Genomic DNA, 72,089 nt, shown 5'->3' on the forward strand with positions numbered 1-72,089 from the left:
GAAGGGATCTTAAAGATCATCTAGTTTCAACTCCTGTGCCACGGGCAGGAACACCTTCCACTAGACGAGGTTCACCTTCCACTAGACTGGGTTGCTCAAAGCCCCATCCAATCTGGCCTTGAACTCTTTCAGGGATGGGGCAACCACAGCTTCTCTGGGCCACTTGTTCCACTGTCTCACCACCCTCACAGTAAAGAATTTCTTCCTAATGCCTAATCTAAATCTCCACTCTGTCAGTTCAAAGCCATTCCCCCTTGTTCCATCACTACATGCCCTTGTAAAAAGTCCCTCTCCAGATTTCTTGTACCCCTCCTTTAGGCACTGGAAGCTGCTCTAAGGTCTCCCCAGATCCTTCTCTTCTCCAGGCTGAACAACCCCAACTCTCTCAGCCTGTCTTCGTAGGAAAGGTGCTCTAGCCCTTTGATCATCTTCCTGTCCCTCCTCTGGACTTGCTCCAACAGGTCCACATCCCTCTTGTACTGGGGCCAGAGCTGAACATGGGACTGCAGGTTCATGAGAGCAGAGATAAAGGGAGAATCACCTCCCTCAACCTGCTGGTCATGCTCCTTTGGATGCAGCCCAGGATACTGTTGGCTTTCTGGGCTGCCAGCACATTTGTACATGCATATTTCCCAATTGTGCATTCATATTGCCTCAGCTGGAGTCACAACTTATTTATTTGATGTTCATCATAACCGCCCTGTGCTGTTGCTGTGGTGATCTACAACCACTAGAACAGTAGATGGAGCAAACAGAGAACCGTGAGAAATCAAGGCCAGAAGCTTGTAGGTGGGTATCCAAACCATGAGGTTTAGCTGGCAAGAAGAGAGTGGACATGAAAGACAGAAGCAGACTAAAATGTAAAGCAAAAAGGAAGAAAGTGTAGCAGAGACACTGTCTTTATGGTTAGGCAGGGAGCAGGGATTTGGTAGACCGTCTGTTCTACTACGGACTTCCCAAGTTACTTTAGGCAAGTCATCCCAGTGGCCTGAACATCAATTCCTCTTCTGTAAGAAGTTTCTGTGAGAGAAACTTTAAGAAAATGTCATGAGAAACATAAATATAGCATGGCAACCACCTTGTAAGTGTTAAAAAACAAGCTGAACAACATGCAGAAAACAGGAGGCTTTCACATCTGAACAGCTTCCACAACAGTTCATGGGGGAAGCAAACAGAAACAGACTGGAAGAAAGTCAGGGTTTTTGCTGCCTGTCTCTATGATGGGTCTATACACAGTGTATGCACCTACTATACTTTTAGGAAGGTTTTTTGGCTCATCTCTTGGCATAAGCATCACAGGACTATAACCCCAAATTTGCAAATGTGGATCTTTTGTCCCTCAGTACCGGGGAAGGACAAGGGCTTTCTGCTGAAATAGTATTTTCCTTTCCCTGCAGTCATTCTCTCCCTACCAAGCGCTTTCCAGTGAATCACTGTTTTGCACCCTGAGTTGTACTGGTGTGGTTGAAAGCATTAGACTTCATTTTATGTAAAGTGGAGACCTCTTGGATATGGATGCTGAAAAACTGATTTGTGATTTGGCAAATGTAGCCCTAGAAGCCTCTCTGTCACTGAGTGCTATCACAAGAAACCACAGCACAAAACATCTTTCATTTGAGTGAAATCCTCTTACAGCATGCTAGCCTCCCTTCCTTGCCTCTCCCATGGTAAACTGTCCCCAAACCTAATTGCTCTGATGGCTAGAAGCTTTCATTTAATTTTTAATTCCATTTAAATTCCTTTATGGTAAGTTTATACCCGCTTGTTCTTGGGATGCAATTGTCCTCCAGCTTTAATAACTTCCTCTTCTGATTTTTACACTTTGGTATGTTTGTAGACAGGAAATACAGCCTCTGTCATCCTTCTCTTTGCTGCCTGTAAAAGCCAGTCACTCTTAGTCTCTCCACATAGGCTAAGAGTCTCCCTGCTCCTGGTATCATCTGCTCACTCTTCTCTTCACCTGTTCCCAGTGGAATACATATTTCTAGTAAGCAGGCAACAAGAATTGCACTACATTTTTCAGATGAGATTTCTCCTGAGTCCTGCATACCACTAATCATTCCTCCTTCTCTCTCTGAATACATTGTAGGGTGTAATTTGCCTTTTCACGCTTGCCACACGTTGGGGCTCACAATCGCCGTGTGATGACAGTGTAATTTACTAAGTGCAAGCTTTTGTCTTTCTCTGGCATTTCCAGCTGTTGAGCCACTACAGCATTGTTACAGATGCTGATACATTTCTTCACATCAGAGCTAACGCATTAGCAAAGCCATTCTTCCAACCTGATATCTTTCCTTTTCATATAACCTACTTTTGTCTCCCCATCAGCCAGCTCTTTACCTGCCTTCTAACTTTTTCATAACTTCTTTTTCAGCTGTTAATTTCACATATGGCACTGTGTCAAGTACTTTATTGTAGTTTGGACAGATAAGATCTATATCATTTCCCCTAACCAAAACAGTTGTTTTATCAAAGAGAAATATCAAGTTACTCTGCAACCTCTGCCTTAGACAACCTAACATTGCGTTGTACCCTCTTGTTCATTTGTCTCCATGTTTTTATTATTCCCTCCTGCAGATAGGCTCTAAAGACGCATGCACTGTGGCAGTCAAAAGAATGGGTCTGCATTTCTTTAGATTACACCCTTCTCCTTTTCTTAGAGATGACAGAAGTACTGCATCTGTTATTCTGCAGTCAGACAGTGCCACCACCAACTTGATCGGTTAATTAAAAATCTGCCCTGGAAGATTTGCCCTTTCATATGCCAGCTATCTCAATATTCTGAGATATTCTGGTCCCTGTGACTGGAGCTGATCAAGATGCCTATGTTCTTGTTTTATCTCAAACGCAGTCATTTCCTTTTCTATACGCACAGTGCTTGCCCTGTGTTTCCCCATTGTCAGGATTACTGAAAACTGAAGTGTTACTTGTATAATTCATGCTGTCCTTGATCCACTCATTACTTTCCCCAAACAGGCACAAGTCCTTTTCCACATCACGTCACAAAGGAATTGTTTGCTGTTTCTTGCCTTCACAAGGTCTATCTCAGGTTGGCCTTTGATTATTCCTAATTAGTCCTTACAGTTTTAGTCCCCTTGTCCCTCCAACACACAGCAACCATTGCTGTGACCTGCTGCTTACTTCTGGTGCAATCTGTGCTTTCTGGGCTTACATCACTCTAAACATACCATCAACATAATTGGTTTGGAGCCAGTATAAAAGATGTCACAGGAGCTTGCATGGGTTTGATATTAGTCATGTTCTAAACTGTTAAAAATTAAACTTGCGCAACAAGTGTGTGAAGATGCACCCTAAATCCTACACTGAGATTTAAATGAAAGAATTTCATGCTCATAACCCAGTTGCTCTGGGTCAGGGAGAAAGAAGCATTTTCTCTCCTTGTCTGTTCTACACGTTCACTTATTTTGTAGATTGTCTCTTTTGTATTTTTAGAAGTGGATGTTGCTAAGGCAACCAAACTAGCTGAACATTTTGTTTCCCTAAGAACAATGCATGTTTAAATATTCAGGCAATTTTCCATTGTTCGGCAGAAATGGTGAAATCAGTCAAATTATCCAGACCAGAAGAGGGAAGTTTAGGTTGGCTTTCTATTATATTTAAAAGCCTTCAGTGTGCTGTCAGCCTTTCTACAGCTCTGTCCAAGGAGGAACAATATACAGCAGACACATAGATTACCCTCCATAAATGGGAGGTTTATTCCCTTCTGTTACACTCCCCACAACAAACTAAAGCACATTTGTATTTATACATAGCCAAACTCATTCCTAGTAGAGGCTGACACAAGGCCTGCTCATGCTCTGAAAGCAAAGCATCAGATAATGATAGTATGATATAGGCTAGAAGGAGCGAATACTAGCTCAATTTATCACTTTCATTCCTCTTGCCTAGTCCGTGGATTGCAGGCACATGTTTCAAGCATCTGGAAAAGATTGAGAATATTCCTGCAGAGCCAGCTGCCTGTTACCCCCAAAACTGGGCTGGTGATGGGATCGTACAAACAACTCTCATCTGACTGTACAAAGCTCACCAGCCTGACTTCCCAGCTGACTTTGCACTGGAGCAGATTGCGGGGGTCTGGCACAGCCCATTCCACTGGCTGATCAGTGATGGCAGGAACTACCACCTCGTGAGTGGCTTGGAGCAGAGTGTGGTGTCCATGCCCTGCAAGAGAGCCAGACCCATGCACTGAGACTAAGATACCCTGGTTTTGACATGAACTGACATGCTTGACAACTTGACTTTTGGCATGCTTCTGATTTTGACATGAACATTTTCTGGGATGATCGCAAAGTGTGCTTAACTTCACTTTTCCTTCTGGCATGGTGAGATAGCTAAAGCTATAAAAACCTGAAGAAACTCTTATTATGGCTTTAAAATGTTTTTCAAAGAAGTGCCAAATACTATTATAATGCTAAAAAGAGCAGGGGAAAGAGGGGAGGGAAGAAATAAAGGAGATTAGAAGTGTTAAAATGGTCAGCATGGGAGACTGCAAAAGGCATAAAGACACAAAAAGCATGGCACAGTCAAGAAAATGGATGTACTCTGGGAGCTGATCTCTAACCCAGAAGCAGGAGCAGCCTATTACTAAAGGATGCAAGATGCAGAGGAGAGTCACAATGGGAAGACAAGTGAGGAATACAGGACTGAAACTACTGTCAGTGACAGCAGAGATGCTGCACAGTGAAGCAGGCACTCCTCCACCGAGTGACACACAACACATGCCTGACTGACTAGTGTTACTACGGAATGGAGCCATTTATTCTTTCCTTGCAACTCCCTGTTCCTTGCAAATATCTTTTCCGGAGATGTGAGCAATATACTGATTACACTAGATTATCAATCTGAAGAAAGAACTTCAGAAACCTCTTTGGTTTTGATAATTTTGTAGTTTCTGTGTGTATATTTGTGCTTTTCGCTGTCTTTTTTTGAAAGCAAAGCACATCACCTAGATTATTCAAATACTTTATCCTAACAGCTAATCAGTGTAAAGAAGACTGAGCTGTTCGAAGAGCAATAGGAAGTTTCTCTAGTCCAGATCCAAGCATACTAAAGAGTAAGAGAAGTGTCCTAGGATTGCCAAAGATACTGGGTTGAAATACCAGCATTGGCAGGGACAATTAGTTTTCAGGAAACTATCTGGTTCCTAGGATGGTGGACAGCTAGGCAAAGTCTGAATAACCAGAAAAGTCAATGAGTCATGGGTTAGCCTGACATAGCCATGTGAGCCACGAAAGAGCCATATGAGCCATAAAGTCCTATCCCCAGTGCAAGCTGATCTGTTTGGCTCTTCTCCACCCCACCATTTTTCCTGAAAGACAAGAACCTGCAGATTAGATGTGGCCCAGGATGGGTACACTTCACATCATGGATAATTAAACTACTGCCAAAACCATCATTTGGGATTATTTCCATTGTGTTTTTCCTTTATAGCTCTCACTTTCCCCGCAGATTGGACTGCTTGCCTGATCAGTTTCTTCAAGCTTGGAGCCTGGCCAGCCTGAAGGATTAGGAGGAAGGTCAAAGTCCGAACTAGGGCTCATGGTTGAGAACACTCTTTAGTCAGAGACATGCACTTAGCAGATGCTTAGACATAGGCAAATATAAAGAATAGGCAGAAAAGTTGGGCAGAAAAGAGTAACTTGGAGGTCTAGGAATGAGGCAGATTGGTCCACACCAGGCTCCCAGTGAGAAGAGTTTGGAGAGAGTCCCAGTTCATCACACTGCAATACATCTGACTTCAAGAGGTGATAATTTCAACTTTGGCCCATGGTCAGCTGAAACCTTCAGGCAACTAGGGCATGGAGCACCTGAGCTTCATGGTCCAGTGAGGCAGCAGACTGGAGGGAGTGAAAAAGGGAAGAAAGAAGTGGAAATTGCAAACTGGAGTGGATTTGGAATGCCTACCAAAGGACAAAGGAGCAGAGAGGAAATAAAAGGTGTGCTTGCTCTCAGTGCTGCCTATTCTTGGAGCATCAGCAAACAACAAAGCCTTTGTTTCATCCTTACTGACTCTTTAAATGTCAGCGTTTCTGCTCCTGCCAGGTGGTAACTATAAATTATTCAGTCACCCAAATACATCATCTGCCCAAAAACGGAAGACTGAGCTGAACAGGACCAAAACCCAGAAGGGATTATTTTAATTTAATAAAAAGCACCTATTGTGTGACGAATCAGCTACTTTCTCACCATAGACACCCTCAGGAGAAAGAAAGGGGAAGATCCCCAAGGGGAACTGTTGGATCAGAGCTAAGACAGCGCTGCCGTATGCAGTGAGACTCTCTGGGGAAAGAGCACAGAGCCCAGGGATGTTGCAGCCCAGTTTATTGCATGTTGCACAGGACCTTGCCTAAGCCAGGCTTAGCTTCAAGACTGAGCACTGCCAGTGATATTACTCATACCACTTTGAGCAATTCACTTGTCTTCCATCTGTCTCAGTTTCTTCACCTGTGAAACTGAGCTTGATAGTGGCTTTGCAATGCACGACTGTTTTTCTGGCCCTTGCTTCTCTGCCTCCTCTACAGCTGCCAGCATGGCAGTCTGCAGGTGGGTCTGCTTTCAAGTCTGCAGCCTTAAGGAGGCAGCTTTCACTATGGGAGACCACACTTGTATGAATACATGACAAGTGCAGTCAGTGCTACTATGATTATTACACAGCATCAGTGGCTGATACAACCTCTCAGAAAAGGTGATTGTGGCCCAGAGAAGGCAGATGGTGCAGACATGGAAAACATACACGCCTACCACTTTCAAATCCTATTTGCATTCATATCTCCGAACTCTCTGCAAAGTGGTTTACCCCTACCTTTCAGTTAGCCAGGTAAAATGCCCTCTCTGAATATTACACTCAAATACCTGACTAGTCCTCATAACCGTATGCCAGTGTATCTGCCCCATGATGAGCCTATGTGGCCTCTGCATGTGGCTGTGAACGCTGCATCTAATCTGGGGGGACCACCTCTGTCACGTGCAGCAGAAAGGACACTTTCTGTAAAGGAGCAAGCAGAAACTGCACTGAGAACAGATGCTGCTCTGCACTGAGCCTCCCAGATGATTTTTATCATCAGCTTTCTGAGCACAGCAGCTTTCTATTCAGCTGGTACAAGAAACACAGCCAGGGCTTAAGGGTTTTTATGGATGAGATTACTTCTTTTTTTCCACACCTGCTCTTCCAATAGCTGTTCTTAATCAGCATTTAGCAAACAGGAGGAAGGGGACCAGAAAAGATGAACAACCAAACTGAAGGCAGATGATCATGTTCGCCTCACAAAGCAACTAATTGCTGTCTACACAATGAGTTGAATTTTGCAATGCAAACCCAAGAAGTTAAAAACAAAGCTGTGACTTTACTGCTCCCACCACTAGAGCAAGTTATCTGCAAATGACATCTGAAAAACATATCGCAAACTCCAAATGAATGAAAAGGTTTTTAAGAGTAAACAAGAAGGAGGTTTGGCTTTTACTCCAAATTTTACTAGTTCCTCACTACACGGACACACTCCCGATTTTGGTGCTGTGAGTAAGAGGCATTATGTAACTATGCAAAATGCCAGGGATGTGGGGGCAAGAATCCTGTCGGGGCTCAGGTATTAGACTGTGACTCTGAAAATACTGCCGTGATTTCCATCGCAAATCCACTGAGTCATGAAGATGTTAGGGATTATTCACACTGCAGGAGAAGCAAAAGGAACACGGATCTGGAAAGAGACTTTTCACACAGTCAACTTCTGCTTAAGGGAAGCAGGGACTCCTTTCTGGTCTATCAACAAATAGCCTAAATGTCCTTTCAACTATTGCACTTCACAGACAAATGGTTTCATACAAACACCCCCCTCTATGCCAGGTATCTGTGCACAAAGATTCCTTGGGTATCGCCCCAAAATATTCAATCAGTTTGGCTCTCCTAGAGCATTTTGTACTACACTGATGCTAAGAATTGGCAGCAGATTTATCCTTACATTGGCCAACCAGACTGGAACTTCTTGACAACAGGCCCAGAGCTGAGGACACGGAGAGAGGAGAGAGGAGGATTTCCAAATGTGAGGGGATCTCCACACAGGCTTGAACAAGCAGCCCTTTGCTTTGATCTCAGAGTGATAGCAATTTTCTCTTCATAGTGACAGCTCAGGGCTCAGCTGCTGCAACACTGGTTTTGGAATCATATTACTAGAAAGGTCAAAATCATTAACATGCACTTTAGGAAGAGGAAAAATACCAGGCAAAATCTTTAAGCTTCCACTGCTGGAAGATGCCCCCTCGACTAGCAGATGCTATTATTTGCTTCATTTCATTGTAGGCAGAAGGGTGTCCTCTCACCAAGGGAACAGAGGTCATTCTGCTTGGAAGTCTTTAAAAAACGTACATAGCAGAAGGAGCCTCTTGTGACTTTGTAGAATTTAAAATGCACAAAACAGAGTTAGAAGAAGTGAATGAACAGATTATGACCCTCTTACCTGGCACGGCCCTAACCTGTACAGTCTCCATGGGGCCCCTTTAGCATTTTAGCACTGTTGGGGATGGTTGCCCCAGTGTTAAAAACACACAGACTTATTCTTGCTCCTCTATCCAGCAGGAAAGACTGAATATGGAGTTGGTGCTACACCCAAAGGACAAGACCTAAGAAGAGAATTTTGGCCATGCCTCAATTACATGGGTTGGGGCATAAGCATAATAATGATTTCACTACAGTCTGTCTTCAACAAGAAGTGTTAACGAGTAAGAGGGGAAAAAAAGCAGATAAAGGCTTCCACAATGTCTGACCTACAGCTTTGTCTTTCTTGTTTACCAGACACCTCTGTGAAGTCACCTAAAAACACCAAGGGCCTCAGCAGTGCATTAATCACCAAGGCAGCTGGCACATCAGGGCAACATATTTCCCTTTTGAGAGCATTGAAATGAAAAGTTAAAACGCCTATCAAACAATAGTGTAGAGCTCCTACAAGGACCACTACTTTGAGTGCTTCATGAGCCATTTGCCGTTTTGAGCTGGGCCTCACTAAGTAAAAGCCAACCCTACAATCTCTGCCCTAAATTTTTAAAGTTTAACAAGACAAACAGTGTATTTACAGGCTTCTCACCCATTGATTCATTTAACCACCTCCTTCCATGCAAGTAAGCTGCCTCTACATTTCATAGCCCAGTTATGTTCTCATATTTGTTATGTGTACTCCTGGCTGGATAATGGGATTCACCTTGATAGAATAGTGCCAATGTCTCTAAAGTAATCTGGCCCATGAAAAATCATCTTTCTTATCCTTGAGTATGACGCGCATTAGCTGCAGCCTTCATTGTGTGAATCCTCTAACCTCTACAGGATTCAATTTCACACAAGCCCTAGCAAGAAAGACTATCCTAGGCTAAGAATTCGTACCCCCTACAGCCTGTACTCTTCAGAGAGGCAAGAAACCACTGCTTTTGCCATAGGATCCACCTTTAAACCTTTATAAAAGTTTTTCTGCTCAGATTCAATCTGGGAATTTGGAGGGCAAATGCTTTAGACTTGTATCTTGTCTTGCCTTGTATCTCCCTTTTGTATTTGTACACCTTTTTGTGCAGCACCGTATGTTCACACTCAGTGTTCACCTTCACCTGCAGCATTAAATTAAGCTTTTCCACAGCATTTTCTCTTATCCATTTCCCCTTGACCCACTAAAACCTATTGCCTGAGTTTAATGAGCCATTCATCTTGGCTCAGGATCAGGTTGTTAGCTGTTGTGTTCAAAATTACTAGTCTTCCAGTGATTTTCCATAACTCCCCTTGGGCTGCATTTTCTTGGTCAGCTACATACTCACTACTTCTACATCAGAAATGACCCCTCACTAAGACGGCATATACTAGGTTTACATCCACCTGCAATGCAGTCTGATGGGCAGGCAACACTTCTAGTAATCCTTTGGAGGCAAGCAGACCAGCTTTCTGTTACCCAGAAGAAAACATTTCCCCAGCATACTGCAGGGCTGAGGACCTGGGAGGTGATTGCAGCAGTTCTACAGCCTCACCTGAATGAGCATACCTCTTCAAAAGACATGCTCCAGTACAGCTTGGCACACTTGTATTTGCTTGCATTAGCTCAATATGACCCAAGGTCATGCAACAGAAAAAACATACCCTTCAAGTGGTACACTCTTGTGAGCACTCACCTTTGCTGTATGCTTTGCACACTCCTCCTTGCAGTTGCCACATGATTATTCGCACATTCACCATGGACTACTGTGGCACAGGCTAACTTGTTTTTGGCTTTTATTACTGCTTTGCTTTTCATCGAGTTGGCTGCAATACTGTTATTGCAATCCGGTATTTTGATTCACAGCAGAATAGATGTTTGAAGGTACGAATAATTTCTCTATTAACCCTGCACACGAAACCTAAAGGCTCTTGCAAGCACCCCCACTGTAGAAAAGGTATGTCAGAAACAGATCGTACTAGGGGAGATGCTGCTCTGTGCTCAGGAAAGGCAATTCAGGAAGGTTGTCTAGAGGTTACAACTGTTTTGCCTTTAATGTTTTGGAAGGGGAGAGTGGTTTAAATTTTCGGAAGTGGGAAGCTGCCTCAGGACAGTGGCTCCTTGACTCCACACTCTGCAGTGCAGACTCCTCACTCTTTAGACCTGGACAGTTGTTTGGGCCAGAGTGAAATAGCTGCAGTCATGACCTCGCTCTCACCTTTTCCCATTACCACAGATTTCTTTGACAGCTAGTACTTTAGAGGTTGTGAGGGCAATGGAAGGATTGTGTTGACCTGATGATGAGGTTAGGACTTGTCTCTGTGCAGGAATATAACTGACGTAATGAAAGCATGAGTCCTCTGCTCCTCTTTTCTCTGTGGTGACTCTGGCATCCAGCACCTCCACTCAGAATTTCCTCAAGGGATCAAAAGGGCTCAAAAATGAAAGAACTGGCTTCAGGCCAGCACTTGGTCCTTAGCTTGTTTAGGCAAACTCCTGAAATGCCCTGTATGTGAAATGAATTGCAGACCTGTGCCTCCGGGGAAATTAGAGTTAACAGCTTAATGTTCTCACAAAGAAAAAAAAACATGCAGTCATTTTGAGCAGCCTCGCTGCTGGGCTGTGTATCTCCTTAATGCAGTTTCAGGAGAGATGGTTGTTAAGGAGAGGGAGTAAGATCCCATTTTGTATGCAGATTTCAGTGCTGAATTGAAAGTCTTACAGTCTCATGATGCCAGGACAACAGCAGCAGTATTCAGCCATTCCTTTTGCAGTGATCATCAGATGACCTTGAGATTTACCCAACTGGGGAAGCACAGTTTCTATATATATCTCATTTTCCAGGATCATATTTTCAGATGTATCAGAGACAATCCTAGTGAAGAAACAATTCAGTTGGGCATACCCTCCCTTCCCTCTCACCCTTCCTATCCCCCTGGCCCTCCCTTACTCTGGGTTGTAAAAAAAGCCTCTGAGATTTCTTTTAGCATTGACCTTCTGAGCTATCTCATGATGAAGATAGGAAGAGGCTGCAACCAGACAGTGAAAAAAGAAAAGCCTTTTGCTAGCAGGGAAATGTGTGAGTAATATACACACTGTTGGAGAGTGGCCAAATCACTCTAGTAACGGCTGTTAGTTCCCCTTACCAAGAAAAGGATCAAATGAGAAAGAGAAGCTGCAGTCGGGTGTCAGAAATGCTGAGTCGCAATGGGAGAGTGCTGCATCCGATGGAAATTTACCCAGGAGCCAGTGACCTTCACATGCTGGGGATGAGAACCAAGAGCTTGCAGGGAGATCCCGCCCTCACTTACATGCTATTGTACTACCCCCATGCCACCACGCAGGCAGAGCACACCCCAAAAAAAGGAGGTCAGAAGATGAGCTCATGGAAGCTTCACGACAGAGTGGGCTGCCAGGACAGCCTCCATGGCATGAAATGGGGTAGGGCTCACATGGGGTGCAAGGACAGCTGGCTCCACAGCACTGACTAGTCTATGGTGATTACTTGCCTCAGTTGACTACTTGCTGCTCCTCTGGCCCTTCCCCTGCTGTTTTGGACACATGGTCTTGAAATGAGACATCTTGGCAGCTTGGTCCAGCTGACCCATGCCTCGGGGGCTAATCCCACCTGGAGACTGCAGGTAGCAAAGGTGACTTGACAACTCCCTGCTTTTAGGACTGATGGACTGTGCCTCATGTCAAGCTAGAGATCCTCCAGGGGCTGCTTCAGTGCATGCCCTGGAGCCATTTTCACAATGTGTCAGGCATTTACTGTAAGCAGAGTACAGGAATACTCTGGCTTCACCCTTCAGGGAGGGTCTGAGGCTTGGGATATCACCCAGAACATCTCTCATCCCCCTCATTCCCAAGTACTGGAACTGGGTTGATGGCTTTGCCTGCAAGTTTGCAGCCTCTCCTTGAAAAACACTGGGAACTGGGGGAAGATGGGCAATAGTGCCAGAGAACAAAGGATACAAGACAGTAAAAAAGAGTTGTAACTGAAAATAGAGGATAAGTACTTGGTTCATGCTGGAAGATGTTAAAAAAAAGGAAGAGATAGCTGGTAATGCAGTGATGGGGATGCTGGCTAGATGGTGCTAGCACATACTCCTGTGCTTTTGTCAGGGACTAATACATTATTACTGCTTGTCTTTTAGGCAGAGGTTTCATTTCCATTGCAAGGGCTAGAGAAACTACCGTCCATTGACAGTACTACTAATAGAGAACTGGTGGTACTCACTGAGCTTCTTGTCCCTTTCAAAGATGAAGGGCTTCTGGAATATGAGAAAGATAATATTTTCTTTGCAGCGTGGGGGAATGATAAGCAGCTGTCTGTCTCAATCCACTATTCCTGTGTTGGCTAAACATGACACAAAATACAGTATCTTCCTCACATCATCCCTGAAATCACCCCTTCTAGTGCTGTGCTGCAGGGATTCTTTCTTAATCCTTCAGACTATACTGGATTAGGCTATCCTGGTTGTTCTAATAGAGCCAGCTCCAATCAACAAGGCAACAGCAGGCTCCTCAGCTCCTGAAAGGACCATATCCACGTGGTGAGGTGAAGATCGTGGCTCAAGCACACCCCGTCTCATGACCCACACGTTTTCCTTCTGTACGTTGTGCTTTTAGTCTGGCTATACCCTGCGTGTGGCAAAGCATCCACACTGCCCTTCAGAAGATTCAAGTCCAGGTACAAGAGATCTTCTGCCTACTGATGAGAAACCAGTGGCCTTCTGGGACACCTGCTGGTTGACTGGTGCTTGGCACACCAGCTCATCTGAAGTCCAGGCCTGCAGAAGTACTATTCCCAATCTTCAGAGCCTGGATTAAATGTCCTCTGGCCCTCTCAGTGAATATCTGTGGTGAACAATGCAGACTGAGGATAAATTAAGTCTTGAAAGTAGGCTCAGACCTAAAACAAACTCTCTATTAAGCTATGGCTTTCAGAGAGCCAGCCCAGCCGCCACTAGAGGGAACAGAAGGCCACAATGAATGACGAAATTATAAGACTACTCTCTAAAATGAATGCAGTCAACCAGAAAATACTAGCAGACATTCTTCATCAAAACCGAAAAACCATAACTGAAATATAGACATCTCCTAATCTGGTAACAGGAGGAAATGGATATTGGAAATGGAGATCGAAAATGGAGACCAAGTAGGAATTTCTTTTCTTTGTTCGTCCTCAAGCCCCATCACCAACTCTTCTTACAGGCAGAAGAATAAAAGGGGACACTTTACAGCCAAGTCACCCTGAAGCTGTTGATAGAAGGCCAGAGTCAGTGGAGACCTAGGTCAATGAGGGCATATCAGTGTTGTGGAGGGACGCAATATCACAGTGCCAATGGGTTTCCACTACTCTCTGGGTTTCCCAGGAAATTAGGCAAAGCTAAACCCGGGATTGTGTACATTTGAGGGAGGAGAAGATACCATCTTTGCCATCTATCTCATAAAGATCCTACAACCATCCCAAATCCTCTCCTTGAAGTGGGCATAACATGTTGTACATGTAGGCAAAATCAGCTGTGCTTGCTGCTCTGGGATTGCTCCTGGCTGCTCCGTGGACATGTAGCTCTGCTCTGGTCTGTACTGTTGAGCCAGTCTTGCCATGTGCAAGGATGGGAAAAGAAAGTACTGATGAGACCAGCTAGAAAGTGGAAGTAAAATGTTGCCCAAGAAGTTAGAAATAACTTCAGCTTCAGCAGCTGGTTATACAGCACTGAGAGAAACAGGAACAAAAGATGAGACTAAACAGTGCAAATCCTTGTGAGTCCTTGCCCATCCTTGGGGCTACCAAGGAAAGGACTTCACCAGTCCCTGCTGCTGACTGCCCCTACAGAGCTATTCACACTGCCACAGGTACCCTTTGGCCCGTGCTGGAAGAAAAAGAGGGTGCCTTGTTAGATACCCTGATCCCAGGCACTTCACACCAGCCCCCCTGCTGGCTGATGGCGCAGAGCAGACAGGAGTCAAAGCAGATATGGGGCAGTAATTCTCCCTAAAGGTCAAGGTTGGCTGAATAGTGCTGTAGGAAGAAAATGCACTCTTACTGCCTCTAGTGCCAGTCATTTCAGTGTACCTTTGAAGTCTTTAGGGCTGTTCCTTTCCTGGTGGATGGATTTATGAGTCTTCATCCTCCATTTCACAGCGTCAGGACAGCTGCATTGTTTAACAGATTCACACCTGCTTCATACTGCTATAATCAAGAGGCAGGCCTCCATGTTATTGTTCCCAGGAATTAATGCTGAAGATCTCTCGATCTGTGCAACAGCTACAGTGAAATCTGTAGCAGAAACTGTCCCATTACTGCCCTTTGTTGATATGACTCATCTTGATCCTGTTAACCACTACTAATGTAATTCCTAAGAAATAAACTTATTTGGATTTAGGCTGCCAGTTTTTTGTTCCATCTCCTCTTATGCACAAATTTTCCTCTAATTCTGTTGGTGCTGCTCTGGCTGCCACAGAGTGAATCATTTCCGCTCACTCACACAAGCAAATCCCGTGCAAGCCCTGTGCAGTGGGTATTGAACTGGTCATAATGCAGTGACAAACTAATTTGAGATGCCCCTGATGGAAAAAGAGCTATAGCACAACTCTGAATCTAGCTAATGTATGTGGTTCTTTTCTGTCCCCCTCTGCTCCTGAAGGATGAGGAAAACCTTGCTTTAAATATGGCTGCAGTCGCTGTGGCTGCATGGCACAGAAGTCAATGGAATGGCATGGCTCAACCCAGCCCAATCCATGTGACGGCACTTTTCAGGTCTGAAGTTGCCTTTACCCTTTCCTCCTACCTTCAGGGCCAGTCCAGCTACTCCTGTTGCCTGCCAATCACAGCAGCAGTTCTGCTTTCAGCTTCATACCCACAGATTCACTCATGTGTACACACACAAGTGTTATTGACACTCACACTCATGGCCTGTCTTTCCTTCTCTTCATCTTCAAATATCAGTCTCATAGAGGTCATGAGGCTGACTCAGTCCAAGTTTACATGCTTTGGCCTCCCCATGACCCACACGTCTGAGCAATCCTCCTAGGCGAACTTTATCTCAGAGTTTGGCTGCGGGCAGGAATTGTGTCAGGGAAGAAAGCAACTCCTTTGTCATTGACAGGGAGGTGTCTGGGTCTCTTTTGACCTAATGCTGCCGGTGAGACAGGCTGATACCACAAAACACAGTAGTGGGGACAACTCAGAGGTCAGGGAAATGCCAGCCTGCAATTTCAGCTCTTCTATGAGGAAAGAATGACCATTTTCCTCTATTTGGATCCCAGTTCAGTCTTGAAATATGAACTGTGGAAAAATAATAGCAGGGTAGTTGAATCCAAGGTCTGAAATTGGGTTTTTCCCTAGTCTTTTTGAGGTGGATGCTTCAGGATTTTTCCATGAGACCCCACACTGCCCGAAGAAGAGCCTTATGGCCTCACCCCATAGAGCTGTAGACTCCCTTTTCAAGTGTGTGGTTACAATCCCTGCTTGGCCTAGTCACCATGGGAAGACCATTTCTAAAGGAAAATGTATTTTCCCAGCAAGCTAAGTGAAGGAAAACAGATCCTTCTGTATAGTAGCCTATTACCAGCTTAAAAAAATCTGGCCCATCTAAACTTAGCCATTTCTAGAAGATCAAGTTTTGTAATACTTTGGCTTCACAGATGTCACTGGAAGCTTTGGTCTTGATTTCTGTGGGGCCAGGATTTATTTTAAGGCCATTTCATGTCATAAGAAACCAAAAGCACTTCATACACTGTGTGCATACTCTGGCTTTACCTAACCAGTGAACTTTCATTCAGGCAAATGCTATCTCTATGGGATGACCATGGGCTGACAAAACATCCACATGCATATAAAATTACCATGTCAAGGCCCTAATTTTTTTGAATATTTTTTACCTCCAAGAGCTATGCTCATTAACTGGTTCACCTTCTCTTCCCTCTGATGGAAAATAGGCTGAATCAAGAGAGAAATTACAAACAGGACTTGACAAAGTATGCAGTTCATCAGATCAAGTAGGGACACAGGATGGCATAGGAGCTGCGCACTTCACCACTCTTGAGAAGTTTGCCACTGCCCTACAGACAAAAAATGATTGAAGTATGTAAAGGCCAAACAAAAAAATGACCTGTCTCAAAAGCTGTAGCTGTTATGCCAATGATCTTTCCCTGGAACCAGTCTGATGCCAAGATGATATCCCATATCTCTAGCAGCAAGTCACACCCAAAGAAAGAAGAGGAGAAGTGAAGAAGTGAAGTCATACATTACCTTAGCATAACCACACTTATGCAGGTAAGCCGTAGGGATGTCAGGAACCCATGCCTTGTACTATGGAGTGAAAATTGCCATATGCCCAAGGGCCTCATGTTAAAATGGTCCACTTCAGTATCTGCACTACAGATAATCACTGACAGTGCCTAATTTTGAAGGGATACATAAATACATATAAAGGGAGGGGGATATATAAATAGGGAAGGTTATATAAATATATATGGTATTTTACTAAATAACTAACTTTCTGCACACCTATTACCTCATGAGCATATCTTTACCTAGAATGGGATAAGAGTTGTGGCTGGCTGTTCAAAAGCTCCACTAAGAAGTACTTCCATTAGACAGCTTTCTTCTCACGCTGATGATACAAAACCAAGGCTGCTGTGGGTTGCATGGTGACAGTCAGTGGACCTCAACAAACCATGAGATAGCTCAAGCATTGCTGACTGGTGATTAAGCGTTAACAGACATCAGTCAAAAGTACAGAAAAAGAGAACATCTGAAAGAAGAGAAACAAGATCCTGCTGCAAAGCTCCAGAAAGGTACATCTACATGGCAAGTCTCTTTCCCTTTCTACTCTAAGCAAATCCTACCACCTCTGCAAAAGAGTCCTCTTCGCAAACAAACAGGGGTGAGGTTTAGACAAGGGGAAAACAAATGAAAAACAGAATGCAAAAGACAGCATCAGCCTGAGGAGTACAGCAATCTATTCACATAAGCTTACATGAGCCACATTTTCCATGTTTCTAAAACACAAAGTGCCTAACATCTCTTATGTGGCAGGATCCAGAGAAAGAAGCAAGCCAAAGCAAGACCGGGCAGTCCTCCAGCAGAGCGGTTTAGTTTCAAAAGCTGAAGTGTACTTAAAAATTTTAGGGGGAACACAAGGCCAGCTTCGGATGCTGTCTCACCAACTGCACATGGATTTCCTCTCTCCAGATTAATACTCCACCATTACACTATAGTTTAATACATATGAATAATGACATTTAAGCAACTGGGACAAACTTCACCATTCCATCAATTAGTATACCTGACACTGGCCATTTCCAGCATAATCTCTGCTCTGCATGCAGGACAAATTTTTCACCAACACAATAACAGTAACAACAACATCTACTTATTTATCAGCAGTGCAGGACAGAAAGTAGGGAGGATTGCTTTTGCAAATGAAGAATGCTCCAGAAATTCTGAGTAAGGGAGAACGCAACTAGCATCTAATAAGAAGTAGCAGAGGTATTGTATGGATGAGTAACCACATGTTTAGAATAAGGCTGCAACAGCCTCTACTCTTATGGAAAACAGCATAGCAGGGAGCTCATTTTTTGTCCCACCTGAAAACTACCAATGCCACCACTACCAGAGCATCTAACGTTCAAACAAAAGACATGGTTCTCGAGATCTTTTAGTAGAGAGAAGAGGGTTGAAGGCATTTTTGGAAAGGTACGTACAGCCAAGTAATGTTCGCCTTAGTGATCTGCAGCTTGCATGTTGCATTAAGCAGGCTAAAGGGGAAAAGGGGCTATAAGCCTGCTTATGTCAACCCACCTCATAGAGAAGAGTCACCCACAACACAAAGCCACTGTCACGACACAACTCTGCTCTGCTGACAGCACTAAGGCTCACAGCCTTAGTGAAGAAACCAAGAACTGATTCAGTTTGAACTCCTACCTCTACCCAGGAGTGAATGTGAAGCAGCAGAAGCACTGGAAAAGAGTAGAGGAATGGAAAGGGGGAAAAAAAAATGTCCTTCTCTTACTGCAATTGGCAGACAGCTTTCCTGGTGTCCTTACATTGGCAAAGAGCCTCCCCTCCTCCTTAGCAGCTGCCCCTCATTTCAATGTATTAAAAACAAGATAACAAATCTATCCAGAAAAGGCATTTACACAGTGCCTAAAATACAAAGAGTACTCACGTCAATTGGAATCAGAATTTTGAATTGGCTATTCTTACTTCACAGACTACATTGCCCAGAGCTTTTTGAAATAACCACCTGCAGAAGTTATGTTATTGTTTTGGGAAGGGTGAAAAAAAACCAAAAACCCACCACCAAGGAACCAACCCAAAAAACCCACTCAAACCTGAAACAGTTCCTTTCATCCATTTGCATCATTGTCTTTTTCAGAGTGCACTGCTGGGCAAACACTGAAGATTTCATCCAGGAACTTTGTCCATTGTGGGGGTTTGGGTCTGGGTTTTTTTTCAGTGTGGGAATAACAGAAACAAAATTTGTATTTGGAATCTCTGTTGAAATACTGACTGGAAAATGATGGCCCTCATCCCCACATACAACTGCAGAGGGTCTTACAACGGATACCAAGTCCAGAAGGGCCCAGGGGTCACTGTTCTCCAAGTCTACACACACTGCAGGCTCCAAAATATTCTAGAATTACCTACGTATAAAGCAAAGTACTAATGGCCTTTAACACAAAGTTAAATGCCAGCACTATAATGGGCCACAGAAAAAAAGCAGGAGACATGAGAATTACTGCCAGTGTCCAAGATCCCTGCCACAGCTGGAAGTTTGTTATGGGAATTCCTAGCTGTTAGCATGTAAAAGAGAGGCAGGGCTGGCAGTATGTGAGTGCTGTACGGCATGCGCTTACATGAAAGGAGCAGCTAGGGATCAGATCCAGATTTACAAGCCTGGAAAACAAACCCCACTTTTAGGGATAAGACCTGCTGAAAGAGAAGATGAGACGGTGGGAAAATGGTAGAAGGGAAAGACAGGATAGAGATTAGGCACAAAGTAAGCAAATGGCTAAAAAAAAAGAGGAAGAAATGGTGGTGACCTGTTTAATTGCCAGTTTTGCTATAAACTCAGTGTATGACCCTGATGACAAGTAAACCTTATCATGCTTTTCCTCAGTTTCCCACATCTGTAAAATGGATATCACATTTCTGTACCTCATGGCTATAAAAGCCTCAAGATCCTTAAATGGAAAGTGCTAGAAAGCTAGAATATATTACAGTGTAAAAAAGGAACAGATAGGCACGAAAGAGAAAGGCCAACTCAGAAAATAATTACTGGTATCTGTGGAAAAATGTCATTTTGGGTACTATAAAGAGCTAAGCCATTTATATTCTTAAAAGGCAGCATGGCTGAGAAAAGCAGCGCTTTATCCTTGTTACCACTATGGTTCCCAGCAGAGCTTCCTACAGAACAGTCAGTGTAAACAAGTAAATGCTGATGTGATAGTGATTGATGAAGGAAGATGAGGATCCCATTGTGTTCAGCACTGTGAACACCTAATGATCCTTACTCAAATGTCTCATATTTAGACTGTAAGGAAGAGACAACAATGGATAGAGTAAGCTGGTAAGAGATGTGCATACTGCAGCGAAATTGCTTTTTCTAATTGGGTTTCATCTTGGTGAAATGATAAGCAATCCCATCATCCCAGCCTCATGTTTATGGGAATGTGGATCTGTCCATTGTGTATGAAGGCAGTCAGCAATTCTCTTCTGTGGAGGGCAGAGACTGTATCAGGCAATTCACAGAGCAGTAACAATATGCAAATTAATTTTTCTGCAGCAAAGAAGGATTTTTTGGCAACACCCTCTCCGAGTTTTTCGCTGTTACCCAGGGAATCTCTGCCTAAGTGAAGGGTGCTTACGGATTCATTATTTCCTTATTCTTATAGCTTGGGCATTATTTTGCCTGCAGCACTGCAGTGATCTATCTGAGCGTTCAGCTTTGGACTTTGCCAGTCAGCTCACTGGAGTAATGAAGCAAAGCAATGAAGCCAGTGTAGCAAAAATGCTGATTGTACTACAGCCCAGGAGAAGCACTATTCATATTCAGCTCACTGCAAAGCCTGTTACAACATCACAAATCCTCTGTAGCAGCAAGAGCGGGACAAGGGAGAGCAGCCTGATGTTCCGGCTTTTCTTACACAGCCTGCTCTTGGTCCTGTGCATCATGCCCTCCTTCATCGCCCTCCATCTCTTCCACACAGTTCAGTAAGACTTTGAGATCCACGTTTGAAGGTTGTGAGTTAGAAAAGTCTTTTTCTACCATGATCTAAAGGCCACAACAGCCAGGGAGTTTCTTGCTGTCGATCCACATTCATGCTCTTGAGTAAAATTGACATAAGAAATATGCAGCCCCCATGGTGACAATATTAATAACAATTTTCAGAGTAGAGCATCATTTTAAGGGGGAAAAAAGAAACCAGGCTCTCGGAACAAAGAAAAGCAGCTGTAAATGTCAAATTTATTTAGTGTCAGGAAATCATGTATCTAGAAAGACAAGCTCATAGTAAGTATTGTAACTGCTGGATAAGTAACATTTTTTTGGTTTTGGCTGAATAGTTGGGAATCTTTTTCCCCATCTTCTTCCACAACAGAACAAGGTGAAGATTTTTGTGAGTTTTCCTGTGAAAGGACGGAGAGCAAGAAGCAAGAAACAAATACTTGATTTCTGGGGAATATGGGCATTTGCTTGGGGTTGCAAAACATCAGTTGTCAAATCCATAGTAAGAGACAGTAATTTAACAACTGAGCTTACAATATCAGGCCAAAAAGAGAAAACTGAGCAGAAGGCCAAACATGAACAGGAAGAAGCAAAGTAATTTGCTAAAGGATACAGAGCAGTCCAGTGGCAAGGCCATCTTAAGCTGTGGCTAAACCAAGTGTGTCAGGATTTATTAACCCAGAACTCCAGGATTTAGTAAACCAGCATCTCCCACTGAACTGCTGATATTCTGAAGCTTAAGTTCAAATACACAAAAATACTGTTGGAAGGAAGATATAAAAAGGGTTTCAAGCAATTAGCACAGTTCTTTTATTGGGTACAAGGTCGCCAGGGTATCTGAGAGTTGCAGCGCTACTGGGCTGGGTAGGGACAGTGATAATTCCCCAGGCAATTGGTCTAACCTACTGCTGACTTAAAAGAACACTGATGCGCTGTTTGTAGCTGCTGGTTTTTGCATCCTTCCTAAAAATAGTCAGGTTATAGCTAGCAAATGAGCCTAATATAGGCTGAGAAACAGTCTTTGACTTTCACTACATGTGTGGCATGCTCCTGCATCTATGCTGCTAAATATTCTAAGGTCACAAAGGCAGGACATGCCTCCTAAAGTGAAAATTATACCATTTCCAATATAACACTTTGAAGGGGACAGTGGCAGAGCCAGATATGGAGCAGAAGAGTGCATGCACTGTAACTTATACTTTCTGTTTGTGGGTGGAAAAATGAGAGGTTGTGCATTTTTCATCCCTTGACTTTTTCAAGACTGGATAAAGCTGTGAGCAAGCTGATCTTCAACCATCACTGATGTGAACAAGAGGTTGACGCAGAAACCTTCAGAGATGCCTTTCAACTGGAGTTATACTATGCCAATTGCAGCATGAGGAAGGTGAGGTGTTTCTGCCCATGGTTAGTAGGACAACTTTGCAACATGGTCTAGTGAGGCATCCCTGCCCACGCCAGAGGAGCTGGAAATAGATGATCTTGTGATACTTTCCAACCCAAACCATTCTGCGATTCTTTGATTCTGGTCCTTATTTCCTTCAGCTGGTGACAAGTATTTGGTGGCTACTGAAGACAAATCCTTCCCTTTTCCATGCTTCACCAGAAAGCATCACTGGGTATGGCCACAGAGGCAGCTTAACCTAATAGTGCAAGACTTATTCACGCACATTTCTAGTTAGTTTAAATCATAAGCTTGAGAAACAATGGGTGTTGACACTTTGCATTGCACTGCATGGACATGAAATTTAGCCAGGCATTTAAGTAATGAGCAGAAATTTCTCTTAATCATGTCATATTCCCTTGAAGGCAGCCACAAAATACAAGCACAAACTATTTTACCAGTGCCTGTCATGTCTGCTTTTCTAGTAACTCACCTTATGATAACCCAAGCACATAACTTTGTTTCCAGAGATTTTTTAGAGTTCTGCTGGTTTTTCTTCATTCTTTCCATGTCTACATTTACTGGCAACTATTTCCTCTTCATTTATCCATATAAAGCAAAAAATAACACCAAGGTTATGCACTCTCAAGGCTACACTTCCGGAGAACCACAGTGTTCTCTGATGATGAGTAGTGGATGTAAATATGGTAAAAGTGAGAAAAGAAACATGGAGTCTGCTGCCCTAATAAAGGTGTTGGAGCTCTCTATGAAATAAAATAACCTAGAACATATCACAAAGAAAAGGAAAGGATGCATTATGCTGTGGATGTAGTAGACAAGCCATCAGAATTTGATGTGATTAGTAAAGCTAAACACAGTAATAGCTCTGTAGGCATTTTCCGGCTTCTTGGTGAACATAGCTACTGCTAGGATCTAGCACAGTGTCAGGCACAAAACAGTGCCCTTACAAAAATGGTCTGCCATGTAGACAGGCATAATATACAATAAGCTATTTGGTGCAAAGTCAAATCTGCATGTTTGAAAGCTGAGAGCAGGCCCAGGAACTTCATGGCTCAAGCGTGTAAAGACCAGACACTGAAATCATGGTTCAGGAGCTCTCACACTTCTTGTGGTGATGAGGAGAAGCTGATCTATCCCAGCCCCATAGAGAAGCTATACTAAGAAATAAGCAATTTGAAACAATAGTGATCATTGTAACTGCTTGCAACAGCAAGAGGGTTAGACGGGAAGCACATCATGGATCAGAACTAATTATGGCAGCGTAGAACTACTTCAAAAAAGAGTATAGCCTTAACTTAAAGGACTAGGGGTACCAGCTTTTATGAATTTGGGAGTAAAAAACCTGTAGCTATACAGGAGGGTGCAGAACAGGTAAGGAAATAAAATTTCAATTTTATGCCTGTCACACGTACTGAAATAGTTCATCACCCAGTTGAACTGCAGGACTCTCAGGATCTCCGACTGCATTCTATTTGTCTGAACAGATACAATGGCTATAGAGACTGGGTCTCAGATATTGTCGCATTCTCCATATTCTAATTTTTTGTTTGAAACAAGGTATTTCCCAGGGGAAGGGAAGCTTCCTTTGAGTTGTCACTGTGCTGTCACCTCTGCACAGCAGGTGAGCAGGAGCTGCTCCTAATGAGCTACACAGAGCAGCAACAAGGATGACCTTCAGCCAGCTCCCACTCACAAGATAATGAAGCAAGATTTGTAAATGCTATGTAACGAGGGCCTTGACAACAGCAGATGCCAGTCATACTTGGAGAAAGTCCCTTTACAAAGGTGGGGAACTCGCAGCAGGAGGAGGCAGACGTGATCTAGCTTTCATCCACCTGGCTGAGGTATCCACAGCAGCAAAGATGGTGAGTCTTAGCGAGCAACATGAACCAACAGTCACATGAACGGGCAGGGATACAAGTGGTTTTGCGCTATGTGGTGCTCACACAGTGGGAGGAGAAGTCGCAGGCAGAGGGAAAGGAGAAGAGAGACATGCACAGAGCAGCAGGGGCTTTTCTGAGAGTGGGCAGACTTCATTTGGCATAGCCATAGAAAGCCACACTTATCATCCACACACATGGACCCTGGGACTGCCGGCTTGAGTGCCCTCACTAGCAGCCTCACTTCTCAAAGCCAGCAAAAAGTGGTGGCATGTTGGGAGGAAGGAGGGTGAAGCAGCCCTGGGAGGGCACAAGGAGGACAAAGCAGGGTGAGACAAGGGAGCTGCATTATAACAGCAGGAGCATTGTCCTATTGCAAATGCCAAGGAGCTACTTCTGGAGCAGGTCAATCTGTCCTGCAGTGACAGGGTTAATTTGTTAATTTTAAATTGGCAGAGAGCTCCTCAGATTTTTCACTTCCACTGTCAGATCTCTGGGGGCAGCACTTGCTAATTACGATAATGTGAGGTGACAGTCACATAAGGAGTGGTGGATGGGTGAGGGAGGCTGAAAATCCAGGGGGTCAGATCACAATGAATTATAGTGACAGGACACAAAAGCTTCTGCCCCAGACTTTTCACTTCCCCTCCTCCCTCCTTCACACACACCACCCCCCCCCCCCCCCCCCCCCATGCTCAGCATCAGAAAAGCAAAGATAAATCATTCTCATGACTAGAATGCAAATGGATGGAGGGCACCAGGAGCTGGGCTGGAAGCTGGGTTTCAATGGCTACATTGTCACCCAGCTATCCAAATTCACAAACCATATGGCCAAAAGGGAGCAACTAAGCATCTCTTTTCATTTCCCACATAACAAGGGCTGCCAGATAGCACCCAACTTTAGTGACTGTTAATGTAAGAACTGTTAAAGCTGTAAAGCTGAACTCTTAAGATTTTATTTAGACATGAAGAAGCCTGCAGAAAGCAAGTACAAAATCTATATAAACCATTACTGAGTGTTCCTACTCAGCATTTGCTTTGCGCTGGCCTGAATGATCACACAGAGATGGAGTTCTTTGCACATAAAACTGAGACACTCCCAAGTCACATTCTCATCCCTTCTCCCACTTGCATAGTTCAGAGAAAACTGGTTTTGGCTCAGCCCCATTCCCATGACCAGCAAGAGAATTACAGCTACTGCCATTCTCACATCAAAGATCAATTCAGCCCTGACCTCAGACTTACCCTGTGGGTCTGTCCAGAGTTATTATGAGTGATTAGTTCAGATTTTCCCTCCAGCATTTCGCAGTGATGTTATGATCTGTAGGTCGTGGTCTATGCTACAGAAACCCATGTGAGAACTTTCTAATGATACCAAAATTCTCTGAAGGAGAAACCTGCTCACTAGCCACAATGTCTGGTTTCCATGACAAGCTGACTGACCTCTTAAGGCTGTTCAGTTGATGGCTACATTCACCCCCCTGGAAAAGGGTGGCTCATATTAAGCCCCACGATCACAGAGTTTGAAAATGCTACAGCTATCTGCTGTGGCCTTTACTAAAGGTTTTCCTATGGATTAATGGAAAGAAAAGGTAACTGAGCCATATACAGAAACGAGCTTTGTGTGCGACTTTCAAAATTACAAAATAGGACTTGCACGTCTTTCATATCTCTTCTCAGATTATGAAGAAAATACTCAAAAATATTTTGATAGGGGTTTTTTCCTACCTTCTTCTGCACTAGAATTTAACATTTTTCCTACCCATTTTATCACAACAGACTTTCTCAATGTTTCAAGAATCAGCTCAAGCTACACATTTTGAGGCCAAACTTCAAATAAGTTGAGAGAGGGAGAAGGTAATTTTTCATAGATGTACTCAAACCTCCTTATATATTAGGTTTAGAATCAATTTCACTCAAATGTCCAACAAGCCCACTGGAGAAGAACTCTCTTCCTGAAGGGGTCATATAAAGTCTTAGAACATTTCTGCCTCTGCTGCTGACTGCTCTTCCAAGAAAGCTCTCCAACCATATCAAATAGGAACCACTAACTTCTACATGGCACAGAGACAGCCAAGCTTGAATTTAGCCCAAAGACTAAATACAAAGCTATCACATTAAAACAGATGAGGATATCCTTGATGAGTAGGGCTATACAGGTATTCAGCTCAGGTATGAAAAGGTCCCGGGAAAATGCTGTCTGCTGAATCTGTGAGGGGATTCAGCATTGACTCAGCCTGAAGCATCTGGCTCTCTTCTGAATCAATGCCACCTGAATTTCCTGCAGCATCAAGGCTTATTTCTTTTCTTTTGGCAGCTTCACCTTCAAACACTGCACCCTGACTGTCTGGGCTTAATACAGAACTGTATCTGGAGGCCTGTCATGGATTTTAAATATACATGCTGAAAGAAATAGAGGTAACAACAATAACAGCTATGGCAATAAGAAAAGACCTTTTTAGCAAAGAGTACTAGGAAAAAACATCTAGCTTTCAACAGACACATGTAATTGGAAAAATATCATGCCCTGCCCCGACATTTGAAACTATAATGGCAAACACTCGTCAAATTGGCTTTTCCTTATCGTAATGATCCTGAAAGAGTCACTGTAATTGCAACAGCTCTGTAATTGGCAACTTTAGGGAATGACTTTATTAGCACAAATGGGAAGAGTCACTAGTACAGGGCAACTTTTATTAGTAGCAATCTTCAAACTTATTCTCTACTAGTGGACCTGAACAAAAAATGCATTCTTTTCTGTTCATAGGCTGTGCATGACTTCTTACAACATGTACGTAATGGTCTATTTACAAAGCTCCTCTTGCCCAGATTTGTGGAATGGCCGTAGCAGAACTGGTTAAATATCCCATATTTGAAATTATTTCTGGGAAGAGATCTGTGGACGTCAGTAATAATGACAACAGGCTCCTGGATTGTTTAATGGCAGAATCTTCTCTATACACATTCTAGGATGCCTGCACAAAAGCAGCAATCAATAACATGTCCCTTTGCACGATTTAACTCTTGTCCACTCTTGAACTTTTCCCTACCCAAGAAAGGTTTGTCACAAAGGTTTGTGACTGTCACAGAAGTGACAGTCACAACCCAGTCTTTGGGGTAATCTAGGAATGGTGATCAATCTATAAAACAGTTGCTCACTGATTACTTGAAAACTACATTTTCAAAATAATTGATGATGGCACCTAGCCCATTTCCCACACCTGGAAAATTTGTTTCAGTTCTTTCTTTACTAATGCTTCAGTGCAGCTTCTTTACCCTTTCCTCAGAGATTTTATGAGTTAAGTTTTGCATTTCCTGCTTGCTTCTATTACTTAACCCACGATTTAATACTACACGTGCCACCAGAAATCAATTATAGAAGTAATCCAAAGGCTTATGATAACCTTGGAAAAATTGCACTGTGGCTCATGCTTTTTTTTCCACAGCATATTCCAGGTGGTATCCTATCAGAATTTTCTATAGCTACTTCCAAAGAAAAAACAGCTCTGCAGTATCCTCTAGTATCACAGGCTCTTAACTAGTAGTTTCTCTTTTTCAAAAAAAGTGCTACACGCAGTAGAAGCTGAACCAGTGCCTCTGTAGGGAAGCAGCAGGAAGAAGGGGTTGTGAAAAGATATCTTTCCCGAGGCTGGTATCTGATGTTGATAGTCTGCTGTAGTTTAAAATCCATTCCTAGATCTAAGGTACTGGCGGACATTAGGCAGATCACTGGACCTACAATCTCCTACTTTTCAATAAGGAGATTGAAATTAATCAAAGTACGTCAAGTGAAGGGTGATAGGAAAAGTATCATTAATGATAGAAAGCCCTGACAAAAGAACTCCAGCCTTCACCATATACATTACTCTGCAAGAAGATAACAGCTTTGAGCTAAAAAGTTGACAAAGGTGTATCTTTGTCCTTTGTGGAGCACAGCTTTCTAGCAGCTTCATCCTTCTCCATATTACCAAGGTTTCTGTAGCCTCATTTCAAAAACACACTGAAGACACTCCAAGTCATCACACTTTTGAAAAACCTGACAATTCAGGAAGCTTATTGAAAAAGAAAAGTCATGCTGCAAAGATGGCATAGAAAAGTAATCAGTGATGGAATTCAGTTTACACTCACAGATCATGCAGCCCCCCTGACTCATCCAAGCCACCTTGCTTTATCAGAACTGCCAGCATCACTCTGAGACAGTGTGCAATAAAATAAGGAAAATGCATTCAAACTGTGCAACCTCAGTGATGCAGTCAGCTGACATGAAAAACACTTTCTTCTCACTGCGAAATGCCACAGTATGGTTGATTTAGCTTGGAAGCAGATGTATATTGTTGCTGCTACTCTCACTGCTTCTGACACACCTGTTTAGCATGGGACTTCAGGGCTCAGGAGATTCACCAGCACAAAATGCAAAGCTTCACATCTGGCTGTAGTCCTGAGTAATACGGGATGGAATCATTCTTGTGCATCTAAAGGATGCAGTGCTGTGAGATAACACCCTTATATACCCCTTGTGTCCTCAGAGTGGGGTAATAAACTGGTTGCCCATGAATCAGGCCTTGGCAGATGCAGGAACGTCAGCAGCGCAGCTACTCCGATAAAACAAGATGACACTACTTTCATGCAACCCAGTTCTGTAGACACAGGTCTAGTTGTACCTGTCACCTGACCAAGTCTGAACCCTTGCTATTCTCATTGCAGGTTTAGTGTCTCTGTGTTTGCCAAACAACAAATGCAGCTTTTCTGCTCTTTCTCCTATTTGAGTACAGAGCTTGGGTGCTAAAATAAAGCTCATTAAGCTGGTGACTGCTATTCATTTGAATGGTACTACTGCATCTGTGGTTTTAGTTAAATGCACTGCAATCTCCTACATTTCATGGTTGTAACATGGCATGATAAGAGAATATAGCATTTCTCCTGATGGCCCCAAAGCATTAGTAACACCTGCAGCTGTAAGTAATGCTGTATCTTGTATCAGCAGCAGAAGAGAAACAGAATGATTCAGGTTGGAAAGGACAACCTTCTTAAGGGCTCCAGTCCAAAAAAGCAGAGCTAACTTTGAAGTGAGGCCAGGGAGGGGGCATATTGAGAATAATCACCTTCATCTACCATCATTGTGCAAGACAGAAATTAAATATTTGTTTGTGTGGATTAAATGTAGTATTTCTAAGAACTAACAGTGACAAAAATTACCAGCCAATATAGATTCCACAGCAAGGAAATGATAACAAAATGTTTGTCTTAGCACCGCATATTTACTACTTGATTGAAACTTCCTGATTTTCCAGAGATTGGATGTGTAAGGCATGCAGTGAATGTTTTTAAAGTCAAATTAAAGGGCAAGTAATTTCAGAGAGGGACTGATTTTTAAATATTGTTGCGTTTTCTCCTAGTGACTAAAGTCAAGCAAAGTCACCAAGCTGCAGATTAGTTTGCAGCTCTTCTAGCCAGTGGCTTTTGAACTGTTGTGTTTGATTCACTGGCCAGAACAGATAAGGCACAGCAGTTAACATGCCAGTGAGTCAATGGAAACACAGCTAAAATTGCAATTCTCAGCACTGCGGAACTCTCAGCACTGTGGAATTATCTGGGCTGGAGCGATAGTGTGAAATGTTAGCGAAACAAGTTGCACACAGCCTCAGCTTTGCTCCGTGAACCAAACAGCTGTGGGTTGCAGAGCTGAATGAGCATTACTCAGAAACAAAATTCATGTATACACACTATTCTCTTTTTTAACCCCTACAGGAATTTTCAAATCACGGTTCCTCCCACTCACAAATACCATCCTTCTCCAAAGTGACTAAAAACCATCATGTCCCTCCTGTAAGAAACTCTGCTCTCTTCTGGTTTTATTCAGTATAAGAATGATGCATGAAATTTAATCTTAAAAGTTCCCAGAAAGCACTGGATCCTGAAACACAGAACTATAGATTTTCAGGCAGTCCCTGGTCAGGACATGTCTACATTGCCACAGCTGCTACAAGGAGCTGTAGTTCCATATCTCTCATGTTCAGTACCTTCCCTACACAGTCTTTTTGCCCAGTCAAGCAACTTTGTGATCACAGTGCATCATGGAAGTGCCACCCTATCCACTAACTGGGATCAGGAAGGGCAGACTGTATGTAGGAAACGACAATAGACATCTTGAAACTCCACACACATGTGCAAAGGTAGGCAAAAGAAGACTATGCCCTAGTCTCCATAGAGCACTTACCCCTTCTCATCCCCATCTTTACCATTGGGCTATGTAAGGACTTCCTTCCAAGGAATGGTGCTTATAGAGGGCTATGTGAAATGAGGATCATATATATATGATAACATGTTCCTGCTAAACACCTTCCACAATGCCTCTCAGGCATACACAGCAGTGTGCAGTACTCCCGGATGTGACTGTGTCTAAGTAAGAGGGGAAAAAATATACATTATTTAGCTTAAAAACTCATGTGAGATTGTGCAGTTCAATTCTGCAGGCTGTTGTCCATCAAATAACTACGGGGTTTTTAATCTTAAATTTCTTCTCTCTTTAGACTTGGCTACCTGTGTCTCCTAGTGTTACCTAAGATCTAGAGGATGGCAGCTCCAAGGAAAGGGCTGTTCTGTACTGTCTCAATAGCTCTTTTCCCCAGGCATCTGAGGCTGCAGCATCTGCAAGTGAGGTTAATAAGGATGAAGACAGCTTTTGAGATCTGGGGCTGGTTCATAAAGGTACCTACCTCCTGGGATGCTTATGCTCCTGCAAAGAAATGACCTGGCATGATGGGTTTGGAGTTCCCTAGGGAAAAGCGAGGCCACTGCTACCCACCATAGATCTTTCTGATGGTATCAGCAACAGAGTAAAAGCTTATACACGTTTTTTTCAGTGCATGGCCCAAATGAGGAAGAAAAGTAGTGAAAAGAGTGGAGGAGAAACTTGCAGCAAGAAACACCCCTTGGAACCTTTGTGGTAGTTTTACTGGAAGAGAAGATCTGAATCTGGAGCTGCTCCCAGGGTCACACATTTCACTAGTAACACAGCACAGGCAACATATGCAGATGTTAGATCTATGTTAGATTGACTTTGGACTTTCTTACTTATTAAAACATGCTCAAGTCCGACAGTTTTCTATGGGTCAAGTACACAGTTAAGTAAAGCACACCATTCCACAATCTCCTGAGCAGGGTGGGTTCCTGATAAATTATGTGGGATGTGACATATAAACACATTTCCAAGTGGCAAGTCAGTTTTTGAATCTGCAGCACAGCAGTTCCTCAGCCCCATGTTTCTAGCCCATGATAAATGCAAGGTAGTTTTAAGCTCAGAGATTCCAGTATGCTGCGGTGACACATGACGTTTATCTCATTGTAACTTGCTTATGTGCTTTATCCTCACATTAAAACATCTGCCCAGTCCATAGTTTTACAGTGCCCACACAGTTGTAGCAAAATCAATTCTGCATGGAATAAGCTGATCCCCACTTCTCAGGGTGAGCTGTTTCCATGCTGAACTAGATGCTCAGTCATTCAAGCTCCACCCAGCCTCCAACCAAACCAAACCAAAACGTCTAAAGGATTTTTTACACCACGAGCAATGAATCCCACATCTTACCCAACTCCCTGCTTTCTAGGAACTGACAGAATCATGTCACTATATTTAGGGAAGAGGGTGGGGACACACACATTTTGTTGCATGTTACTAATGATGGAAAGTGGCAAATTCAGACAGAGCTTTAATTTTAAATAAAGTTGTTTTGAAACTTAACTGCTCTCTTGAGGTTCAAAGTGGGATGTCTGTGATAGTTGTACTACAATGCGTATCTTGGTCTACACAGTAGCTCTGCAGGGATTACAGATGGCTTGGGATAGTGGGAAGAGTGCAGGCCTGCAGCCTGCAGACTTACTGCATTTGCAAAAATTCCACCTTAAGAAGTAATTGGATGTGTCTGTGTCAGAGAAGGTTTGCTAAGCAATGACACATTGCACTTGGATCTGGAAACATAACATCTGGAAGCCAAATGTTAGAGGCAATATAAAAGGGACAGCCCAACAAACCAGCAGGGCATTTCTAAGCCAGGAACATCCTCAGGATGGACCTCGTCCTTCTCTGTGTGTTCCTGCCTCTGGTGACTGTGGCATGGGGCCAATATGGTGACTATTACTATGGCCCCTATAACTATGGAGATAATGATGAATGGGTCAATGTGTACCGGCAGGGTTTCAATTTCCAGTGCCCACATGGGCAGGTGATTGTGGCCATCAGGAGTGTTTTCAACAAGAAGGAAGGCTCCGACAGACTGTGGAACTATGCCTGCATGCCAGCGGCCCAGAGCCTCGGTGAGCCGACAGAGTGCTGGTGGGAAGAGATCAACAGGGCGGGAACTGAATGGTAGGATACCCCCAACCACCCCTGGAGGGCACAGCCCTGATACCCCCTGTGGAATGTGGGTGCTAATACTGCAGTCAGAGCAATGCAAATGCATAGTAATGCCATCATATGCAGAGGCTTCACTGCCCTGAACAGCTGCCTGAGACTCATTAATCATGATGCCTGTGTGTGAGATGATCAGCATCACATCTGCCTTCTCTTTAGAAATTTCTTGCTTGAGGTTCTCACTGTGCTTTAGAAATACTGCATTGTTCGGTCACTCACAACCTCAGCTGCAAAACGGTTTGGTCTTGTTTCTGTCAGTTCACTGATGAGGAAAATAAGGCATGAACCTTCAGTGAGGAAAGGATAAAGTCCCCCTTGAAAGACCACTCATTGACCAGTGACTAAACTGGGAATAAATTTCAAAACTCCTCTCTCCTGCTCTTATCACTAGGGACAGAAAAAAAAAAATATATATATATTGCACTGGCTTTTCTCTTTGTGTTTTTGTTGCTAAGCTTTTTGGCTTAGGCACCGTCAAAAGCTGTTTTCTAGTCATGCTGATGTTACAGAGCCAAAAATCCACACTAATGAGCAATGATGGTGGCATATATATGCATGATAATGATAGAGGATCATGTTAATTTCCTAATACAGTCAATTGTGGTTAACCAAACATTATATGTTCCACCAACCTTAGAGGCAAAGGTGATCGCATTTCATGGCCACAGTAATTTCAGGAATATGTAGAGTGTTTCATGTTTAGGTAGTACATAGCCAGCATTTAATCATCTTCTGATATTTTAATGAAATATGAAACACAGTTTTGAAAACTCCAAGTTTGAAATATCTTTGAACAGAATGAAATGAATGCAAGAATAGTCTCAACTACTTGAAATGTGGTTGTTTGTGTTGTTTGGGGTTTTTTTCCCCAGAAATTGCAATGTGATTTTTGTAGATTTCATGTTATATGGGAACAGGTTAGCAATGAAATGTAAAGCTTCTGCTTTTTAAATGATTCAAAATTCTGTTCTGCATTATTCATAGTCTTTCATTACCACGTGATACATTCCTATGGCTGATGCAATTGCTAAGGAAAAAAAGATTGACCCGACACTTAATTTTGGAATAGGAACTGAAAAGAAAGGCTAGAAAACAGGCAGAAAGAAGACACTGTAATAATCCTAGATGACTTCTTCAGTTTTCATACACTGATGCAATTTCTACCTATTGCATAGCAATTTTAAATTAGACCTTTCTATTGTTCAAAACAAAATCATTATTCTCCTAAAAATCTCTGACAGCAATGCTCAAGTTCACCTCTTACGAGGACATTGTTAAGTCTATACAGAACATTTTCTTCTGCTGTCTAACCATGGGGCCATATTCATCACCATGCTCCATATGCTTAGCATGACTACATCCAGTGTATTACCTAAATCTCATTTCCTTCACCTCTTAAAAAATGTTTCCACTTTGTCCTCTTTCTTGCCTACATTTTTTCCTATTGCCAACCATATCTTTTTTCCAAACTATTATAACCCCTCTTTAATGTGTTTAACCCTGTTTCACTCTATTTTCTAGCTTTTGGAGTTATTTTAGTTATTTCTCCTCTAGCTCACCTTTTCAGTCCAACATCCTTACATTTACCTGTCTTCTCTGCAAAGATATCCTTCTTCCATTCTTCTGTCTACTGGGGGAGGCAAGAATACACCAAAGTGACTAGGGAACACATACTCCTTTGCAAAGGTGAACTCGTGCTTAAGCTGTCTCCATGTATCTTAGCTAGCTGTGCCTTGCTGTGTTCTGCAGTTTTCTGCATCCAGGGCTGAGCTAGTTGCATCTACAGTGAGTGTTTCATGGAGAGCTTCTTGCTGTAAGCCAGTACATCCCTCACTGTTCCCAGACACTGCTGCCCAAGAATCCAGCAGGCTTATCCCGGACTGGAGTGAAAGACTGGGCCAGCAGGCAGCCAGCCTGGATTGTCTGAGTGCAGACTCAAACCTCAAATTAAAGTGATGGCATGGATGCAGCCTGTGGGGCCTTTGACAATCCCAAACCTTCTCTCTTGGCAGTCTTACTCCTCACAGCTGTCTCTCTTTTCTCTCTTCCATGCCCAGCTCAGTACTATTTGGAACCATCCACAGCTCTAAAGGGAGTCACTCTCTAATCAAGTGGGACCACAAAGATGAGTCACAATCTGTACCCTTAGTTCCTGTTTGGCTTCCTCTGTTTCCCTGCTGATCTCCTGACAAACCAGTCTCTCGGTGAGCAATACATCATCCTCATGTCAGCTAACACACCACTTTGTAGGACTTGCTAGTCCATTCCCCATCTGTGTAGGATGGACTGTAATATCCTTTCTTCAGCTCTGCCACACAGGGCACTGTGTCTCACCCTGCACATCAGATCCAGGAAGATTCAATGGCTTGTACTACCAATAACTGCAAAGCTGCCAAGCTTTTCCTAAAGTTTAAGCTACACTTCCTCTTCTGTAATTGAGACTTTCTGTTCCTTGCCCTGCCTTCACTGAGTAATGTGAACTAGCACACTGCATTCTTTGTAAAATCTTTTTAACTTATGAATAGGTAGCAGCTATGCCTTTTCCTCACCTACACACCTTCACCCATGTTTTTGCTTTCAGGCTGAACACATCTCCATCCTTCTAGCTCTCCTTTGGAAGTTTTGTACTCCAACACTCCTAAGCAAGTGTTGATCTTACGTAGAGCTCTCCTTTGAATTCCCTCCAGTTTCTCAGCCCTGTCCCAGAAACTCTACTCTGGCAGAAACACCAAAAAACTACCTTTGTCAAATGATGCTTATGGCATTTCACAAATACTATTCTGGACTGAAAATCAAGATCAAGCGAGCTTTTGCCCTTCTGCTCCACGGGAGGTTTCCGTCCTCCCTGAGCTCACCTTTGAACACCTGTGTTAGGGGCCTAATGATCCTTCTGGCTTTTTGGATTTTAAGCAGGAGGTGTCAGAAAAGTTACCACAGGGACAACTGGCTTGTGGCAGCCAGGCATTTATAGTGATGTCACTTTTTGATCCTTCGACGTTGGCTCTTCCTATCATAGAATCATAGAATCATAGAATCGTTAGGGTTGGAAAGGACCGTAAGATCATCTAGTTCCAACCCCCCTGCCGTGGGCAGGGACACTTTATGCTAAATCATATCACCCAAGGCCTCGTCTAACCTGGTCTTGAACACTGCCAGGGATGGAGCATTCACAACCTCCCTGGGCAACCTGTTCCAGTGCCTCACCACCCTAACAGGAAAGAATTTCCTCCTTATATCCAACCTAAACTTCCCCTGTTTAAGTTTTAACCCACCAAGCGTTGGATTGTTCACCCACTAATAGGGAACGTGAGTGGGTTTAGACCATCGTGAGACAGGTTAGTTTTACCCTACTGATGATGAGTTGTGGCAATAGTAATCCTGCTCAGTACAAGAGGAACAGCAGGTTCAGACCCCTGGTGCGTGCACTTGGCTGAGGAGCCACTGGCGCGAGGCTACCATCTGTGGGCTTATGACTGAACAGCTCTAAGAACCCGCCTAGACGCTTGTTGTGCTATTGCATCACGGGTCGCTTGTGATTGACCCAGGAGATGACAGTCTTGTTCAGAATGTGTGGGTGAGGATCTTCCCAAATCTTGGTTAGCAAAGACAGGCCTTCCTCATAGGAGAAGGAAGGGTGGGGCCAGTTCTGCGCAAGCTGCGCCTCACCTAACAAATCCACTGTGCAGGCTGGAAGGGCTCACTCTCACGTGTCTGTATGGACGGGCGAGGGTCGAAGCGGCAGGTGACAAGGTGCATGGGAAGCTGCAGATCCAGCGTTGCATGTGGGCGGACAGGCACATCAGTAGCTCGAGTTAGCTCAGGAGTCGACAGTCTTGGTCAGACGCTTCCAGATTGCCTAAGCAGCTTTTTTTCCAACCAGATTTTCATATCCCACGTGCCCTTGGTCATCACGCTTGTAGTAAGCGTGGTTAAAGCCCTTCCCAAATCTTCGCTCGCAAAGCCAAGCCATCATTCTGGACTATTGTGCAGCTCCACAACAGAGACAAACCCAAGAGACATTTCTTTAGAAAAGACAACAAAACAAAAAAAAGCTTTAGAGAGAAATTGATTGGAAATATAAAGCAGAGAAGAAAGAGTTTTCAACTCATTATTTTCTTTGGCCATTAACACTGGAGGAGAAATGGTAGAAATTATGTGGGGAGCATAGGGATAGGAGAGTTGTGGAGCTGGAGGGCAGGAGGGAACCACAGGCAGAGCTTGTTTAGTTTGCTTGCTACACTAAGTATCATATGCACTCCTAGGATTAAACCCATAAGACTTTGCATTTTACAGATATGAACAAAAATATTCAAGAGAAAGAGGGCAATGACACAGATCCCCATTAGGCATCTAATTATGATGCCTAGGTTATGACCTCTGCTCCCTTCCAGGGTCAATGGAGAGAAACAGGTACTCTAAAAACTGTTCCCTGGGGCACTCTGTCTCTCTCCAGAAGCAGACTCACAAAAACCAAACACTTCTGACAACTGCCTAGAATTACTTACTGAATTTCAAAATACATCTAACTATAGGTGCTTTGCTGATAAATGCATCCCTGAAGTTAAGCATTTATGTACATACACTTCTGAAGAGAGCATGTTCTTTTGTGTTTTGCTGAACGGACATGAAAAACCTGTGAATTTGTTACAAGACTCACAGGGAAAATTTAGGCAATATGTCTGATTAGATGACCAGGGCTGCCTTCTCAGCTTCATTAATCTGTGAATACATTTGTAGTGAAGTACGTATACAAAGGTTTTGTTGAATCTGTACTAACACCTGCAGAGGCTATTTGGTAACCAAGATGCTATTCCTGGTTAAGCTTATGTTCTTAGCTCCATTTGTACTGGAGCAAGTTTGACTTTTGGCAAATATTTCGCAACCTAGGAAAAGGTAAGGTTGGAGTGATTGCAGGTGAGACTATTCTTCACTGTTTCTCTAATACTACAGAGTTGTCTCCACAGACAAGCCTTTGAATAAGGTACTTAAGAAAAACTATTTTTCTTGCCTGAAAGAGATCATACCAAAGGATAGGGATCACATGAACAAGTGAACAGAAGCTTGCAAGTGAAATAAAATTAACTATTCCTCCCAGGAGAAAATGTTTGGTTTACACCACATAATACAGATGGAACCATGTATCTGCAATACACTCCCAGTTGCCCATAAGGCACAAAGCAGAAACATTTCAGGCAAGCAGTGTTTAATGCATGTTTATTGCCTCTTTTCCTTGTTTGGACTGCTGAGAAATTGTTTGGATAGGACTTGGAAAAAACAGGTATTTATAATTTCCCTCCCCACTCCCATACTCACTTTGCTTTCTCTTTAAGTGCACAGACACATACACCCAGATCCTTCTAGTAGGCACACAACCCCATTGCCTACAAACTAGGTGCAAAGACAGAGTCATGAGCAAAGGAAGTGGCTGCAGGAGCCTCCTGTTCAGGCCCTGGCAGCAGACTCCAGTAAGCCGGCAAGGAACTGCTTTTGTTCTCAATCCCTGACCAATCCAAGTCTCAAATCTGAGGCTGTATTACCCAAAACCAGTATTCAAGGTGCCCTTTCAAACTGTCCCCATTTGAGCTATCTATGCAAACAAGTTACTTTTTCTTCAAAGCCCTAGGTTTCTGTTAAAGGGATAGTGCTACAAGCTCTTAGCACAGCGGCAATGGACTGAGTCCAATGGGAGCATCCGAGGAAGAGTGTTTTGATAGATAGGGAAGCCTCATCAGCCCCTCGGGCAGAGAGAAGAAAGTAAGTCATCACTGACCCCTAAATGAAAGAAAAAGATAGCTGAAGATTACAGTGAACTTGCCTTTGGCATGTGAAAGTCATGACAACATTTCTCACCACCCTACAACAGAGAGTAAAGACCCCTCATAGAAGTGGCCACTGGTGACTGGTATGGCCTAATCAACCACAGAAAAGTCATTCCCTTTGAGTGCCAGCATTTCAAGTGTCCTGAGCCTGCCCTCAGCCATTTATGTCTCCCCACTCATCGGCAACTCACCATTAAATTAGCTTTCATCATATGACTAACCAAATTACACAGAGGGAAGACACTCCGCAAAAATAACTCAGGAGAGCAGGACAGGGCATCCCCTCCATGCTGTACCAAAAGGAAATTAAGTTTTGGATACTGAAAGTAAGAGATTTTGTTGGAAAAACACTCCAGGAAAACAGTCTATCATTAAAAATGCCTCCCACACTTCTAACTGTGGCCTTACCAGCTGCATGAGGTTAAGCCACCTCTCTCTGTATGCCCCTCAGGGAGGGCTGCAGATGAACGCACACAGTGTTATTTCTAGTGGGTCAGTTTGCCTTGTCTGATACATCTCCCTAATATATAGATAGGTTAATTTTTCTGTGACAGGTTCTAGAGAGACAGATAGCTTTAAAGTAATTAATGGTGCAAGTTTTATAGGAGCCATCTGTTCTACAGCAAAACAGTGGCATTTTTTTCAAGTACATAGAATGACTCTCAGGTCACCCTGTTACAAGGAACAAATCACTATTAATGCAGCATGACCCAGTGACTACTGACTGCTCTGTGTGTCAGACCCTGCATGATTCCAGGGAGCCTCAGGGATTGCTACCCAATGGGTGCAGCAAGGATGCAATGCAGGCTCAAACAGCAACAGTTCCTGCATCTTGACTTGAGTGGATTTGTAGTGAACAGGCTTCCCCTTTGGGTTGTCATCTTCAGGACAGCATGCTGCTCAGGCTAATTCCTGACATATCTGAAGGACAGGGGCCTGAGAGAGAGGTTTACAACGTAGCACCAACATCAGATAGCGCTCAACACTCTGGGGCTTTGTCTAGCACAGAGCAAAAATTAGATGTAGGCATAATTATCAAATTTCACCACAATTGGTGCCATTGCCTAAAACAATTATACTGTTGCAAACAATATTTGTCTTCAGTCTGGCAGGCAAATGTTGAGTCAATGAGGTCCACAGTTGGTGGCTGAGACTAGATCGACACGTGCAAATAATGTGGCACAATTTAAGTGCATCAGTGAAGCAGACTGAAATACAAGCCATGCATGGACCTAAAATCCACATGTATGTTTTCAGTGGGTTTGTTTCAAAGCAGCTCTAGTTTGGTCTCTCTGATACAAGCTCACTGGTTAACAAGGAAAGCAATACTGACCTGAGCTAAACTGGTAACATGGATGCACACTTTGGTTGCTTGCCATGACAGAACTCAGCTGTACAACACTCATTAAGGAGTTCAGAAGATTGGAAAAGGAGAGGCTTTTCACAGCAACTGTAGCAGGTCAGGAAACTCTCAGCTGCCATATCCCTGTTACTACACAGAACTCCTCCCAAAATAAGGCTGTATAGTTTTACTTACTTTCTATGAAACACTGCAGTGATGTTACTGATGTAAACAAGGGAAGGGAAGGGCAACTTCCCATTCAACAGCACCTGACCCTCACCTCCACCAACCTTCCCACTTTCCCAGCCAGCTCACCTCCTCTCCTCCCAGTACCAAACCTAAGAGGCAACTCTTCATGCATCACAACTTGAGCCAATTAGGGAAACAAAATTACCTATACATTGCTAAATTTAATCTCACACAGTCCCAGATGGTTTCTCATTCTCTTCTGCATTCACCTTCTAAGAGGTATCTTCGTCTCTTCTTAGCCATGTCAGGATTTCATGAGTGAGGAGAACAGTGACCTTAACTCTGAATACTGAATTCTCTACAACCAAAGTGTTACAGCGTGGTTCTAGTAGAAAAGACATTATCCTTACTTGGCCATAAATCAAAGGTCCTAAATCACTAGCTTTTATTCACCATGCTGGTTTGTAGGATTTGCTGTGACAGCAGTAGTGAATTCAACAGAGAAGGAAGAAATCCTCACATATTGTTGTTTTCCAATTAGTGCATAGAGCATCTGACTGAAAAGGTGTGTGAGGAGGGCTGTTTGCAGCCCCTGAAGAATTACTTTCTGCTTCTAGGAGAGACTGACTGGGAAAAGGAAAGAGAAGGAAAAATGGTATACGAGCTGACAAATAAGCACTCAAATTTCTGAGAGCCTCTCTTCATTTTTGGAGGAATACCTGGATTTGACTTGAAAATTAGAAACATGCAGGGCAAAAAAATTGTATATTATCCCAAAGCTAAAGAAAACTACTTCAGTGTCACTACTGTTTTCCTTTCCCTGAACCCAGTATTGAGCTTGAATAAACAGATTGCAGGACTTGGTGTGTATGAGACAAAAATAGCAAGGGAGAATTGAACATAAGCTTAAAAGTATATTTCAAATTTTACTTTGAATATTTTTAAAATAAAATGGCAATTTAATGATAAGACATGACTTATGTCCAGCTATCCTCTCCATTCAAGAAACTAATTTTTATGGAAACTTTAAACACTAATTTTTTTTAAATCAAACTTTTCACGAGAAGATAGAATCAGGATGAAAAATAACTAAACCTTCCTAAAGTTTACTGCCCAAAGATGTACACATGTAGACATAGGAGAGTTATATTAGCTAGATTTTTTTCAATCAACTAGAAAAAGAGGGGTCCATCAGTGACATCTCTCTCAAAATAAATCTTCCCATCAAAATTGGACTGTATTAGTAGAGGTGTCAAGAAAATAAAAGCTGCAAAGAAAAAAGGGCAAAGAGGGCAGGACTTCTCAGACTTAATGTGAGCAGGTGGGGAGAAAAGGATAAGGAAGAACCTCCTACAAAGACAAGAAATATCAGACACTAATAGATGGGACATTGCAAGGTAATGGTGAGCCTCAGAGAGGAAGTGCAAAGGAAAAGGGCAAATGAAATGCTCCTGTTATTGCACCTAGGCAAAAAACCTAGAAAATCTCAAAGGGGCACAAGGACTGGAGCAGTGGAAATGCATGTAACTGGGGGAGAGGCAGAAGAAGATGAAGAGATACAAGTCTGGTTCTACTTTACACAGATTAAAGCTCATCTTGCAACAGGTACAACCATTCCCTATATTTCTGTGAATCAACCTTTCTTCCGTTAGGATAACACCCATCATCTGCAGCTATCCAATATGTTTACACAGAATCTTAGCCATATGTTCCCACGGCCTATGTGCCAAAACCCAGAGCAGCTTCCTATCAAAGTCCTGCTGAAATCCTCTGAGAGCCAAACTGCCTTACTTGGTGTGATACCATAGCAACTCAGAGTCCCTTAATTTCTTAACTCTGAAGGTCTTTGAAAGAGTCTCACAAAGCACAGCACCTATGTGTGGCCTCAGCTATGTGGGAGATGCAGGGGTACAAACATATGTAAATACTCCTATTTACAGAAAAACAGAACACAGTGGAAGAAAGGACATACAGAAGAGACCACTTGTTCAAAGGTAGAAGCTGAAATTTAGGCAGTGGAATTAATCCCTGCACTCGTCAAAATTGATCAGTTTTTCAGCTTTTGCATACAGAGTCCTGAGCCTCATGCTTTTCAAGAACACTTGCATGCACAAGTAAATGACTTTCCAAACACTAAAGTCTGCTCCGTTAGGTGTTTTCCCTTCTGGAAACTCCAGGGTCATTAAAATAAACCATGAGGTCATTGAATGAAACCAGGAGACATTTGTCACATTTGTTAATCATAAAGTTACTTCTGAAAGTGTCTTTTGAATATACCAATGTATTTGATATTATGGTATTGCAAGGAAGGTTTGCTACAGCTCAAGGCTGCCAGTTTTTCTTGATGAAGGGAAAAGAAAGACAAGAAAATGGAAATTCCTGTAATTTTCTCCAACAGGGAAACAATAAGGCTAGGAGGGTGCTTGAAAGAATGAGTACTCAATAGCTGACTTAATAGCTGTCTGTTTTCACACTCTCCTTGTCTTTAGTCTCCAAGAGTCAAGCTATTCAAACTGGTTATCACTCAGATTACTTTGGGTATCAAGGTCCAGATGCTAGGAGGGCGTGCAGAAAGAGAAGCATATATTTGCATGCTTAGAGACCATGTCTATTCTACTTGAAGGCAGTGATTTATGCGTGTGACAGAACTGCCGTGTATACAGAAAGCATGAAACAGCAGATTTTTCTTTTGAAAATCCAACCATAAAATTAATGTGAGCCTTATAATTTCATAACACCTCATAACATTTTCCTCATGTGATTGTTATCAAGTCATGATCTCATCACAAGCCTGTAATGTTTTGAATTAATAGTGTCTTCTCCTGGAGACAGGTAATTGGGAAAGAAATAAATCGCTGAACTTCTTGCATAAAAGAGTTTGTAAGGCTTCTTTTTTGGAGAGAAGCTATTGAAAAAACTTACTCCAGTGAACCCCAAATGCTCAAATACCAAGTCAAAGATAAAAATATTAATGGACTATTCTGAAGTCAGTAAACAGTTGAGAATGCCAACACCAGAACGATATTCTTGCCCAATTAGCCTGCTGAAATTATTAAATACTTTCATAGAATCATAGAATCCTAGAATAGTTTAAAAAGTTTTAAATGCAACATTAATGTTAAGAAATTATTAGTTAACTACTGCTTCTTTCTTATATAAAGTGGTTACTCAATACACAGCAAGCGCATACAGTGCTTCCCGATGCAAAGCCAGACCTTTAACTTTCACCCTGAATCAAAATCTTTAATGATGTTTTCAGAACTGCTTGGAACTAGCACAGAATCTAATAACATGTTTTTCTTACATGTTCTTCCCTTTCTCATGTTTATTAGGTATCAAACTTGCTCAAACAATGGGCTTGTGGCTGGTTTCCAGAGTCAGTATTTTCCATCTGTGCTTGACCGTGAATGGCAATTTTACTGCTGCCGCTATAGCCGGAGATGCCCATATTCATGCTGGTGAGTTCAAGCAGAAACCAAACCTGTTAGCCTCTTTTCCCCAGCAGTCCCTATAAACATCTTTCTTTGGCCACTTGGCCCATAAAAAACTTTGTCTTAAGAAAATTTTAACTGTGTTTTATGGGGCTAAGCAAGTTATTTCCAGTCTAGTAACAGGATTCTGGAGGATCCATGGCTAAGGGAAGAGAACAAGGGCAGAGTTACACTGAACAACGCAAGGCAGTAACTAGCCCTAGATGAACACATCTGGGTACAAGCAGCAGCTCCCTCTCTCAAGGCTGTTTGAAGACCAAATTGAAAATGAGCTACTGAACATAGACCAAACGTTAAAAAACAAAGATGGCCTCACAATCGCTGGTGGCAACCTCACAGAGGCTATGGAAAAATGAGCTACACATCCTGACCTTCCCTGTGTCACCAAGTGTGGCTTCTGCGCAGACTGCGTAGAGGAAGCTGATATTGCTCCTGTCTGTTCTTTGTAACAGAACTCATGATTTTACTCTCCAGGGCTACTAATCCAGCTATTCTCACCAATACAAAGAATAACCCATCTGCACTTAAAAAAAAAAAAAAAAGAAAAGAAGAAAATTGGGGTGGTGGGTGTGAATCTGTGCTTGAATCTTTGCTTCAGAACTCAGCTTTGAAGTAAACTTCCCATTGAGATGCATACAAACTGTTTACATGCCTGTTGGTCTTACTTGTCCTGCTGGCTACTGGCCAAACACAAACAGCAGTGGCTTGCTTTCCATCCTTCAGTCTCCTGGCAGCCAGGAGGAAAACAAATATTCTTTCATTATTACAGTTAAAGATTTTAAATTACAGGAACTCTGTAACAAAGTCTTTGAACATTCTCCTACCGCCTTTCCAGCCCACACTGCTTGCGGAGATTTTCTACCCTGTGGGTTTATTTACCTACTTGCCCAGGCTCTTCCCTTTGAGGGAAACTCACCCTAACTTTTAAGCAGTTCTTCCAATCTCCTACTCATCTGATATTGCATGTATTTTCAGAGAGACAATAGAAATCTTCTCTGACCTCTTCTGTTGTCGTTGACAATTCTGCTTTCCTCAGACGTCCTCCTCACAACTACGAACAACTAGGACAACTAGTCTCAGCCTTGCAAATTGACATTCAGAGTAATGCAAATCCCAATGTAAAAGTTACTCATGCAGCATTTCCACCCCAGCTGCATATGGACTCTTGTACTGTCCTTCTATTTCCAACAATGACAACACTCTATTTTCGTGCTTAAAAGAATGCCTTATACAGGTCAGCTGCTACTACTGTCTTGCCATGCAGAAAAGGCAGGCGAAGAGTTTCTCTCTTTAAGCAGGGTAAAAATCCCATGTTCTCATGTTCTTCTGGGAGGGGAGAACTGTAAAACCTCTGAGAAGACCTGTCAGTTGGCTTGTGAAAAGCTTCTGGTGCATAGTTTGTAATTATGGGTTCATTATAAAACCATTTTTACCCTGCATTACCAGCCTCAGTCACTCAGTCTGGAGCCCAGTTTGTTTCATTCAAGCTACTGGCCTATCTTGACACTTCCATATACACTCTCAGCCTGGACAGTCTCTCTTACAGAGTTTTCTTCTACCTGAGAGCCTTGTTTGACCTTATTCTCTTGAAGTGCCTCCTTAAGACATATTTCTTCCAATTTCTTTCAAGCTCTCATTCTGCCTTCTGTGTTAGCAAGGCAGATACAAGCTCCTTCTGCATATAGTTATCCAAATTAGGATGTTATGGTCTGGATGGACAGACAAAATGGTGGGCAAAAGATTGGTGACAAGCTGAGAGGGTAGCAGTTGAGGGGTGATGCCCTGTCTGGGTGCCCATTACAAGCAGAGCAATGTGACTAAGGGTCTACCGTGGGACCTTTCCTACTTAACATCTTTATCAGCGACCTTGAGGAGGCAACAGAGCACACCCTCACCAAGTTCACATATGACACCAAACTGGGACAAACAGCTGTTCAGGGGGATATAAAGAAAAACTTTTGCTCTATGAGGAGAGTGAGACAGTAGAGCAGGTTGCCCAGTGAGGCTGTTCAGGGATCATCCTTGGGGCTGAATAAAGACCTGCTGAGGTCCCTTTCCACTACAGTTATCTTGTGATCCCAAAGAGGATTCTACACCATGCAGTGAAAAGCCCCTCTCCAAAAGAGTGGTCTCCTGCCTATTGTCCCCTGGGAATGGTTTCTTTTCTGTTTTATTCCCTTTACCCTGTCTAAATAGCATCTGGGTGAATGCTAGTTGCTATGCTAACGTATAAGCAACACAAACTGCCATATTGTAGCTCAACCCCCCCTGCTTTTTTCACCTTTTGCTGCTACAGATGTGACTTGTCTGAAATGTTCAACTTCAGCGTGCAGCAACTAGAATTCCCATATCCTAAGCCCAGGAGACCTCATTCACAACTTTGCTTCCACTGGTATTTCCAAATTCAAAAAACCTTGTTTGCTCATCACACTTCTGGTCTGTATCTTGCACTCTGTTTAAGATGCACTTGACAGAGAGAACCCATTTTCCAAATAATCTGCAAAGCAGATCTGGGCTATCATGGGTAGGACCTCAAAATGTATACGCATATAAGGCACAACAAAAATGTGTGTGCATATACAGTATCATTATTTATTACAGTTTCTGCCCCAACCTATAATGGTATTTACCATGTTCCAGAAACAAGCTGTCAAGAAACTATCTGTGGAGAAATGGCTATTAACATGCTGCTGACTCCTGTTTCTTGACTGAATCAGCAAACGCATATTAGTATGTGATTATACGTAAAAGTAAAAAGTGGAAAAGTAATACAGGAAAATATGCAATGACATGTGGTGCCTCGTGGATCATGTGTGACATATACAAAAATCCATATTCAAAGACAGTCCACAGTGCAGAATTTCTCAGCATCCTTGAATTTTAATGTGCAATGAATCCTTCTTTAAGAAATCAAATATGGACAGAAAGGCATTTTAAGAAAACTGACAATACTGAGGTGTGACAAATCTCTTTATTTTAAATTAGCTCTCACCTTGGGTATTTGATCCCTTCTGCTTCCAGCTGTCACTGTAGAGGGGTCTCTGGCAAATACAAAAGCAGGTATTCTGCATGATTTCTCTTGGCTTTTCCTCTTCAAGACTACATTTCTCATGAGGTGGTCTTCCCTAAAATGAATAAACCCAGGTCTTCCCTATGTATATGTTCTATGCAAATGGTTTGTTAGAATTTGACGTGGTTTTATAGCTGGAAGACTCCTGTGGTTTTTGAGTCCTGCTAATACTTATTGGAATGCTAATTTATGACACCATCACGCTGACTGAAACACACAAGTAAACACTTTGCTTAACAATACGGTTAAAGCCAAATACATGGTTATGGACTTTGCTTGGTAGCATCTATACCCTTACTCTTAGAGCCCAGCAGTTCTCTTTTACAGCTCATCTTCTAACCATTAATTCCCAGTTTACCTGCACAGTAATCCCATATTTAAAATAAATATACTAATATTTTCCAGCCTCACAGTTTTGCACTTGGTGTTTAGTTATGGGTTTTTTACAAGTACTTTGTTTCCTTCCTCACCATGCCAAGCTTTGTCATGGATTCTGCACATTTTTACCATACTGAAAATAATTAACATTCCTCACAGGAGGCAGAAGAGCTCCTATTATTTTACCTGGCTAAGGAATACCACCACAGTAAAATAAACCCTGTGCTGATTCAAACCATAAAGGAAGCAAATCCATTGCAGATGCAGAGACAAAGTTATTAAGTGGACCCATTAGAGTTCAGACTTTTCTCTTTGTCAGGAAATTGAAAGCTTGATCCATACTCTCCAAAGCAAACACATGTCACAGAACAGCCCCAAGTCTGCACAGATTGTTTATGACTGTTTCCTCTCTCCAAACAACCAGCAGTTCAAGTGCCAGAAGGTCTGTCTGAAGCTGTGGCTGCTCTCTGTAACAGTTACATTGTCCAGGCAACAATTACATTTTCCAAGAGTTACGGGGCTTAAAGAATTTATTTGTTTTCTTGACTCAACCTGCCAGTTTCATATTGAAACTGATGAGATCCTATGCAGGTTTCTCAGAGATTACCAACAGCAGACATACACATCCAGGAACAGATGTGGCAGAAACATGCACTTCTGCGCAACACAATTCCCCTCCCCGCTTTTCCTTTTCTTCTTCTTTTTTTTTTTTTTTTTTTACATAAAGGTATTTAACTGAGGTTTATTTTGTATCCCAGCAAATACAACCTTACAGCTCAATCTCCAGGACCTTCTTCCAGAGCCATCCTAGGACAAACTCACTTAGTTAATATTGGAAAGCTGGTTAATGTTACTACAGACATGTATTTCCTGAGGAACAGGCATAAGATGCCCTGAGCTATCTGCTGCTGCTTTTACCTTTACTGCACTAGCTCATGCAGGCCTCCAAGAACTGTGGTCCCACTGTGTTGGCCTTGTGGCTCCTCAGCCCTGTGAATGGGAACAGAAGGCCAGTGATGTTTCTAGGAGAATCTGAGATATCAGATCCTGGAGCCTGAACTCAATCCCAAAATACATGCGATACGGCCACATGAGAAAATTGCTTATCTGTAGAGCAGCTCCATGTCACCTCTAGTTCCCTGGCACCCCAGCAATCTGGGATCTAGTTATACTGGGAGCATTAGCAGGGATTTCCGCACAGAGTTTACTAAGACCATCTTTGGCTTCAGCACAGTGTGCTTTTTAAAAGGGGATGACCACTGTTTTCCAGCTGGAGGAAGTATTGAAATTGATTGAAGAGGCATATAATTCCCATGTTCCCTGAATGTAACATGCAGGCTCTTGGCTCTTGAAAAAAACATTCTCCTTTAGGAGAGTCATACATTTGAAGCATTTGTAAATAATGTCTGAAACAGCAAGGCCATTCAGGGGACACTCCTCTTCCTCAAAGGTCAGAAAGTTAAAGTCAAAGATTATATTCTCCTCTCGAAATGAAACAGCTTCTTCTATTCATCTTGTTAGCACTGTAGTTGCACAAGAAATGAAAAATGTAAGAGCACTTTGAAACAACGTAGTTACTAGCAGGGAATAAGTATTTTCAACAGTTGGAGCAAGAAACCATGAGCTCTACCACTGACTGTCTTTGATATTTCAAAAGATTCATTTCTTTCATCTGCTTGGTATCTGAAGGCAAGGCATACCTACAGTTCCCATTTACTTCTCCAAGGGGCAGGCTGTACAGTATTGATAAGGCCATTGGTGGGACTCAGTCTTTTGATCAGTAAACCATAGACTGATGGTAACTATTTCTGAAAGTCAGTCATTACAAAGAGTGCTAGGGATCACTATGGGTTAGGACTAAACACTCAGTGCTAAATGAGTAACAGTGTTTTCTATTAATCGCTAACAGTAATTCTTCACCATGGAAAATAAACAACATTACTACTTTCAGACTACAACAATAACAACACTAACCATGTTAAATATTTTTGTGCCTTTTTCCAGTGTTTCCTACCCTGAGCAAGATTTATAGGGTTATAGTAAAGTACATTAGAAAAACATGGGGATGGGTGCAGTGATGCAAACCAGTCAGAAGCTAAACTGTCCTACATCACTCTGTCCCAGCTAAAAACCCCATTATGAAAATACCTTTTTCTGTCATGTTTTCCCGCTCTCCCACACACATGCCTAACCACTTATATCCCTTCTCACAAACCTTTCTTCCCAGGTTTTTAATGTAGAAATTACCTGCTTTCTCCTCTTGACACCTATATGCATATCTGGGTTTAGTAAACAATCCCACTAAATGCACCCTGATAGCCCCTACACAGATCCTCTGCCTCCTTGGAGTTCATCTGGCACCAAACTACTCAGTGCTTAGATCCCATGATCGGTATAACACGGATCTTCTCACAGCAGATTTGCAAGCTTCTCTCCTAGGGCCTTCCCTCATGTATCCTTCTCAGGCACCACAAGCACCACGGCTTGGCTATAGAGGCCTTAGGTTTTGGGTTATATGCCCCAAAACAGCAGCAGGGACTTTTGTCTCAGCACTTGCTATTCCCAAACTTCTCACTACTCCCCTAGCTCAGTTTCCTTTGTTAAGAGGTCAGTGCTAGAAGTGCTTACAGGGCCCTTGGGCAGATTACTGTGGATGGTTCTTCCCAAATGGGTCTTGCCTTCAGGCTTGGAGTCTTTGGGAGTCCAGACTCCCGTGGGCAGGCGAACTCTCACCAACTAGTGCAAAAAGTCTCTCACTTGTTTCATAACTCCTCTCAGGTACAAACCATATATTGCCACATGTGGCTTATAAATGTTACCAAGTTTGTAAATAAATTACCTGTCTGTAAGGTGGTTCACAGTTGATATGAAACACTTGATAACAAGGTTACAGACCAAACTACAACAAATGCTGAGGGAACTGCTGTCTTGAGCTGGGCAGACCACTTCGAGAAAACCCTTAATGGCTGAATTAAATGATCAGAATTTCTCCCTTCCAGGATGAGAAAACCACCTACTGAATATCCCTATGCATTAAACACTAGAGTATCCTTCAGTGCAGATCTTCTGTGTGACTTAGACTGAATTCCAAAACTGGGGATGATGGAGAAGAGCTGGGTCACACCACAGAGCCCTGCTATATGACAACCAATTGCATTTCCTCCCAGATGATACAGCACAATCCAGATGACCTTGAGATGCATGGATTTAAGGGAACAGTTTCATAAATGAGTACAGCAGACATCAAAGAGAACTGAATTAGACAGACAGACCAAACAGACACAAGCGAACTTGAACATTGCTGTCATAACACTCTTTATAACTTTTCTCTCCAGAGCAAAAGGAGTCCGTGTAGGCATCTGTCTATGCAACAAGACAAACTGCAGAGCAGCTCAAGTCCCCAATTCACTTACTTTCAGTAACTGCATATATTTGATTTTTGAATATGCTTAGTGGAGGAGCCTTAGGAGGCTGAATGATAATGTGGAGAAGTTTATAATAGAGAGGGAGGGGAAGATGACAGCAGGCAGAAGAAGAGGGAAGCTAAATGAAGGCTCACTACTGCATCCATTCACTTCAAAATAACATCACTTGCTCCTGTGAAAGGCCTGCGAGATCCTTCACAGCAATTCAGGAGCTTGTCATCAGATTTCCTTTTCAACTGAAAGACTCATGAAACAAGTTCAAAGAACTAACTCTCAGTTCTGTCTCTCAGTAGAACTGCAAGCTGCTTTTGAACCTTGTGTTTTGCAGAGTCTTGTCTGCCCAGTACATAGCACTGGTCAAGATCACAGAACATTTTCCTTGCTGAACGCCAAACAGATGTTACAAAACACATTTGGTGGAACATATATATAAACACGTCTTGGCGTTTTCTCATAATAAACCTAAAAAGCACAAAACCCTGGAGCTGATGGGGGAATGCAGAACTGAATTCTGGTCCATAGCTGGTTTTCATGCCACATTTTAAAAACCTCCTACACCCCAGGAATCTTCGAAGACGTATTATCAGACTCTCAGGCTCCAAATTAGTAAACTAAATATGGGGACTCTCCTCTGGCAGAGGAAGCAGCCACACCATTAACCTTTCTTATCCTCCAAAACAGAGTGTCCACATTCTGCCTGCTGTGTCTCTGAGGTATTGGCTGAGACTCTGCTAGTTGGTCTGGGCTAAAACTGCTCCAGGGGTTGCTCTAATAAATTACATGTATAGGCAATTGAGTTACAGTGCCCAGAAACATTCTCTGGTGCTGTTTAACTTACTAGCATAGATGTAACTCTTATTTCTCTTGGGCTCTGGCTATGGATCCAGAAATAGGCTCTAGTTCCCAGGTTCAGACCCACAGCTTCACTGAAGGAAGACTCATGCATGCAAAAAAGTCCTCCTCAAGGGCTTGATTTCTGTGTAAAGAAAATGGATAAAATGCAGACCATGTAGCAGAGGTCAGGCTTTGTGCAGTATGCTTCAGCTCTCACTACAGCTCTGGGCATGGAGTGCAGGGCCCTGAAAGGAGCTCTTTGCAAACTGAAGGGCTTTCAGCAAGTTGGCTATACCAAGGGACCAGCTTATGGTCAGCTAAAGGTTTTGCTATGGGGCCATAAAACTGTATTATAGATTCAAGTCATAGGCTGTCTAAGTAAAGAGGTATTCAAGTCAGAGTTTTAAAATGCCTGATACTGACAAATAAATACATATTTGGGAGCACAAGGGGAGATGTCCTGAAAGCAAAAATGGTAACACCAGCCTTCAATCAAAATAGCAAATAAAGCAGGTCTGCCATTGTTTGATAGAAACACATTCAAGTGATGATCTTTAGTCTAAGAAAAATCACCAGCTAACCAGTCAGAAGCCACAGGGAACAGCCTTTTATAATATTTATATTTATTTTCTTTGCCTGGGTCAGAGCCAGCTCCCTTAAATTCCATAGTGGTTTCATTTTTGACTTTTCATGGGAGCTGGGCTGAAAACTGTGGCTCTAATTTTCCACTTGCAGAGCATACTGGTGACTCTGTCTATTTATCCATCCCAACAATTGCTCATGTGCATGGTTTCTTCTGTTTCTCCTAGTCCACAGCAGGTGTCTGCATGACCTGTGAAATACTGCTGTAGTTCTTACCAACAGCACAGCACTGCAAGGCCTCCACAAATCCAGGGGCCCTTGATCAGAGCTCTGACAACAGACACTGTGACCAGGCCTGATCTTCTACTTCCCAAACACACCTGAGGACAGGTGTTCTTGTACTACAACTGGTAATCTGACGATTGCCATGGCCAAAGGACTTGAGAACGAGATCTTCAAAGAAAGAAGCTGACTGCTGACACTTAGGGATCTTATAAAGGCCATGCTTGAGCTTCACACTTAATCCCATTTTTCAGTTGTCAAGGAATAATGATTTGTTACAAGGAATGGTGTTAGAACTGAATGATGTGACTTAAGTCCAGGTCAGCTTCAGCTTTTGAAAATTAAAGAAAAATATCTGCTTTGCAAAGAAGATGTAAAAAGCATAAAAAAGGGCAGACAAGGTGATCAAAAATACATTTAAAAAACACAGAGAACGATGGAAATTTCAGAGGAGTTTTTTTGTTATAGCAAGTGGCTCCAGGAGTAAACAGCGCAATGTTCCAGAGTCCCTCAGTTTTCAGGTAAACTTTCCGTGTCTGAGTATTCCAAGAGTTCTGGTTTGGGCTCCAAATGCACCCAAACATCTAATTTTAAAAACTTAAAACTATCCTGATAATTATATTCCTGAAGAATAAAATATTTAAGCTTGTGCCCAGACCCCACTGGTTTAACGAAATCTAAACATGTACATGAGTGCTTGGCTGGCAAGTGCAAAGATCACCTTCAAGCATCATTCAAGCACTGCTGCTGGGCTGAATGAAGTCAGAAAAATGGTTGTCAGGATTTCTGTAGAGGCATCTTAACCCTGTTAGTCTCTAGAGGAGCTGAACCATTCATTTCCAGAGAGACAGCATCCCCCTTACAAGGAATCTAATTCTTCCCTGCGCCATTTCAAAGTGATGCTGACACAATGCCACTAGCAACACCCATGTAAAATGGAGTAATACAAGGAAAGACTAGTGCCAGGTTTCCATTCCTGACCTCTAACATAATGTTGACATAAATTACTGGTCAAGATCCCAGCTCCTTCCTGCATCTGTTCATTATCTCTAAAACCAAGTACTGTATTGCCTAGTTCTCAGGGAAGCAGGAACCATAATTTGATTAATAAGTACAAAATCACTTTGAGCTTCTTAGATAAAATACATGGAACAAATATTGTCCAGGCCCATATTTTTACATTATAAACTAGGCAGAAAGTGGGAACAACAAAGAGGAATGGATTAATTGCTACATTCATATAATATAATTCATAAATGGATAAATGCTTGCAGCTATTTGACTTGGCAACATTTGCAGCACTCCACAGCAGTAAACCAAACAGAGTCAAAAGAGGATGGAGCAAATCCCTGCAATAAACACATAAGTGGTAGACAAGCTCTTGTTCACACTGCTTTTATGCCAGAGTTGCAGACGCATACACATAAAATACTCCAGCTTGCTCCTAACAGTTCTAAACTTACTGAAATGCACTCAAATAACTACATGAATTAGTTGTGTAGAAGATAAAGGCAGTCTCACAGGGGACACTACATCTTGTGGTGCTGATAAGAAACAAGAACTTTCAAAGCAGCAGGAAAAATTTACTATTTGAGTTGCATTCTGTCAAGTGCTTTTTTTATAAGATGCTAAATTCTACTGTCTTCTTTTTCCTTAATGTAAAAGGTTAACAACAGAATATCCAGGACACTATGGAGAAGATATGGACATGATGATGTACACTTATGACTACTACATCCGTGGGGCAACCACAACTTTCTCTGCTGTAGACAGGTTTGCTTTTCCCTTGTTTCATTAGAACTTTTAATTATTTTATTTTAAAAAAGGTCTTCCTTTGCTGTTTCCCCCAATCAGTGCACAGCTACACATCATCTGCTGTGGTATTCAGCAGCAGGTGAGTACTTCTGAGGACCATAGTGGATATGGCTAATTGTTCCAGGTGGTGCATCAGGCATAGAGCACCTTCATGTACAAGCGGGTCATTTGCCATGTCCATCTGAGCAGTGAAAAATGCAGCAATAAGAGGCTTGGCTGAATCTGAGCTATGCAAAGTGTAAACCAGATGTTTAGTTTTGTTTCTCACCTAGAGTATCTTTCATCTAACTCAGTAAAAAACCAGCCTGAACACCCTGTCCTTTCAGGGAATGAAGCACTTACTATTTCTTTTTGGAGAAGCAGGGAATCTGCCATCATGTGAAGATCAGACCCTACAAACTGCAATGTGAATGCTGTAAATTGCCCAATCCATTGCGACACATTTCTAACAGATTTGACGCCACACCAGGAATTAAGGCAATGCAGTGCACATAGATCCCTTTCCAGAAAACAACTTAACAATTTTTAATTTGGACTTAACGTAAACCCCACAGTGCTGTTTGCCTGGGACTACAAAGATCATTACAGAGCAAGTTTAAGGAGAGTGTGGTCACTGAAACCTGATTGTGGGAGAGGGATTTTAATTCTTTACTCTCAAGCTGACCTCTAATACATCGAGTGTGAGCTATTTCTTTGCTGATGTTTTTTATTAGACACCTCAGTCCAGCATATTAAAGCATTTGTTATCAAACACAGGACAGACAGCAAGGCAAGGCATACTGTGCTGGCCTATCACTGCCAAAACTGTCTAGAAGAGAAGGGGGGAGAGAAAAGAGAAGTGGGAGTTTAAACGCACCCGCAGTTCAAGATTCCTCTAGTAACACTCAAAGGAACCGAGGTGCTTTTGGCACTGTGATACTCTCAATTTGCTGGAGTTCACTAGGAGTCCCTCAGACAAAAGCTTACTTAAAATACTTAAAATAAGGAGCTGCAGGTCCATAACTGTAATTTTCTGGCGAAAATTCATTAGCTTGTTCATTGCCAAATGGAAGCCATGTCTGGAAATTGCTCCTACAAGTCCAAGAGTAACTTTCACAGTTAACTGAATCAGTATGTGTTTATCCCTTTAGATAAAAAAATTACAGGGTTGCAAGGGACATCCCTTGTTCTGGGTTTTTTCTCTTAAACACTTCCCAGTGCTGTTATCCTTGTTCCTCATAACTATAGCAGAAAGTAGGGGAGATAAAGCAGACATGCTCCCCCTTGCAGCTGGATTCCAGCCTCCATCAGATACAGACCAGGGAAAAGTCAGAAATCACAAGGACAAGCCTCAAAAACAGAGCAGTTGAGGTAATGGATGCCTCTGAGCAGATTTCTATCTCTGACTGCTGAAGGCTTAACACAGCCCTCAGAATGGAATAGCAGTGGGGGGACTAGGCAGGAGCAGAGCAGCACCACAGGGGTGTACATCAGGAGTAAAGGTCCTCACAGGTTATGGGACCGCAGCACCTGGAAAGGGAAGAAACCACCAACACCTTCGTCCTACTGCTGCTGTGACAACAGAGATGAACCTGCAAAATAGTAGCAGGTGAAAACTGTAGAGAAAACATATTATGATTTGCAATCCAGGAGACTTTTCTGTGCTAATGAACTTTCTGGCTCCCAACTTCCAGAATGACTAAAACCAACTTGTGTTGTCTAGTCTATGAAGTGAAAAATATTCCTGCTACACCAGTTCATAATTCAGACTCATGCCAGCCTATCCTGAGTGGCATACTCACAAAAGTCAGCAGAGTTTGTCAGCCTAAATGGTTCTTTGCATCTGATTGAGGCAGAATAGGAGCACAAAAATCTATTCCAAGTTTCAGCCTGCCAGTAGAACACACATGCAGCTTGTCTGTGTAAAGATGCTGTAGACTTTGAGACTGCTTTTCATTTTTAAGCACATAATTAAAATTGTGTCCATACTATTTAGCCCATGATGGGCAACGCTCTTGAGCTAATAAGAGGCACAAAAAACCCCTCTGAAGGTATTTTAGTTTAAACTTTGCTTCAAACAGCTCAGTATTTTTAGACTTTTCGAATAAACTTGCAGAAATCATATCTTCCTTTATTACTCCCTAAGACGTTGTATCACTGAGGTCACTGCTGATACACAGATATTTGAGAGAGCAGGTGATGCCTCTGGCAAAAGCTGTAGAAAGTTTAGAAAGGTGGTATCCCCACCTCCTCTTCCATAATATCTCTCTGTACATTTCCATGCCTGTGTATCAGGAATGAATGAAGGAGCTGCTGTGCATCATCAGACATTTTAAGTGCTCATGTGTGGAGAACAGACTTCAGAAGTGGTTACATTTTTCAGCTCCACTTTAAATGGGTCAAAGGAGAAAACAATTGTCTATAAAGCAAAACAAAAGCAGCTGGAGAGAATTAGCAGAGGCCTGAAATACCCCTGGGAGCATATCTGGGACCAGTGGTAACACTATTGCAGACAGGCTGACCTGTGGAGGTAGGTAAGTTAACATGTACAGGGAATGGCAGTATTTTTTGTTAAACAGAGTGACACAGGCAAGTTTCAGAGGGGGTGTGTGAACCTGGCTGTAAACAACTGAAAATACCCACATAGACATGTACATTGTAAAATAGCTTCCAAAATTAAAAATAATCATAGATTCATAGAATGGTTTGGGTTGGAAGGGACCTTAAAGATCATCTAGTTCCACCCGCCCTGGAAGGGAGACACCTTCCACTAGACCAGCCTGAGCTCTGAAACATGCTAAGTGAGGAAGGCAGGGGTCCCTCACAGAACCTTGGTCAGGGACTGTGGTCTGGTTGGATCTGTCTTTCAAGCCCAGAGAGTACCACTGGAGCATTCCCCACCCAACCTGCAGCAAGTAGCTTGGACAGGAGGTGGGGATTACCAGATGTGCTTGGTAGGTACCACAGCTTGGTATTCACGGCCTAATGTAAAAACAGCATGTGAAGACTGTCAAAATCTCATTTCTTTTACAAAACTGTTCTCTGCTCTTATTTGGGTGATCTGAAGAGCCATTAGTTTCTTAACTGCTCAGACATCACCACTGAAATACCCTGACAACAAGTACATCTGAAATGCCTGGACAAGCTGGGTATCTACCAAGCTCAGCTGAGCTAAATTCTAGGGTATTTTAGGTCCCTAATAAGTTTCATATGATCAAAGAAAGAGGATTTTGTCAAACTCAATAGGAAAAGGAATTCATAGATAATTTTTTAACTAAATTGGAAACAGATTGTTTGGCAATATTTGGATATAAAAGATATTTTCCCTGTAGCATCAAAAATTCAAATCTGACAGCACATGACAGCTGGAGAGTAAAGGCGACAATTCAATATTGACTCCCCAAGCCAAGGAAAATGCAGCAAATCAGCAATTTGGAGGGGACCTACAAACTGGTGTTAAGAATTTGCAGAGGCATGTTCATATATATTCTAGAGTGTGCCGCACTGGACAATTCCAGATGGGATATGCACCCCTGCTGGAAAACATGAATGGGATCTACAAATTGAAACAGGCTGATTACTATTGAATTTAAAACACAGTAACAATGGTACAGAGCAATAGCCTACATCCTGAAAAGTTGGACATATGCGTAACTTCAAACATAAGTAATACAAAAAAGGATGTATTAAGACAGTAAATGTATAAACCTATTGTCCATTGACCACATGGATATATGCCAGAGTGTCTGCAAATTCAATCTGAAATTGCAACTTCAGAAATAATTCTGTTCTGATATTTTAAAGCATGTTATTAATTTAGGTAACTAAAATACATTTATTTTAAAGAACTTGACTTTTAACTTTACGATACCCTGGTTTAGAAAAATAATTTTACCCCAGCTTTTGAGCTAAAAGTCTCTCTGACAAAAGGTACTAGTTTAGCAGATCTTAATTTTGACTCATATAATCCTGTTAATCCACATATGTGCCACCTTTTGGTCTGTCTAGGTAGCTTGGTGACCAAAAGAGTAATAACTGTCTTTGAAATGCATGCATATAATCCAAATGAGGACTTCCTAAAATAAACCTAAAAATGAATCTTGCATTTCATTAACCTTTGGGTTTATGAGGAAATTACAATTAAAACCCATCTAGGAAAAGCCCAAATTACACACTATATAACTAAACACAGACTTGCTGGTGAGTGTGAGACAGACCCATTCCAAACAACGCTAAGCATAAGCTGGTAAAGTGGCATAGTAAATTTCCAATTAAAAACCTCAGCTAATGAAAGCTGAAATGAGACACTTTATATCTACACAGAGCTTAAGAGTCAAATTACTCTTATTTCAGGATAGAGTCACACAGCCAATGAAAACACGTAAGAGCCACTCATACCAAAACCTGGGCTCAGGTGTCTCAGTATATCCCTGAGAGACAGCAGGTTCTGCACCATTTTCCTCACTGTTTACAGCTGGTCACCAGGAAACCAGGATGGTGCAGGAGTCTTGAAAAGCAAGCTCCTATTGAATCACTCCAGTAGCATTACCTGTCGCATGCCTCAGGTTTAGGAGATCACCATTAGCAGAATCAAAACCTTCAGAAACCTCCCAGAGTATTACCCACTACCAATTTAAATGATGGCTGCCATCTGCAAGGACTGTACTTTAGATGTGAACTCCTGTTAGCCAGTACCAAGTAGTCTAAATTGAACATTTGCTCCATAGCAGGACAGTATTCAATCCTTTGAACTTACACCTTTTTGTCAAGGGGAAATTTAACACACAATAAAATCAGGTGGAAATTTGCAGCCTATTGGACAGTAGACTATTGGCTTCCACTGTTGAATCCTGCTGCTCCAGTCATGCTTCCAGCCAGCAGTTGTTAGTAGGTATGGTATCACCCTCCTGAGAGAGAACACAGACATCCAATTACTCACAGACTAGGAAGAGCATAAACTCTCCTTACATTCATATACATTGCTCTGCCTCACATGTGACTTGCGGAAGTCAAGGATGACAAGTGAATTTAATTTCTCTCACTACTGATTCCTTCATATCTTTAATAAAAGGTTGAAGCTAGATGACCTGGGGGAAGAAAAAGAGAAAAAAAAAAAAAAAGAGAAAAAAAAAAAAAGTTAATTTTGCTGTGTGAATAACTCCCCGCTTAGAAATGACTTAAAAATCACACACAATTTTATTTTGTACACATTCCTGAGCAATATATCACACATCAATGACTTTTCACAGAAACATCCTTTTCCTCTTGATCACTGATGTAAAGTCGATTTAGGACTGATCACCACCAACAGTCATTGTTTTCTGAAGGATACTCAGAGACCTGATTATTCAGAGAGCTGATTTTCTCCCCTTGTAAGGAAGTGTGAAGGAATTATATTGGACACATTTAATCTCCTTCCATCCCATAAAACCACAAAATATCCACAGGAAAGTTAGCTAATGGCAGGCAGATGTTTTTGTTGCCACAGTACCTGGGGTAAAGTTATTCTTACTTGTGTAGTCTTATCCTCTGCCACTCTGGATCACTAATATCTCTCTCTTGCCTCTCATGCAGGGATCGTCAGTGGAAATTCATTGTCTGCAGGATGACAGAGTATGACTGCCCATTTCAAAATGTTTAAAAGATTGAGTGTACCTCACTTGGAAAGCTTGGGGACAGACAGGGTGGGATGAGGCTCAGTGATTACAGAACAGCAATTAGGCTCACAAAAAAATACCAAGACTCATCAGCTGTCTGCTGAAGATACAATTCTTTCCCTCTGGAGCTAATGAATAAATTACCAGCCCACACACTTGCAACAGCAATTTTGGAGGATTCCTTCAAGCTGCACTGGCAGTCGTATCCCCCAATTAAAATTGATTATGGCATACAGGTTTATGATACTCAAGTCAATGGCATATGCACTATTACCTTTTTTATATAAATGTATAGCCATTCTGAACACTTGCAACTTTCTTTCACATAGCAACTTTGTATAAATTGCCTCCTAGTACAATCACTCAAAATGAGGTAGAAACACACTATAAGCTTTCCAATGTGAACTAGACTTTCCTGCCTTCTACTTTGTACTTGGAACCAATGCAGTGATCCCTACCAGCTTCTCAGCACCAGTAGCTGAGAGTGTGCTGAAAGAGGCATCAGGAGGTCTCTGATGCATCTGGCATTACATGTACAGCCCTCAGTGTAATCCCACTGCAACAAAGGTCTGCCTGCACAGAGGAACTCCAAGTATTTACGACACTAGAAGTATCAATACCTGATTAAATGAGCATAGATCCATCAATAAAAACAGAAGCCTAACCACCCAGCTTTACTGACAGTGTCTTTTATACCGTCTTAAAGGTCTCTCATGCCATAACTAGCCAGGAGCTCTACTCTAGGCAAACCCTGGAGCAGGTCAGGCCACTTGCTCTCTCAGTAAATACAAATACTGCACTTGTCAGGAGTCTGCTTTTTAGGTGGATTGTGTTTCCACCATGGATGCCTAAACAAATTTCATCTGCCCTTGTTAATATACTTTTGGCTTAGAATAGACAAATAAAGCTAATGACTTAGGTGACCTCAGTTCCTCCAACTTGCAGACCTCATTCCCTGTAAAGGATTAGCTGGCCATGCTTCAAAACTGCACAGCACTTGTGCAGCTGTAATCCAATAAGAAAGAATATTGATTTCTTCCAGGAAGGTCAGAGGCAGGAGTTTTGCTCTTGAACAAACCAGAATTTAGTGTTCAGTTTCTCAGCTGATGAAGTCAGTGGCAAACTTAGCAGTGGCTTGCATGGTGCTGGCTCAAGGGCCATGATGACCCTGTGCGTCAATTTAGTTGTAACGCTTCATAGGAAACAAGAGGTGTCAGGCAGTCAGTTTCCATGTTCCAAGCATTTTTAATATATTTGCTAGCATACCCTCAAGTGTGAGCATTAAAACTACACTTGTCCAATAAAAGTATAATGGGTTTTGCATTACTGTAGCCTTGTTCTTTCTTGATTTTACTTACACCAGCTTATTAGTTTACACACAAAGAAACCCTCTGTCATTCCCAGAGACCATGGTGGTGATTAGAGAGTTTCTGTGAGAGCCCATTGCTGAGACATGTACATAACAGCGGGAAAGAGAAATCAAGAGCCCCAGGGAAGCTGGAGAAGCTTGTTAGCTGACACAAGTGGACAGGCAAAAGAAGCCAGTGGAGCTCCAAACAGTACAACACCATATGAAAAGGCACTCATGGCAGGGAGTTGATGGAAAAGGCCAGGCACTATAATCAGGCATAGAAAGATCATCTAGGAAGACCCGCTCTAAATTGATACCATCTTATGCACAATTTTATCTTGACTGCTGTGGCTGCTCTCAATTCTGTGTGTGCACCATGGTCTTATGGAGGCCTCTGTGGGGGACACTGCAAGATCAGCTTAAGCTCATTTAGACCCACAGCACCATGGAAAGGAGCAGTTCTACTCTGCCATCCACTGGCGTGGCAGTGTGACATTGTCCCATATACCACCTTTCTCCTTCATCCCTGTCCCAGTCACTTCCTTCCACCCATGCTCTATTCCCAGCTCCGCCCCAGCAGTGCATCTGTGTGGGATACATTTCACAGGACTCCTCTTCAGGAACTTAAGTAATTCTCAGATGAGAAAAGGAGTGGGTGGGAAACAGAATGTATCTTGGGAGAAGGCAGAAATGGGATGTGGACCAAAAAAACCCAAAAAAGCTGAACTGAGGCAGAGAAAAAGTGGTTCCTAAGAACTCCTAGGACAGCCAGTCAGCAAAGCCAGGAAGTGAATTTACGTTTTATCATCTAAGTTTTTATCTAAGTTGCAGCATCCATTTCTAATGTTAGGTAATCTTTCCATGTTGGCAGACATTTCTCCAAAGCTGATAAGGTTCCAGCCCAAATTCCTCAGCACAGAGCAGGGCGATAATGAGCCTGCCTTGCAAAAGTTCACTGGCTCCAAAACCTGACCAAGACTGCTTTGACTTTCCTAAAGCCATTCCAGAAAAGAGAGCCTTTTGACCTGCTTAGATCACCTCACCAAATCTGAACCACCTTTCACTCATGCTAACACAAATCAGACACCACTGCAGGGAAACAGCATTGTGCCTATTCAGGCCCAGTGCAACTGAGCACAGATGCCTGGTACAGGGAGCCCACAGAACTTGCTCATTCTTGCGTTTGCCGTGGTACACAAGCACCCCACCTACACATGTAATATACAGAGTGAAAGTCACCCCTGATCTAAGAGCCAACACAAAGCCAATGTATCACTGAAGTCCCTTCTCTGCCTAACATTTTAAATAAACCATTGGTTTTTAATAAATAAAACATCAGGAAATAATGTCTTCTTTATTTAATAAGTAACATCAGTATGGATAGAATTCAAACCTCTGAGAGAACAGCACTCTTTTGTAAATGCTGAGTGTTGCCCCAGTCACGCTCCAAGGGCTGCAGATGGCACACTGTCAGTGTCGTCAGGGATTTTTTTAGACAAACTAGGGCAGGGGAATCTTTGCATTCACAAGGGGAATTGCAGCAAATTTCAAAAAATAAACCCTTTTGGATTTCTCTAAGTCTAAATGAAAAAAGTTAAGAATAAAAAGTGGGGTGGGTGGGCTGGTGGGGAAAAGAAATACCAACACTGACTCCCTTTGTGGGTCTCCTTTCACCTGAAAATGGGTGAAGGCTGGTGCTAAGCCAAACCTACATCCCCCATCCACTTTGACCCACTTCATTTGAAGAGAGGTTTGAGTAAGAGAACAGCATAAGTAATTGGGGGAAACACAGACAATGCTATCAACCCCGAAGAGTCAAGGAAGAGGACTTGACTGAAGATTAACTGAAGTTAATCTTTCTTCCAAAACTTAATGGGGGACTTTCACAGGAAAAAAAAAATACAAAAAAAATAAAAGAGAGAACTTTATTTTTTACATATATTCTGATTTCTCACTTGCAGAGTATGTAAGCACTTCCAACATTTTTCCACATTCTTCACTTCCACTATTTTTCAGGTGCTTCAAACAGTATTTTTCAATTACTTCTCAACAACACTGAACCTGTAAATGCATTTTTTAAGTGAAGGCTGAGATTCTTGTTTAATCACTTGACAGTGAGAGCTGGGATTAGTTTTACAGGACATCAAATACTGTAAGACTAATAATAAAGTTAGCAACACAGCACTGATGTAAAAAATAAACAGCAAGCCCATAGCCATGTTGAAATAAGGCGTATTTCCTCTAAAATCAAGAGGGACCTTTCAACCTCTTCCAGTCAGTGTTCAGGATTTTGTACTGTGAAATAAACCTGGCAGAGAGTCATGGCATCACCTAAGCAGAGAGATGCCAACACAGCTAAAGAGAAACCAGTTTGTGGATAAAACAGAAGACCTGGCAGAAGACCAGTTGGCTCTTAGGAAAACTTACTTAGACTTGGCCCTTGACTCACAGCCATTTGATCCTTTTCTGGTTTTAAACGTTATTTCAAGCCTATGCTTATCACACCAGCAACGTGGTACTGTACTGGCCTGTGTCTTTAAGGCTACAGTACTGTTTGCAAACAGAGTATGAACATCACTGGTAGTGGCACTTTGAGCCAGAGTTGTTGGCATGAACATTTGTTGGCAGGAGGAGTTCTGCTAATGACACTTTATCAAACATAAAACATTGCTTCTGCCTACATTTACTTTTGAAGACACAGTGGTTACACAAGAGACTGCTACCTTATTCCTCACTATTTCAGGGTACTTGTATGCATGTAGCTGATGCTCTCTGTAGTAATCTGGACCTATGCATTGAGAAGCTTAGAAATGGCAGCAGGGCTGCCCACACGCTGAAAATGAAAGACATGGACAAGTGCCTGTGGGTCAGAGTCAGAAGGCTTGGCTCTGTCTTTCAGCGTACCTGAGCAGCATTGACTTCAGCCATATTCAGCTTGGGAACTTTGGCCAAAATTTATGGAGCCCAGTCTTAAGCAAAACTCAGGCACCTAAACATTTTTCAAGATCTTAGCTTAGCTGGTGCATCTCTACCAGGAAAACTGGAAAAACTGGATCTCAAGTCAGAGGGAAATAAATTGAAGACTGTGCCAAGATACATAGGGACTGACAAGGCATTGCATATTCTCGTCAGACTTTCTCAGACATAAAAGCCGTGAAGTGGTCAGGCAGTTGAACCAGATAATCCTTGTAGGTCCCTTCCAACTGAAATAGTCTAGTCTTGGAAAATCTAACTGATTTAACCTCATGAAGACAATGAGGTCAAGTCCTAAGACTCTGCTACATTTTTGCAGGATATGAGCTTCAGTTTATGTACAGGACCAAATTTTCCAGGCCTTGCCTGAGCAAGACAAGTCACCACGCTGCAGAACCTGGTCCTAAAAAGATCAGCCCAAACTGGGGAGAACACAGAAGATGACATAGGTGCACAAGAGACAGTCCTATCTGAGAGAAAACTCAGGAGAATGCCAAAACCTGAAGTGAACAGTGAGACAGATGAAGCCACCTGAAGAATATGTCATTATGTAATTTCTTAAAATAAAATGCATGCTCCTCTATGTTAGGAGATTAGATGACTGGGATAATTTAATACCAGCAAAATTTCAGGAATTTGGAGAAAGCTCCCCAAATAACTTTGCAAGGAAAAAAGCTAGCACAGTATATCAAATACCATCCCTGAAAAGCAGAGGGTTTGCCAAATGAAGCAGAACCAAGTAATAATGTTGGGAGCTCTTAACCCTTGACCAAAGAAAACAGAGATGAGAACAGAAGGAGTAAGTTAACAATGAAGTGTGAGTAGAAGGAGGAGGTGTGATCACAGTTGAAAAAAAGAGGCAAGAAAAAAAAACAAACACAAAAGCAAATGAAATCTCAACAAACTAAAGAAAATGGACCTTGGGAACAATATGAACTGAAATTCTCTGAGTTCCATGGTTGTGCGAGGCTGCAGAAGAGGCTTTGCTTCAGCTAACATAAACACATTGCTCAAGCTACTTTGAAGTCTGAAGTTACTTAAGACTCTGGCTTGGGTTCAGACCCATGTTTAAGTGAACAAGCTTTGACTTGGAAATGGATATATTTAAGCAAAAACACAGCCATAATTACAAGCCATCCAAAATTCAGTGCTTTTGTCTTTCACTGAAATGTAGCAGATGCCACAGCTGTGTCCAGGGGTGAACGTAACTCCCATCCATTGGTTTTCATCCAGGCAAGCTCATAGAGATTTTTTCCTCCTCAGCCCTTACTTCTATTTCATCTGGGAGGCAGGAAACATGGCTTTACAAACCATCTAAGATGGCCTTTTGTAGGTCTCACCTTGGGTTATATAGTAGCCCAAACAAGGATGCTATAACCTGAGAGGGAGGCAACTAGCTTCTCCTCATTTATTTTCCTGGTCAAGCTTCTCTTCCTCTATGTTTCACATGATTTTACACTGAAGCTGTTCCTGTGCTTTCACCATCTCTCTTGTGTTCATGTAAGAATGCTTACAGCTACTGAAAGGTTTTGCGGCAGCAATCTGCCTGCCTGGCCTGTCATGTCACTTACAAACTAATTGCATACAGCACCATAAAAATGATAGAAGACAACAGCTTAAAACAGCTTATCATAGTGCAATTTCAGATACATCTCCCCACTTATCAAAGTCTGGTCCAAAGTCCACTTATAATAGTAGAAGCCTCACTATCAGTTTTTATGAGGTTTGCACTTTCCTTGTGTGAGGAAATAGTGCCATCTCACATGGAGAAAGCTGATGTATCTTTCTCAGTCCTAAACTAGCAGCAGGCAGGGGATGCTGCTCTAGTAAATAAACAATCTCTGATCATGATCTTACACAAAAAGATCCCCTTTCTTCCTTTATTTATCTTCATTTGACTTAGTCAGTGAGTTTGACACTGGGTGAAAATTTGAGGTAGCCTTGGAGAAATTCTTACCCACATAACAGACAGAGCACTTTCCTGTCACATATGTCTGACCTCCCCTGGACAGAACTCTTTGAGGTCTAGGAGAATAGCTGAGTGTCTGTGGCTTACCAACAGCTGGACTGCTGAGGCCATCAACAAAGGGAATAAGTAACACTATTTGCCATGCTTTTCTGCCAGAAACTGACTCGTGATCATGGACTTCATTCAAGATCAGCAATCAAACAGTTACTAAATTGCAACAGGCCTGCACTTGTTGCGGCTCACAGGCTGATTTTACCAAGGATTTTATTTGCTGAATCTGCTGCAGTGGGTTGGAAAAAGTCACCTACTGCAATTTCTGTGGAGTTCAGGAAGAGAACTAAATAAGACAAGACAGATGCAAATACCACTTAAAATGAAATCTGAATCTTTTTAGCAGCACAACCTGCAGTTTGCTCTTCATCTGGTTCAATATTACCTGCTTTCCAGATACCTCTGTCTGACACTTGCCTTTGCTGTCACAGACTCTGCACTTAACATTGCAGCACAGCAAGTACTGAATTCACAGGCCAGTAATCAGAGCTATCAATTGCAGTTGCTCTCTGCATTATCTAACGAAGCAGACAAGAGAAAAAAGGCCTTGAGTGACAAAATGCCATTCAGCAGATACAGTAAATACATAGGTCACTATGGCATTAACCTGAAACGGTGACAGAGAGCATCGGTGCCTTGCGCCCACTTCAAAACAGATACAACACATTCACAGGATTACTAGCAAGAAAAGTATGTCATGACTGCGGGTCATCCCTTTCCTCTGTTAAACTGAATTTGTCTCCTGGTACACTGGCTAGTACAAATGGTCTGGATTACTCAGCAAGAGTGGAACTTGGGGCCACAATGCTCGCTCAGGGCCAAGGAATCTCACTGCCAATGTCTCCATCATCCAGCCCTGTGCTCTGCTCAAACAACACTGTGGGCCACAAGCCTCTCCTTGCTGAAACTATGCTCTCCAGCCTCTCATGGCTGAAACCACTGGGTTTGAGCTGTCCACTGTCAAACTTTCTGAGATGACCATTTTATCCTCCTTCCCCTCACACCAGAGTAACAACAAAAATCATTAACATTAGCAGTGAAATAATTGATACCGCATGTTAGACTTAAAATACTCTGATTCTGCAAAGTCAGATATGTTCACTTGTATCACAACTGAAATTATCTATATGTATTCAATTATGCAAATAACATATTTCCATAACGTGCTGTATGAATACTACAAAGATAGGAGCTGTTGTTACATCTTTGTGAACTGGAAGTTTACAGGCACAATGAATTAACTCTTCTGATCAAGCAAAAAGAAAGAGCAAGTGACTAACATATATTATTCTCTCTGCCTGCTCTATTAAAAAATTGACTCAGCCTTCAGTCTGTTGCTTGGAGGACCATGCCAAATAAGCAAAGAGGGTAATGCTGTAGTTTGGGATTAGCAGAACTAAAGAAAAGCAAGATGTAAGTGCTTTCAGAGCCAAACACTCCAAATAAAAAGGATAGGCCATGGAAAACATGCCTCAATTCCCATGCTGGTACTGAATTTTCCTTTGTCACCAAGGGTCTTAGCCATAACAGAAGAAAGACAACAGTGGGGTGCTGATACAATGGAGCATCTTGAAATGAACTTGCTAGAGCAGTCTAATTCCAGCTGCCCATGCTTCTCTTCCTGAGTTAATTAAAAACTATTAAAAATGGCTAGTGCTTCAGGGATAGCTGTCACCAGAAAACAGACTAGTTTCTGCTATCAGGCCTTCCTTTCTGCTGAGACCTGGATCTTTCTGATACAAAGCCTAAAGCTGTTTGACATTCTTCTAGAGGAGGAAAGTGAATTAGCTCACTGTGGCCCATTCTGTTATGATCAGATATATTACCGTATCCCAGATAGTTTTTCTTAGCATTTGCTTGGGTGTTGCTAGTGTACAACACAGACAAACCCCCAGTGTTCTTCCCTCCTCACCTGTTCTGAAATTCTGGGCTTCCTGATTCCTGCATGGACAATTAGTTAGAAGCTGTGGATTGATAGGGGGTGGGAAAGAATCAGAAGGTGACATCTACCTCATTATAAGCATCAACTTGGTACAATGGACATGGTCCCCCATATCCCATGCTCAGCTCAGCCACAGATTTGAATACCACAGCCAGGCATTTGCCTCAAATAGCATAAGCTCTGACAGGGAGATGGACAAAGGAAATTTTATGCTTTAAAACCATATGCAGTCAACCTGAAAGTAGGAAGAGAGCTAATATTGCTTTAAATGTTACGCTGATGAAGTTTGAAAACTCTAATTAAAAACAAATTAAAAAGGAATATTCATCATGAGGCATTGCTAATAAAGCAATTGTCTGAAATCTTAAAACCTGAAGAGTGCTTGTGTGGACACAGGATAATAAAACTGAAGATAATTCTAAAATAATTCCAACTGCCTGTTTCTTATGGGGCTTTCCAGTTGACAGTGCAGTGCAGAAAAACCTGTGTCATCTTCCAGGCTTCACCTGGGCAAAGGCCTTTAAATGATTCCTGCTAAGTCCTTCGATTGAGGGAAATCCTGTATTCTGTTTAGAGGACCATGCTCCAACAAGCTGTTCAAGCTGCCATTTGTATCTTGAATGCTGTGCAAGACAAAAAGATGTCTGAGTCATGCCAGAGACTTTTTCACAGAGAAAAGAAAGCGGGGAAGGAATGGATGCAAGAAAGAAACCTCCACAAAATAAGGGAGTCCTGTGGAATAAGCATCCACAGCAGGACTGAGATGTAATTAGTCCCATGAAAAACCCTCTTAAAAGTCCCTGTGAACACTCCACTGTGAATAGTCTTTATGGAAAGAGTGCCCAGTGTTAAGGTGCTCGCCAGGGACTTGAGAGGCTCCTGTTGGCCACCATGTGAGTGCAGTAGGTCACTGGGGTTATTCTCCCATGCCACATTGCAGAATAAGGCTAAAGATCACTCTGTAAGCTTTGAGTGGGATGATACTCCTAAAAGCCACACACACAGATGCCAGCACACATTTTTAAAGCAATACTTTCATTGTGTCCAGGCTGCTAATTAACCCAAGCACATGCTTCAGCTAACACAGCTTGCCCGATTCCAGGACAGCTTGATTAACACTAAGACTGTGCTTTCTTTCATGTGTAACTTAGACATAAGAAACGTCCCCCGTGTCTCCCTGCATCTCACCACTCTTTCTGCAAATCAAGGATAGAAATCATCACTGGCATTGTGCGCAAACAAATGCACTGACAACAGTGAGGTTTTAAGACACTATGATGAGGAGAAGGCAGGGAGATACCTTTAAATATGACAGATCAAATGAATCACAGTGTTACAGTGCTGGCTACATACTCTGGCATTTTGTGCTTTCCTAGAGTACCAATGCCAAGAGCATTGTGCCCAGTTCCTCAGGGCTCTGCTGCCTTGAGGGCTCCTCCAGAGCTAACACAACAGCATGTCAGTTTCTCAGTCAGCACAGTCAGCACAATGCACCAAATGGAACTAAGTTCCCCATTCAGGTGGCCATTTCTAACCCATCAAATATGGCTGCTGCTTCTGGGAGCGGAAATGTGCAACAATTCACATGGCCAGCAACCAGTGCCCTACCTACTTTACCTTTTGCTGCTACAACAGCTACCTACACGCAGTGTCAATGAGTCAGTCATGAATTGGACTTGGCTGTCTCCACCCTTCAGGAATCTCTTGCTGAAGAAATCAGGTGGACCACTGGTCTAGGCAAGCACCGTTTCTTCCAGACATGCCAGTTACCTACTTTCTGTGCTGGGTGTTTCAGGACAGAGCTGTGGAGCTAGTCTGCTGGCCCTAAGTTGTTCAGGTTGTTATCCATGGGAGACCAAAAGTTAAAGTGCTGAGGCAATGCACATGGTACAAGGGACACTTTCCCCAGCGATCACCTCAAACTGCAGGAGAGAAAAGGTTCTGAAAGGATCAAAGTGACACTTGGATTAAAATGCTTAAATGTTTTACAAACACTGATCTAAGGAGCTGCCAGGCATATCACTCCTGACCACATCCACCAGTTCTATATTTGAATATAAGACATATACTTTGTATTTAGGAAGAGTGCAAGTTGTGATCCGCATAGATTGCTGTATTATTACCAACCCAAGTAATTTTCTGTGCTTCATTTTACACTCTTCACAGGGTGTAAGAACAGATTTCTCTAACTCAAACCCACCACAATAAATCATTGTTATTTTCCTTTGTTCTTCTACTCTGTCTTACCTCACACCTCTCATTCCAGGGAGTAAGAATGGCCAAAGCTGGCATATGCATGCTTTAAACAGTCAACAGTATACTGTTTTCACTCAGAAGAGGAAAACCAAGTCATAGAATCACAGAATCACAGAATAGTTTGGGTTGGAAGGGACCTCCAAAGGTCATCTAGTCCAACCCCCCTGCAACGAGCAGTGACATCTTCAACTAGATCAGGTTGCCCAGAACCACATCCAGCCTGGCCTTGAGTGTCTCCAGGGATGGGGCATCTATCACCTCTCTGGGCAACCTGTGCCAGTATTTCATGACCCTCACTCTAAAGAATTTCTTCCTCACATTCAACCTGAGTTTCCCCTCTTTTAGTTTAAAACCATGACCCCTTGTCCTTGTGTGATACACAACAGGCCCTGCTAAAAAGTCTATCCCCATCATGCTGTCTTGTCAATAGCCTGGGCCAGTCCGCTAGTCCTGGAACGCCTACAGAATTGGGTCCTGCAGGTGAAAGAACCCTAAGAATCCTGCTGAGATTTAAAGTTGGAGCCAACAGAAACTGAGCAGCTGAGTTTGTGCCCAAGCAGCATAAATCAGTCAGGATTTTCCTGGAAGATTCATGCGCATAAAGAAATGGGGTATGTCTGACTGAAACAGCTGCTGGGTGGGGCTTGAAAGGAAGTGTCAAGTCACCTACTGGGCACTTAGGCTTGAACTGGCACTTTCACATAGGGCAATTGTACATGCATCTCCTGTGGTAACCCATACAAAAGAGACCAGACTCTGGGCTCTGAGCTGTTGGTACTGTTCATTTAAAGAATCTCACTCTGGAAAGTCCCAAACCAGACACTGAAGGTCAAGGCTAGATGTAACTTGAAGATGTTGACATAAAGCTGCTTGATACAGTAGCCAAGAAAATGTGAACCCTTTTTAGCTCTGTGTTCTAGAAACTTGCCTCCATTGATAGCTAGTGACATATGGGCATAGTCACTGTTCTAGCTAGCACAGCTTTATACAGAGCTTAAAGGAACCTTGACTGTAGAGTAGTGTGAACTAACACTAACCTGCTGGTACTGGCATTGCCTAATGGATTAGGGTAAATGCTCACAAACCAAGTCAAAATGCTCCACAGTTAATGACTTGACATTAAATCATATTCTTCTATGGAGCAGGTTGCTATGTTTTTGTAATGGAAGAGTTTTCCACTTTAAAATCAGAGTGGTTAAAAGGGGTAACTCAATAATTATAATAGTAAAGGCAAGATACACAGTGAAAAGGCTCTGCATTTTTATAAGGCCAAGCTATAAGGATATTCATAAGTCAGTATCCTTAAACCTCCAAAGCATAAGTACAAACAACCATGAAATGAATATACTTAGGCAACTGCTGGGCTTAATCCAGTGCAATTTGAAATCAATGGAGGGATGTGAGGGACACTGGATTATGTCCAGAGGTGAGCAAATGAGAAATGCAGCATAGAGAGGTGATCCAGACACCCTTCATACAGTAGGCTAAATACATCAGGCACTGGCAGACCTCACACAGGAATTCTCAACGGAAAATCCTCAGGAAGGCAGAAATGGCCTCATTTTTGAGCTATTATGGGCATATTTTTCAATACCAAAGCTAAGGTCCCAAAGCCATAACTAAGGCTTTCCACAGGGCTTAGTGGGCTTACAGTGAGTCAGGTTTAATATAGCATCATTCCTCAATCTGCAAATCCTGGTAAATTGTTTCCACTCTCTCACCACTCTGTTTCCCATAAAGACGGGTTAGGACAGACTAAAGGAAGCAAAAAGGAAAATCTTAGTTGCTTAGCAGTAAAACATATGGACAGTTTCTGCAAACAGCTTGTATGTTTTGAGTGCTTGAGTGCTGAAGGCCTGTACTTGGGGTGTTTCCAACAGGACTGGACAGGAAAAAGAAAATCACTATTCTCTATGTTTGTCACTGATTCTCAGTGGAGTATCTCTCCTTCTGAGATTTCTGTACTTCCATAGACATTTTCAATAAGCCTTGCATAAAGAAGATCCACCTCCGGACCTCCTAAAGTCCAAGACTTCTGTCTCTCTCCCCCTGTCTTGGTCCTGTGTGGCCTCCAGTACTGCCTGACTATTATGAGCTGCGAGAAACTCCTCCTACACATCTACTTGCTTTTGATACCTCCCTTCTCCTGACTCCCTCCCTAGATAATAAGGACTATCTCAGCTTACAAACCAAGTCCCCAGGAATTCAGCCGGTGTCCACATGGTGACCAAACATGAAGCTGTGCTAAAGTAAGGGAGTTGCTATGATCCTGATGTGTACATATACAG

The 72,089-nt window shown here is 42.5% G+C and overlaps 1 protein-coding gene and 1 long non-coding RNA gene across 2 annotated transcripts; one reads left to right on the top strand and one right to left on the bottom strand.

The window, feature by feature from the left end:
* Positions 1–32,005: 32,005 nt before the first annotated feature.
* DPT (dermatopontin) lies at positions 32,006–60,590 on the top strand. The gene is made up of 4 exons (XM_061453859.1): positions 32,006–32,351; positions 43,079–43,204; positions 53,474–53,581; positions 59,177–60,590. Exons 1-4 carry the CDS (start codon positions 32,053–32,055, stop codon positions 59,241–59,243), a joined length of 600 nt encoding a protein of 199 aa, XP_061309843.1. The 5' UTR covers positions 32,006–32,052; the 3' UTR covers positions 59,244–60,590.
* On the bottom strand, positions 57,596–58,715 carry LOC133269502 (uncharacterized). Its single transcript, XR_009743475.1, has 2 exons — positions 58,596–58,715; positions 57,596–58,509 (listed from the first exon to the last, which is right to left on the bottom strand). It is a non-coding gene; the product is annotated as an uncharacterized LOC133269502 (long non-coding RNA).
* Positions 60,591–72,089: the final 11,499 nt, after the last annotated feature.

Source organism: Pezoporus flaviventris, unplaced genomic scaffold, assembly GCF_033815535.1.
Source record: "Pezoporus flaviventris isolate CSIRO_AGI_PZ_B2104156 unplaced genomic scaffold, CSIRO_AGI_Pfla_v1 ptg000015l, whole genome shotgun sequence".
Taxonomy (NCBI): Eukaryota; Metazoa; Chordata; class Aves; order Psittaciformes; family Psittacidae; genus Pezoporus; species Pezoporus flaviventris.

What these genes read in the sequence shown, in the direction of transcription:
- DPT (XM_061453859.1), top strand. Translation starts at nt 32,053, where the DNA reads ATGGACCTCGTCCTTCTCTGTGTGTTCCTGCCTCTGGTGACTGTGGCA. An exon ending in AGATGCCCATATTCATGCTG is followed by an intron (nt 43,205 to 53,473) that starts GTGAGTTCAAGC and finishes TTAATGTAAAAG; the next exon opens with GTTAACAACAGAATATCCAG. An exon ending in ACTTTCTCTGCTGTAGACAG is followed by an intron (nt 53,582 to 59,176) that starts GTTTGCTTTTCC and finishes CCTCTCATGCAG; the next exon opens with GGATCGTCAGTGGAAATTCA.